The 71768-nt window shown below is 41.8% G+C and overlaps 1 protein-coding gene across 16 annotated transcripts; it reads left to right on the top strand.

The window, feature by feature from the left end:
* The first annotated feature begins 22304 nt into the window (after positions 1-22304).
* On the top strand, positions 22305-67579 carry Agfg1 (ArfGAP with FG repeats 1). 16 transcript variants are annotated; one of them, XM_051153962.1, is made up of 15 exons: positions 22305-22541; positions 35172-35265; positions 44382-44497; positions 46549-46711; positions 47378-47531; positions 50868-50987; positions 51609-51680; positions 53546-53755; positions 54663-54780; positions 57882-57955; positions 58146-58238; positions 63133-63180; positions 65123-65281; positions 66262-66353; positions 66901-67579. In XM_051153962.1, the coding sequence occupies exons 1-15, from the start codon at positions 22375-22377 to the stop codon at positions 66958-66960; spliced, it is 1740 nt and encodes a 579-aa protein (XP_051009919.1). In that variant the 5' UTR covers positions 22305-22374; the 3' UTR covers positions 66961-67579. The 16 variants fall into 16 exon arrangements, with proteins under 16 accessions (XP_051009919.1, XP_051009918.1, XP_051009913.1 ...); XM_051153961.1 differs by having other exon boundaries at positions 22306-22541; positions 57879-57955; XM_051153956.1 differs by having other exon boundaries at positions 22306-22541; positions 54600-54780.
* Positions 67580-71768: the final 4189 nt, after the last annotated feature.

Raw genomic sequence — 71768 nt, 5'->3', positions numbered from 1 at the left:
GGAGGCTTGAAGTCAAGCAGCTGCTTTAGGACGTGCTGGGAGGAAGGACATGCAGGTTTTCCTAGAGTGTGGTCTCTTGCTAGGTCCTACCAACCAGGTCTCACTGCAAAGGCTCAGCATTACCCCACAGACTGGCCCACTACCTACTTTGTACAAGTGGCTTTCCCTCTGTGTGGACCCAACCTCTGGGATTGCTGTAGGGGTGGGGAGGGTTGAACAATGCCCAGTTAACAGGAATTCATCCCATTCGAGGGTGCTTATCGATGTTTTTGAGCATCGTTAGAAAACAATAAGGATTTTTTTTCTGTAGATATTTTGCTTAATGTATTTGAGAGAGCCTACAGTCTTACCACGTAATGCAAGCTGGCCTCAAACTTGTAATCCTCCTGTTTCAGTCTCCTGGGCACTAGCCTTAAAGGTGTGCACTACTACACCCAGGCAGAAATTACTATTAAAGTTAAAAAACCAACTATAACCTCACCTTCCGGAACTCTATGCCATAAACAGACTTCTCCCTCTGGGTCCTGTCCCTCTGTGATTCTTAATTGCTTGTCTTGTTTCTTCTGCCTGGGACATTCCTTCCTCCAGGGGCCATGTGCGGTCCAAATCCTGCCCCATCTGTCCCAGAGCCTCCCTCCCTTTCCTCCTCCAGACAGAGGAAATCGGATTTCCCACATTCTCTCACTGCCTCGTGGCATTCAGGATCATTTCCGTTCTCTTCCTGCTGCACAGAAAGCCCTCTGGGATGGGGACAGTATCTGGTGACTCTTTCTATTCCCCAACACCACATGGCATTGGACTTTGTACACTGAGTTCAGCAGATAACATGCTAAATAAATGACCCATTAGACATCACGTCTCTGCCTGATATTTGCTCTGCCCTGAGTGTGTCCATCTGGAGTGTGAGATAATGCAGTTAAGCTCCCCTCCGGCCCCATCAGCAGTCCCAGGTGAGGAAAGGCAAAGGCCAGTTTCAGATCAAACCATTGAGCTGATGTTGCAATCTTCCCTCAGCAAACACAAGTCAGCATTTGGTGTTTCCGTATCTTTCTACAGAGTTATTGAAATGGGGACAGTTCCTAAAGACACAGCCATGGCTTTCCGCCCTGAGCCCCCCAGCTTCTTTTGTTGTATAACCTACCAACGAGTATTTTCACAATTAGAAATCGGGGGGGTGGGGAGGAGGAATTACATCACCTAGTCCTGCCCTCTTTTGTAGGGATCACTGCCAGAATGATGAAATGACATTATTCTAAACCTTAAAGCAGTTGCTGGAAGTGAATCCTCAAGGGTGAGGACAGACAGCAGGGAGAGTTCCTTACAACACTCGTGCTTTGCTAAGAATGAAGCCACAGAGGTGAGTTTTAGAGAGACATCTTCATATGTGTTATCAAAAGCACTCTTGTGTTTTCCCTACAAGGTTTGCTAACTTAACAACTCCACTGTGATTCCCAATGGACCCAGAATCTGCCCCAGAATTGCTGATAGATGTGGACTTCCAAGATTGTTAAAGAAAAATAAATTATATTTTAAAACCTCTTTGACCTGTTATTTTATATAAATCTATATTTCTATTTAAAAGAATTTTTTTCAGCTGAATATTTTCTCACACAGAATGAGTTACTTTGGGTCTCTCTGCCCTTCCTCTTTCTGAAGATTGAACTTAGACAAGATAGTTTCATTGTTTTTGTTTTGTTTTGTTTTTAATTTCTGCTCACTGCTTCCCCCACCCCCACCCCCAGTTTTTCTGAGACATCGAGACAGGGTCTCTCTGTGTAGCCTTGGCTGTCCTGGACTTGCTTTGTAGACCAGGCTGGCTTTGAACTCACAGCAATCCACCTGCCTCTGCTTTTCGAGTACTGGGATTAAAGGCATGTGCCACCATGCCCAGCTGCTCACTGCTTCTGTAGCTGCACCTAAGAGTCATATAAAGTGTATTTTATTGTCAAGGTGGCATGTCATTTATTGAGTCTCAGATGTTACTAGGAGAGAGGCAGCAGGGTGGTGGTGGGGTGGGATGGGGTCAAACAGCAGATGGGAGAAGAGTTGCCTGTCTATATTTGTGTTCTGGTTGTACCATTGGTGGCAGTTTGGGTTAGAGACTGCAAAGTAACTTCTCTGACTGCTCTGTGAAAATGAGATAACAAGGGCGTAGCTCTCAGATGAACGTGCTCTGTAAAGTTTACAAAGCCGTGTAAATATCAATTTTTTTTATTATATATGGGACCCCAGCATGCAAATAATACATTCATTTCAAACCAGTGCTTGGTGTTTAAGTACAACTTCCCATACAAGGGGCAGGGCAAAGAAAATTAAGCAAGAGATGCTGGCCAATTAGCCGGGCATGGTGGCACACGCCTGTAATCCCAGCACTCGGGAGGCAGACGTGGGCAGATCGCTGTGAGTTCGAGGACAGCCTGGTCTACAAAGTGACTCCAGGACAGCCAAGGCTAACACAGGGAGACCTTGTCTCAGAAAAGAGAGAGAGAGACATTGGCCAAATGAGTTGAACCTTGTTGCTTTGTATATCTGAAGGAGTCGCTTATCTGCTGTGTGCTCTGGTTTCTCCATCGTCTGACCGGCACGTCCTCACTACTCTGTAACAACAAATGAGCCAGCCTTGGTGGCCCATGGCTATAATTCTAGCACAAGAGGAGCTGAGGTGAGAGGATGGTGAGTTTGAGGACAGCCTGGGCTTTGAAACCATACAAAACAGGAGAGAGGGGCCTGGGGGTGGGTCGCAGAACGCATCGAGGCCAGGCATAGTGGTATATCTCTTTAATCTCAGCACTTGGGAGACAGAGGCAGGAAGATCTCTGTGAGTTTGAGGCCAGCCTGGTCTACATGGAAAGTTTCAGGCTAGCCAGTGCTACACAGTAAGATACTGCCTCAAACAGAAAAGGCATTGAGCCCAGCATCTGTCATAACTGGCTGTTCAGTAAGTGGTACTTTTCTGATGAATACGTGCTGGCCAGCCTAGCATCATGGGAAGTCAAACAACTAGGAACTAGCACATCAATTAGAAAAATCCAGACATGGGGCTGGATATGTAGCTCACGTGACAGAATTTCTCTAGCACATATGCAGCCTGAGGTTTGGTCACAGCACCGTATGAAACGAGGCGTGGTAGCGCACACTTCTCACGCTAGGTCTCTGTTATGTAGTGACTTTGAGGCCAACCTGTCTTAAAAAAAAAAAATCAAGACTGGAGAAGCACTATTGAAGACTTAGAATTTGGCTAGAGCCACCTTAATAGATTTCTACACCGAAGCAGCAATACTAATAAGGTCCATGACTTGCTCATTTCTTGTTTTATTTTGAATTGTATTTGGGTTTTTGTTGTTGTTGTTGTTGTTGTTTTGCATGTGTGGGTGGGTGGTCAGAGGGCAGCTTATGGGGGTCGGTTCTCCGTGCTACCATGTGGATCTTTAGATTGAATGCAGCTCATCCGTCTTGGCGGCGAACACTTTTAACCCACTAAGCTGAGCCGGCACCCCATGACCCGTTCATTTAACTCTCAAGTAGGTTTCGTATTGCCACCTGCATTCTAAAACAAGAGGGCCGAGGCACAGCAAGTTGACAGGAGCAACCTAAGGCGTCACTGAGGAGTCCTGGCTGAGTGGGGAATACACACAGGCAGTATGGCTCCCGGAGCCTTAGCTCATAGCCATCACTTAGAACGGGCCGGGGCAGTGCGGCCAAGGTGGAGCTGAAGCGAGCACAAGCACTGTAGGACCAGAGAGTATGCTTTGAGCCTAGTGTTTCCTTCCTCTCGTAAGGTCGCGGCTTAAAGAGGATGAGTCAGAGTTCAAAGAAAGCCTCATGTGATGAAAAACAGTTTCGAGTCAAAGGGCAAGTGGGACCAAGTTCTCACAGTCACAAGCCACAAGAAGGTGCAGAGACTGGCCTGCTATCTGCATCAATTACTACCTGTGGGCTGCGAAGGCAGTTAGTTAGGAGGAGGCCTCTGGGTTTTTTTGTGAAACCGCATCGGCCCTTCAAAGGTGGCCTGAGTTTCTCAGGAGGCTGCCTCGTTTAAGAAACCAAAGCTAGCCCTTTCTTTGTCAGCAAAATGCTGCTGCTGCTGCCGCCGTTTCTCTTTAGAGACAACCCTTGTGGTGGTGTCTCTCACCAGAGCTTAGTAGTTACAGGCATTTCTTCAAAAGGTTAGACTTAAGATGTTTGTTTTTTTGTTTTTGTTTTTCAGATTTGAGCAGTAAAATGATATTGTGTGCGCTTATTTAATCAGGCCAGAGTCAGGATTGGGAAAAACAACATTGCAAAGGGTGTTGAAGAAAACAACAGTTTTCAATTCCTTAGAACAAAAGCAGCCATTAAAATGGCATGTTTTCCTGGGCAGGGGCTATAGCTCAGTGATAGAACTCCGGCCTAGGATGCAAGAGGCTCTGTTTGTTTTGCCCAAAACAGTGGTGAAAAAGAAAAAGAAAAAGAAAAAGAGCACACGGTCCTTTTATCACAAAGACTGAGAGCCTGTCTAGCTTGTAATGTTGTTCTGCGCGTGTGCAAGAGGTCGGCTCTCTGCTTTCAGAGAGTTATAGACACACCTGGAACTGTCCTCAGGCACCAGGTTCTGACACAGTTATGATGGCCTCTTTCTCCAGCATTGTCAGCCTTTCGTGGCAAAGCTGCAGCTCCCACAGTTGGATTTGGCGGTGGTTACTGATTGATAAGACATGTCACTGGCTTAGTGTGACCCCTGGTCTGTCTGAACAGTCTAGACAGCAAGTCTCACAACAGCTTTTTGGCTCCCAGTCACATGACCTCACGTCTGTGTGCAAAAGTTTGCTTCCAGCCATTCAAAGGCAGTTAGTATGTAACTACTCAGCCATTTAGCTCCTTGCTCTGTCTTCTGCCCCCCTCATTCCCATTAATCCATGTATTATTCCCAATTTGGCCCCTTCTACTTTCTTTCTATGTCTATTTATTTGGTGACCCAATGGATTTGATTAGGGTTGTTTACAAGGTGTGGGCAGGATTTTTTTTTTTAATAGGAGCATGTGCACCTTACCAGTGGCAACACCACATAAGAAAAGGTCTCCATCTCCTTCAACAATGGTTATCTGCGCATAATTTCTCAGGAACAGATGGGACCCCATAAAACACTTGAATTTTAAGTGAGTTCAGTGTATATTAATTTCTGTTTCTCTACTTATCTTCCAATAAAGAGAAACCTGGTGTTTCATCAGAGTCCTCTACACAACTGTCTTTTCATTAAACAAAGCAAAACAGGGGGCTGCAGAGATGCTTCAGAAAGCTCTTGCAGAGGACCTGGCTCAGCTCCAGAGATGCTTCAGAAAGCTCTTGCAGAGGACCTGGCTCAGCTCCCAGCATCCACATCAGGTGGCTCACAATTGTCTGGACCTCCAGTTCTAGGGGATCTGGCCCTTCTGGTATTCCTGAATATCTGCCCACACATGGCACATATAATCTCACATAGGCACACACACATACACAGAAATAAAAATAACAAATCTTTTTTTAAATACCCATATGATTGCTTTATAAAATAATTACCATAATTTTATGCTCACACTTTTGTCAGTTTTATTTCTATTTTTTAAAAAAAGAGGCATGACGTCTACATATATGTTACAGTTGTGTAGCTTGATCTTCTTGTGGCACTCCTAGCAGTGGAAGCAGGGGCTGTCCCTGATGGTTTTTGCCTGCTTTTGGGTCCCTTTCCATTATACTGGGTTGCTTTGTCCAGTCCTTAATACACAAGAGAAAGAGCCGAGTTTTACTGCAACTTCATTTGCCATGTTTGATTGATATTCTGAAGAAACACAGAGGAGGAATGGAGTTGGGGGGGGGGGACAGAGGGATGTGGAAAGAGGGACTGGGAGGAGGAGAAGAGGGAGGAGAAACTCTGATCAGGATAAAAAAAAAAAAAAAGCATGAAAAAAATTCCAGAACGAACTTGGAGGAACCCTCCCTAAGACCCTCTTATTGGAGTCACACTGACATTTGGTGGCTGCTCAGGAAGGGAGTCACCCTTTTTGGGGGTGTGGTCACTGGGGGGGGTGTGGTCACTGGTGGTAGGCTGCTCATACATCTGTGAATGGCCACAGACACCTGCATGCGTGCAGTACTATTTGGACTCAGAGGTTAATAACAAACAAAACAAAAAACAACACAACGCGAGAGGCAGATGGGATGGGGTACTGGGGTGAATTGGAGTGAGGTGTAAATATTATTAAAAATCATTCCTTAGGTGATCCCTTCTAAGAAGAATCCAGCAAGAATAAGGAGACTCCGGAGTGTGTGGTCCACACCTGCAGATGATAAAGCCAATTGGATGGCTGTCTTTCTTCTTAAGGTTTACAATACATGGGGCTAGATCAGTGGCTCGGGCAGTTAGAGCCCTGAATGCTCTTCCAGAAGACTATGGTTCAATTTCCTGCACATGGTGGCTCACGATGGTCTGTAACTCCAGTCCCAAGGGCTCCAACTCCCTCATCTGGTCTGCTCAGGCAATGCACTGATGCTGTGCCTGGACATACATGCAGCCAAACTACCCATCCACAAAAAATAAAAATAAAGCTAAAGCAAAAGTTGAACACATAGAATACATCATTTGAATGGCAGTGTTTTGACATATTTTCATTCTTCAGAATGCATATATAGTAAATGTAATTGTTATGAAATTGAAATGTGGAAAGTTCAGCGAGGACGTAAGTAGAACAGAGACTGTTACATTAAAAAAAAAAAAACAAGGCAAACAACATCAATGAGTATGCACTAAGTGCAGAAGAAATGCCATCCAGCACTTTGTTCAGTCTTTTCTGCTATTTTCCCACCATTTTCTTACTCCCTAAACCTTTTAGAGGTGACACTCTGACTGCTAATCCTTGTTCAATGCAGGACCAAGGGTTCAGTCCTTCAACATAGGAACAGCCCCTCTAAGTGTTGAGCCGTACGTATTTAAGGCACTAAGAATACATTAGAGAGAGAGAGAGAGAGAGAGAGAGAGAGAGAGAGAGAGAGAGAGAGAGAGAGAACAGAAGAGACTCCAGCCTTCTTAGACCTCACAGTCTCCTGGGGCACGGTTAAGACATCAAACATGATATACGAGAAGCTTATAGTATCTGGGAATGAGCTGGTACGTGTGAGGGTGGTAAGAAAGGTCAGACTGTCCTATTAAAGAGGGTCAACTGAAGACAGCTCCAGAGCAACACTTGAGATGGAGAGGAATTAAGGAGTTATCCTGGCCAGCATCTGGCTAAAAGCAGAGCCAATAGCTAGAGTGAAAACACCAGGTAGGGGTCTGGTGAGGACTTTTTTTGTTTGTTTATGTGTAAGAGTATTTAGCATGCATACATGTCTGTGTACCATATGCATGCCTGGTGCCCATAGAGGCCAGTAGGCGGTACTGGCTTTCCTGGAACAGGGGCTACAGATGCTTGTGCACAGCCTTCTGGGAGTTGGGAAGCAAACCTTGGTCCTCGCCTTTAATCCCAGCACTTGGGAGGCAGAGATAGATGGATCGCTGTGAGTTCGAGGTCAGCCTGGTCTACACAGGGAGTCCAGGACAGCCAAGGCTGCACAGAGAAACCCTGTCTCAAAGAAAAAAAAAAAAAAAGCCTGCAGCTGTGGCCCAGCAAGCATGCAGCCCTGGATCCCATCCCTAGTACCATACACACCATACACACCACCGAGGCAGCACCGCCTGGAATCCTAGCACTCTGGAGGGAGAATAGGAGGATCTGGAACTCAAGACCATCCTGTGCTACATAGAGAGGCTGAGGTTAGCCTAAGCTACATGAATTGCTGTCTCAAAAACAAAGAGCAGCAATAGCAACAACAAACCACAGACTTATGAACTAGAAGAGAGCTGGCTTAGTGAGGACAAGCTCTTGCCCAGAAAAGCCTGATGTGACTCACAGAGCCCAAGTAAAAGTGGAAGTAGAGTACAAACTCCACAAAGTTGTCTTCCAACCTCTACAGGGCATCCATGCATGCACTCCTTCCCAAGTAAGAATAAGAATTAAAAACAAGCCGGGCATGGTGGTGCATCCCTGTAATTTCAGTACTCCGGGAGGCAGAGGCAGGCAGATTTCCATGAGTTTGGCATCAGCCTGGTCTACAAAGTGGATTCGGAACAGCCAAGGCTTCACAGAGAAACCCTATATTGAAAAAGAGGAAGAAGAGGAGGAGGAGGAGAAAGAGGAGGAAGAGGAAGAAGAAGAATTAAAAACAAAAGGATAGCAAGGCAGGGACTGGAAAGTTGGCTCAGAAGTTAAGAGTACTGACTGCTCTTCCAGAGGTCCCGAGTTCTATCCCCAGCAACCACATGGTGGCTCACAACCATCTATAATGTGATCTGATGTCCTCTTCTGGTGTGCAACTGTACATGCAGATAGAACACTGTATACCTAAGAAATAAATCTTAAAAAAAAAAAAAAAAAAAAAGAACAACAAAGCAAAAAGTAACCCAACATTTTGCTCAGTTGTTTTCTTGGACTTTTTACTCCCTTGCCTGGAAACTGCCCCCACATCACTCCATACAGTCTGAAGCATGCTTTTTCACTTTAGAAAAGCAAGGGGTCTGCATAGCTTGCCTGTGTTCCCTCAGGAGTGGATTAGCCCTGGGTATTATGGCACACGCCTGTAATTCCAGCACTCGGGAGGCAGAAGCAGGCAGATCTCTATGAATTTGAGGCCAGCCTGGTCTACAAAGTGAGTCCAGGACAGCCAAGACCACACAAAGAAACCCAAACAAACAAACAAACAAACAAATACATGCACAGCACTGTCCCTTACTCTGTTGTCTTCTTAAGACAATTTTCTCTTGAGGCAGCGTGTTCTTCTAGTCCCCTTTATTTCTGTTGCTGGGATTGCTACAAGCAGCAAAACAACTTGTGGGGAAAAACAAAAGCAAAAACAAAAAATAGCTTGTGGGACAAAAGGGCTTACTTGGTTTGCAGTGGCAGCTTATGGAGTCCATAAGGAGAAGCCAAGGCAGGAAGTCAGGCAGGAGTCTGGAAGCAGAAACGGAAGCTGAAACCATGAAAGGACCTTGCTTAAGGCTTCCCTCCTCTAGCTTACTCAGCTACCTTTCCAGTACACCCCAGGCCCACTTAGCCAGGGATGGCACTTAGCCAGGGATGGCACTTAGCCAGGGATGGCACTTAGCCAGGGATGGCACCACCCACAGTGGACTAGGCCATTTGATACCTATCAGCAATCAAGAAAAATGTCCTGCCCACAAACTTACTGGCCAAACCTCAATTCAGGTTCCATTTCCTGTTGGGATTAGCCGGGTATGGTGGGGCATGCCTGTAATTCCAGAATTCAAGAAGGCAGAGGCAGGTGGATCTTTGTGAGTTTGAGGCCAGCCTGGTCTACAAAGCTCGTCCAGGACAGCCAAGGCTACATAGAGAAACCCTGTCTCAGGAAAAAAAAAAAAGAGTTGGGATTAAAGGCATGCTCCACCATGCCCACTCTACTTTTTTTGCCTCTAAACCAGTGGTTCTCAACCTTCCTAATGCTGTAACACTTTAGTACAATTTCTCATGTTGTGGTGACTCCCACCCATAAAATTACTTCATCGCTACTTCATAACTGTAATTTTGCTATAATGATAAGAATCATAATGCAAATATCTGATAAGTAGAATATCCAACATATGAACTCCTGTGTGGGTCATGACCCACAGGTTGAGAACCACTGCTCTAATGGTAATAAAGGAGCTTAGATTTTGCGGAAAGTCCAATGTGAAGAATACAGGAGAGGCATGGGGGGAGGGGGGATACTGACAGGTTAGTAGTTACAGAGGTAAATAATGGAAACACTTATTGATAGGTAGGAGGGGTTCAGAAAAATTAAGACAGAAAGTCTGAGGCCTATAAATATGATCAAACTTGAAGCTTCCCAAAACAAACAAACAAACAACTGTTGTCCTAGCCTTTGTCATCCTTAGGAGCATTTCAGCAGGAATGTTCAGGGTTCTTAATTATTCTACATGGCCTCAGAAGTAGGAACGCAGCTATTCAAAGAACTCCTAGGAGAGACTGCTGCCCTAGAAAGAGAGGTTTCTTGGCCTCAGATGTGCCAAGGAAAGCCATCAGAAACTTTAAATGGAACTACAGGGATCCAGTCACATGAGGACAGAGGCAAGGTCGAAAGATCAGTGAGCCAAACAAAGGCACAGCTCCCGGCCACCTGGATCACCTGGAGCAATCAGGTACCGGTGAGGAACGGTACAAGGGTGACCAATGCCCTACAGGCCACCCAGGCAGGACAGGTGAGCCCAGACCACACCTTCAGCATTGCTGAAGAGGCCCCTCTTGCCTTCCTGGCTATTTGTGTTCAAACCACAAAATGAGGGGATAATCCAATTTTTCAAAGGCCAGAAGAGGACAAGATATGATACCACTTCTTCAGAGGTGCCCAGGTCAAAACTTACAGGTTTTCTGGCTTTGGTGAAGTGTAGGCGGGTAGATTATGCCACAGGAATCCACAGCATAGCCTCGCCATCACCATTATCCGTGTCAGCAGTGGGGGTGGTGGAAGTCATTTCATTGTCATAGCAACTTTCATGAGGTTTGGTAAAGTTTCTCCCTCATTTTTCAGGTGAGGAAACTGAGGCACAGAAAAGTCCAACAAATTGCAGAAGGTTGGAACTGAGACTGACTCTAAAGTCCTTCCTTCATTGCTATCCCCATTTCCTCAAGGGCAGGAACACAGGGGAGAGTCCAGGACCACTTGAAGATGGACTTCCTAAAAACACACAGACACAATACTCCATCCACTTCCTCTGGCTAGTTAAACATTAGAACATGGAGATGTCATTTCTGTGGTGAGCGGTGAGGGGGGGATGGCATTTCATCTGATAAATGGACTGAACTGAATTGACCTTCATTGCATATTTACTCAGAACAAATAAAAACTTGGGGTGGACTGAGTAAACCAGAGCCCTTGGTAGGGGCTGTGGACTGACTTCCAGGCCACTTCGACCACTGCAGAGACGCCAACAATCAAAGTGGAGTAGTGCTCTAGTCAAGGAAGATGAACGGGAGGGGATTTTTGAGTATAGAAGCTTCTGGAAATTGCAGCCAAATCAGGGCTGTGGCTGATGTGATAGCCTTGAGGTGACACCCACAAAATGAAGGGGAGTGCAGGCCGTGATGGTCCCCCGTGGTATAGGCGTTACATCGAATGTATTTTCTCAGTTCCTCACAGCCATCACCTCTGAACCATTAGCAGCCTCAGGGCTGGGATACTGAGCAATAAATACATTTACTGTAAAATTATTTACAGTAAAAATGCCTGTAGGTATGCTCCTGTGCACTTGCTCCAGAGGTCACCTCATTTCTATGGCGTCTCACTCCAACCTCTCAGCGTGGCACCAGTGACAGGTTGCAACAGGACCGCTTTTCAGATTGCATATTCATAGCTTTTCCCCGTGGGGGATAATGTGTTCCCGAATGAGTGAGTGCCTGCACTCATGCATGTGTGGGAGAATTTCAGGTAACTTCCCTGATCTGAGTAACTTTTCAGGTGAAGAGCTCTTCTGTGAGGAAAGGAAGGCTCCGGGGCGCGTGGCAGCATCCTTTCAGAGGTAAGCTTCAGGTCAAAGGTACCCAGGGGAGCCTTGTCCCTAGATTGAACTGGGAAGAGGGAATCTGGACTTTGGACTTTGGCCATCAGCCTTTTCCGGGTCTGACACAGAACAGGGGTGGATTCCCAAGAAGAGGTTACAACAGTGACCAGGCTGCCGGTGGTGGAGGTTAATGGAGTAAGCTTTCTCTTGGCCTGACCTGGGGAAACCACTAAAGGAAAGAAGGGCTTATTTTGGAAGTCCAACTTGTCACGGTGGGGAGGGGGAGGTGAGCAGAAGGAGCTGAGGCAGTTGGTCACCTTGTATCCGTAATCGGGAAGCGAAGAAAGAGATGAATGCTTGCACTCAGATCATGTTTTTTCTTCCTTTCAGTCAGTCTGGGATCTCAGCCCAGGGAACCTCACTACCCACCTTTGCGGGAATATTCCCACATCAATTATCATACCGGAGAAAATATCTCACAGATGTGCCCAGAGGCTTGTCTCTTAGATGATTCTGGATCCTGCCAGATTGATCATGAGGTTAAACTGGCTAAATTATGGCCTAAAACAAAAACAGCACTCTGGAGGCAGAGGCAGGCAGATGGATCTCTGTGAGTTCGAGGCCAACCTGGTCTACAAAGGAAGTCTAGGATAGCCATGGCTACACAGAGAAACCCTGTCTCAAAAAAAAAAAAAAAAAAAAAGAAAGAAAGAAAGAAGAAGAAGAAAAAACCTCAACAACAAAAACAAAGCAAAAACAAAAACAAACACCCCCCCCCGCCCCCCGCCGCTTCCTTCTCAGTCCATACCCACCACTTTCCAGCTCCAGCACTGTGGCACAGTCATTGGTAACCTTAATTTTCACCTGTAAAATGGTCCTAACAATAAAACCTACCTGCAAAGGACTAATAGAGGTCACTGTACAGAAGGTGCTTAGTAGCAGGAAATGTCAGAAATTATTATTGAAGTGTCACCTGTGTTGTTCTGGGCAAATCACGCATCTCATCTCCGGAGGGACGGCAACCTCGGTGGCTCAGAGGAGGTACTTTATGCTCAGTTCATCCAAAGTTGTATCAAAGCCACTGCCTGACTGTTGGAACTTGGTGAGAGAAGTGACGAATGTTTTAGAGACTCATTTTTAAAATATCTCCATCTGGGCCAGGTTCTCACCAAGCTTGGCAATATGAGTTTGATCCTTGTGCCCTACATGGTAGAAAGAGAGAAATCACTCCTGATTTCCACATGATACCATGACACACACATGAACATGTGTTTGTGTCCGTGTGTGTACACAACATGTAATAATAAAATATCCCTTCAAGTGAAGAAGCAACAGGAAGGGTCTTTTTGTCTTTTCCTGTGGGAACAGAAAGCCCTTTGGGGGGAGCTTTCTTTCTGATAACTAGAACAGGGTTTCCCACACACACCCCACAGGGGCTTCTTTCTTTCCCCTGAACCAGAAGGGAAGCTCCCCTTTCTCTTTTCAGTCGTGGGCAAGAACAACGTCCCATTGACAGTGTGAATGGAGCGTTTCTTACCCCAGACTCTTCCTGTTGCAGAGGCAGGAGCTTTTTCTCTTTCCCTTTGGCTGCCAAAGACTGTGACTCAAGTTCTATCCTGGCCAACAGAACGGCCTGGGAGTCTTGATTCTGGCACAGACTGACAAGGAAGGAAGGCTGCTTGGTGCAGTCTCCAGGCCGGGTCATTGCTGGACGTCATTTCTCAGATGGGCAAATCTGACGACTGTCCCTCCTTCACCTACTCGGAAGCAATCTGGCATCTGCTCCTTTCACGGTATCTTCCATCACCCCAATTCGTCTGGCCTCTGAGTTATCTGGGCTGTTATACTTTACATGGGAGTCCCCCACACCCACCCCCACCCCAGACACTGTGTCTCATTCCTTGTCTGACAGATAGCTGACGCTCAGTACACAGATGCTGATGGAAGCCTGGAAGCTACTGTTGGTTTCCCTTACAGGCCTAGGAACTGCTTTTCTGATAAGTGAATAATAAAGCCTGAGGAGATTGCTTTGAGTTTCTGGAACGGCCTGAGGTGAGCTCCCTGTTAACCAACTGGAGCATCTTCTATGGCCCAGCAAAGAAAGAAACACAAGGTGCCAGGTCCCAGGACTCTCTGAGCACACTGAATTCAGCTGGCAAGAGACAGTTAAAAATGAGTACAGACAAGAGAATTCAAGTAGAAGCAACAAAGTAGGTCTTCAGCAACAGGGGCAAGTGCTTAGTGTGCAGGTACGGCAAGGAGACAGACACCTGTGACAGGGAGGCAGCAGCCAGGTGACTGCCTGTCAGCCTTGGTGGTGAGGAAAGCACTCACATCTGTCTGGTTTTGACACTCTGGGTGCTGTCTGCACAGTACCCAGAAAGCACCCTATTTCCAGGAAGTGCATGCCGACTGCCTGGTTCTTAGTAATTTCTTCCCCCACCCTCCCCTTTCCAGCCCACTGCTTTTTGAAAATTGAAAAAGTCAAGCCAGGAAGCAATGTTAAAAAAATAAGCAGACCACAGCCGATGCAAGGCACTGTCGAAAGAAAAGGAAGGGAAAATATCACGATGCTTTTTCCACGGTGCTTCATACTCGAGTGGTTATCTGCCATGTGAAACCTGCGGGGGCCTGGATGAGTGGGTGAGGCCAACATCAACTCTTCCTTTGTGTTACTTACACGGGCCATAACGATTAATATGGACTTCTTGGCCAAAACCCGGGTGGGGCTGGGGGGTGGGTGAGGTTGGGAGGGGGTGGGAAGGGGGGACAGGTGGAGTCATGCCATGGGAAGGGAAGAATGCCCATCCAAAGAGAAATCCCACAACCTTGGTTTCCCTGCACTCTACATCCTCCTTGCCATCAGTTAACACCCGCCTCTTCGCAGACTCAGTCTCAGCTGCCTCAGGAGCCTGAGGCAAAGGAACAGTTGAAGACAAGAATGGAAAGGGGGAAGGCCAGGTGTGGTGGCGCATGCCTCTAATATCCCAGTGCATGGGAGGTGGAGGCGGGCAGATTGCTGTGAGTTGGAGGCCAACCTAGTCTACAAAGACAGTTCCAGGACAGTAGCCAGGGCTACACAGAGAAACCCTGCCTTGAAAAACCAAAAATAGCCAGGCGTGGTGGCAAGCGCCTTTAATCCCAGCACTCGGGAGGCGGAGGCAGGCAGATCGCTGTGAGTTCGAGGCCAGCCTGGTCTACAGAGCGAGTCCAGGGCAGCCAAGGCTATACAGAGACCCTGTCTCAAAAAGCCAAAAAATTAAAAAAAGAAAATAATAATAATAATAATAATAATAATAATAATAATAATAATAATAATAATAATAATAGAGCAAAGCTCTCTGACATCCAGCCCAAATGAAGTTGTGCTTGGGGAAAATTTTGGAGGCCTCTTTGAAGCTCTGAGCTATAATTTTTGGGGCCAGGCAAGACAATCAGGCTTTGGAAGTGATTGGAAGGAAAGTCAGTAGCGACAGAGAGAGAATTCATACTTACTTTTTTTCTGTTTGTTTGTTTATTTATTTATTTTGGTTTTTCAAGACAGGGTCTCTCTGTGTAGCCTTGGCTGTCCTGGACTTGCTTTGTAGACCAGGCTGGTCTTGACCTCACAGCCATCCACCTGCCTCTGCCTCCCGAGTGCTGGGATTAAAGGTGTGCACCACCACGTCCGGCCCTTTTTCTTTTCTTTTCTTTCCTTTTCTTCTTTTCTTTTCTTCCTTCCTTCCTTCCTTCCTTCCTTTCTTTCTTTCTTTCTTTCTTTCTTTCTTTCTTTTTTTAAGATTCTGATAAAAGGAAAAGTCAAAATGGGCCTCAAAATGAAGATATCTTTAAAAAGTAGTTCAACTGCTGCAGACTCATGTTTTTGAATACTTTGTGCTCACAGGTGGCATATTTATTAATGTATTTTTTGTGGTACCCAGGCATATCAGTTACTTTTCTGTTGCTGTGATAAAACACCACACCCAAGGCAACTTATCAAAGAAAGGGTTTATTTGAGCTTCCAGTTCTGAGGGATAAGAGGCCATGATGGCAGGGAGGCAGGGCAGCAAGTGGCAGGCCTTAGCAGCAGGAGCAGACCGCTGACAGCTCACCACCCTTATGCGAGCAACAAGCTGAGAAAGCAAACGGGAAGTGTAGAGTGTCTATAAACACATAGAGCCCACCCCCTAGTGATGTATTTCCTCCAGCAAGGCTCCACCTCCCAAATTTTCCACACTCTCATAAAACAGCACCACCAAAGGGGACCACGCATTCAAATATCTGAGCCTATGCTGGACACTATCATTCAAACACGAGGGTTGAACCTAGGAGCCTGAGCGTTTTGGGCAAGTATGGTGTCGCTTATCTACTTCCTTGTAATTAAGACAAACAATCAAAAGAGTGACAAAGCTCTGAGATAGATTCTCACTAAATTGCCAAGATAGGTCTTGAACTTGTCATCCTCCTGCCTCAGCTTTCGGATTGGTTGGGAATGCAAGCCCATAACACCATGCCTGCCCTGTCAGGACCACATTAATCATCTCTGTACCATTCCAAGTTTAGCAGAGGTGGTGTAGAAGCTAGCACCCACGGTATTATTTTGAAGTCCTTTCATGGGGTGGAGGAGGGATACAGTGGCTACAAGTTAGTCTCTAAGGGTAAGCTTCTGAACACATGGCCCTGTTTCCAGCCTCCTGTTCTCTGCTGATTTGTGGCATGTGAGCAAGCCTCTACCACATACTCCCGGTCCCATGAACGCAGCCATACCTTCCCTGCCATGGTAGGTTTGAATGCCCCACAACCAGGAGCCAAAATAAGCCCTACGCCCTTTGAGTTGTTTCTGTCCAGAATATATAGGGTCATAGTAATGCAAAAATAGGTGACATAAAACTTAGACCTTTGACGTCCAAGAAAGCCAAATAAGGCAACTGTGCTATTGATTACCTAAATCCAAGCTACTACAAATATGAACTGAGTACACTGCAGGTAGCAAGGAGGACCATGGGGACAGGTTCCTGTCTGGCAGTGGATCTCTGTGACTCTGTGAAAATGGGTTTTGTCGGAAGGCTGAAGTGTGGTCCTCCATGAAGGAGAAGCCTTCTTCTCCAGGGGCTGAAACCTCCGCCAGGCAAGCCGTGGGGTTAGCTAATGCTTACATGGCTCTGCTCTCCAAGGGCCTGGCCTGCAGCGTGGAGGGTGAGTTGGCCGCTGGCTTCTGGCTCTGTGGGGCCTCTCGAATCCCAGGGTTTGTTCAGCACATTTTCTCTGACTCACCCCTACTGATAAGACAGGGAAGGGCCTTGGAGCGATGCAGTCAGCATTCATGGAGGTTTTAGATTCTTTTTTTTTTTTTTTTTTTTTTTTTTTAACCATTGGGGTTTTGATTTCAGACATTGCAAGATCCTTAATAAAACCACTGCAGTTTTGGCAGCACTTGTCCTCATTCTGGGAGCCAAAACAGCAAAACAACAACAAACAGAATGCTGAACCCTGCTGCCTCAGACTGAGGGGAGCTTTACTATCTGGCAGTCTGTCGCTGCAGTTTTATCTAGTCACTCAACTAATATTTACTGAGCCCTTTCTAAGTGCCAAGAGCATCTTAGGTGCTGGTGAAATAATGTAGTTCTGGTACCTGGTACCCAGTATCTTCGTGAATAAAGCCTGCAAGGTTGCCTGTGTGTGTGTGTGTGTGTGTGTGTGTGTGTGTGTGTGTGTGTCTGTGTACAGCAGGATGAGAGATGTAAATGAAAACCACAGTGTAACATAAATAGCCACGACACTGAGTGCTATAAAGAAGAGGCAATTGGGCTATCAATATATATTATGAGATGGGACTTGGTTAGGTGGATCTCTGAAGAAAGATCTTGAGCTAGGGCCAGGTGATGTGTGAAGAGGCTCATCGGAAGGGGAGAGCACATATAAAACTAGACGCAGGAATGGAGAGCAATAGTGAGACTTACAGTGGTACCCAAAGGATGTGCGGTTGGGCCAGGGAGACATAACTTGGTAGACAAGAAGCCTCGTGGATGGGTAGCTCAGTTCTTGGTAGAGCACTTCTGTTGCCCGCAGAAGGATGCAATCTGAAGGACAGCACAAAATCGAGGCCTGAGGCCCAAGTTTGTAATCCCACCCTGGGCAGGTGGACGTGGGAGGACCAGAAATTCAAGGTCATCCTAGACTACATGATGTGTTTCAGGCCAATCTGGGCTACAGAAAAGAGGAAGCCCCCTGGGCTTTTATCTTAAAAGCAACATGAAGTCACTGAAAGGCTTAACAGGGGATGGGAGGAGGTTTTTTTTTGTTGTTGTTTTGTTTTGTTTTTTTGTTTTTTTTGTGGGGGAATGCCTGAGTTACATTTGCATTTTGAAAAGATTATTCTGGGCAGTGGTGGTGCACACCTTTAATCCCAGCACTCTAGGGAGGCAGAGGTAGTTAGATTGCTGTGAGTTCGAGGCTAGCCTGGTCTACAAAGTGAGTTCAGGATAGCCAAGGCTACACAGAAAAACCCTGTCTTGAAAAACCAAAAAAAGATTATTCTGGCTGCGGAGCTGAGATCTTTTCAGGTAATTTCTGCTCAGCAAACCCACTGAACACAGTGTGGAGAGGCCAGAAGAGATGGAAGCTGCTGCCTTGCAGCCACAGATCAGGGTTTGAGTCCCAACTGTATACCTCACTGATTACACGGCCACAGAGAAGACAACCTTTTCAGGGCGTCAGTTTCCTTGTCTATAAAATGGGATAATAATCTCTCTCCTGTTCTTGAGAGGCTCAAAGGAATGAAAATAAATAAAGCCCTCCTACTTCACAAGCTACTCTCTGTTTAAAAAGTAGAAATTGATTTCTTAATTGATTTCTTGCCATATGGTAAGAAAGCTAACAGTCAGTGGGCCAGGTTTTTTCTTAGACAAAACACCTTGGACTTCACACGAATTTCAGCTGGCTCTACATCCATCGTTTGGAAATCATTGCTCTTCAACAACAAACACCGGACAAATAAAACCACTCATTTAACTAGTTGTGTAAACTGCCACTGCTTCCTAGTCTGGTATTTACTAGATGATGGACCACAGGAGAGAGGAACAGCCAGAAAGCAGACAGATGGCAAGTGAGCCCTGCAAAAATGGAAGCCTAGGGCTGTGGCAGAGGGTGTATGGGGTGGGGGTGGGGGATGCAAGGGGGGCGGGGTATAGGGGGGAAGGTGTGGGATATGTTTGCCGGTAACCCTTAAGAGACTATGGTGGTGTCCTCTGGTCAGCGTGTCGTCAGCACTTTTGTTCTGTTCTGATAGGCCTGCATTCTGCATACCCTCGTCTCTTGGCCAACCCGGGACCCTTAGGTTTTGCTAAAACATACAAGAGCTTACTCAGAGCCTCCCGCTGGCCAATGGTGAGATGATGCCATCAATGACGATGTGCAATGGCTCAAATATATCTCCGCCCTTGATTTATAATGATGCTTAAAAACTGTGATCGCTCTGGGAAGATGAAGTGAGACCCATAAAGGATGGCCTTAGAAATCTGCGAGTAAAGGCAAGGAATCCAGTATTTGTCTTGTGTTTGTGACGTATATGTTAGTATATGTGAGGAAGTTTTTCTTATCAATTGATTGATTGACTGAGGCAAGATGTTACCATGTAGTCTTGGCTGGCCTGGAACTCGCCGTGTAGAGTGGGCTGGTCTTGACCTCACAGAGAGCCACTTGCCTCTGCCTCCTGAGTGCTAGTATTAAAGGGATGTGCCACCATGTCTGGCTTTGTTTCTTGACTATTTGCACGGGGAATATCTCAGCTTAAAATAGAAGAAATGGGAACAACGGAGCCAGAATATCATCATTTTGTATTTGTGACTGTAGGCATTAATTGTCAGTGACTGCCAACATCACAGAAAGACACCCCGGCTACATGCTTCCCAACGGGAAAAATGCTCTTGCCAAAACTGAGCCAGATACAAATAAGCTAGATCTAACCTCCTATCTGTAGAAAACAGAGAGGATGGGGATATGTTCAATGACACAGACAGAGACTTTAGGGGAAAGAGAATGTGCACAGAAAGAGACTGTATGGGGCACACCAGCTGTTTACTGCTCTAGAGGTGGTGGGGCCTGGGAGGATGGAGCTCATAAAAGGGGCAGAAGAAAGTCTCACCTGACAGCCTACTTTATTCAGAGAATCGCATGAGTCAAGTGTCCAATCACAAGGGCGTGTGGCAGACAAGCGGGAGAGGGGGGAAAACATGGCTTCCCATAGAGGCATATGAACAAGCAGCCAGCTGTACACGAGGAATCTGAAGTCAATGCGCTCCTGTCTGCTACCCCTGGGAGAAGCATGAAAACACAGTCCAAGGACAATCCGGTGCTTTTGAAGAAACTGAGGTCACAAAGCTCTTGGTCTCAGTCTCTTGGAGTTTTCTCAGAGGCACTCAGAAATCTCCTTACATGACTCCCTGCTAGGACTGTATTCTGATGCTACCTACCTATAATAGTACGCAGAGTCAAGGAAAATATTAAACTCAAAAAAAAAAAAAAATACTGATAGTACAGCTAACACAACAGTTGTGGGACATCTGATGGTTTTCAAGGTCTTATTCCTAATTTTCTATGTGTATTAGTTGTAGTTGCATGGAGGAGTGGAGGGAAGGAGGGAGAGAGGGAGGGAAGGGGAGGAGAAGGGGAAGGAGTGATGGAGAGGGAGAGGGGAGCTCTTATTTTTCCAGGGCTGGGCTCAAACCAGGGCCTGCTTATACAAGACGAGTGCTCTGACACTGAGCTAAATTCTTGGTCTTGACTTTCTTTTCCGTAATAGAACTAGATTTGTTTTAGGATAAATGATATGATAGCAACAGTTAACTTTAAATTGGGAAAGAGGACAGACCGGCTGGGTAAAGGTTTCAATAAAGCAAGATGAGGCACTAGCTGAGCTGATAATTGCTGCAGGTGGACTTGGGATACTGAGGAGAGTAGGGACCTCGGGACCTCGGCATAGTTTAATATTTTTCATGAAAAGTTCAGAAACACATTAGCCAACCTATCTGCCCCCCCACCCACCCCTTAATAATAATGTCATTTACTCTTACTAATAATGTTACGTTAATCTGCTGGCTCCCTGGGCTGACTCAGCACTTCCAGCTAAGAGACTTGAATTCTTCTCTTGTGAAAACCACTCTGCTTGTGGTGGGGAGCAGGGACAGTATTCTCCAGGAGTCTCCCCATACTCTTTTGATAAATGAGGGCACAGATGGTTTCTCGTACCTTAGGGCAGTGGTTCTCAACCTTCCTAATGCTGCGACCCTTTAATACAGTTCCTCATGTTGTGGTGGACCCCCCAACCACAGATTTATCTCCATTGCTACTTCGTAGTTGTAATTTTGTTATTGTTATGGACAGTAATGTAAATGATTGTGGCTCCTCTAAAGCAATTGTTTGACCTTCAGGTTGAGAATCAGCGCACTAGTGGCTGGCTGGCAGTGACTGCAGCAACAAGAAGTGGGCGTTGCTGCTGGACTGGGTTGGAACTCTGGCTTCTGTAGGTGAATACCATAGTAAATTTACCCCAGTGCATCAAACTCCCACCTGGTGGCATGGAAATACAAAGCAGGCTTAGCTCAAAAGTGCAGCCAAGAAGATAGCCAGATACATGTCACACATCCATTCCACAAACAAGGAGCTCAGAGCCTTCAGTTCAGGAAAGTGTACGAGCGGAGCAGTGAAGAAAATACAAGGAGCAGGCCATCTGCAGCCTGAAGGGAGAGTCTAGAGCAGGCAGGAAACTACTTCAAATAACCGTAGGTGCCTGTGAAGGAACTATGAAATACAACATAGTAATCTGAGAGGGGGAGAGGGCAGTTCCCAGAGAGGTGAGCTGCAACCCCGGAGAGTGATCTGGGGCCATCTGGCTGGGTGAACCTCATGTGACCAAAGTGGAATAGCTTGCTGGGGTGGGGTGATCTGGCTGGCCCTCCCCAAGCAGGAAACTGTCCCATTCCTCTCTACCTCCCTGGAGATCTGGCAATGCGTGAGGATTTTTGGTTGTCGTACCTTGGAAAAGTGAGGGGCCGCGCGGTTATGCCATTTAGTGGACAGAGAGGCCAGGCATGCTTCCCTCCAAACTATGTCAGGAGCGGCGAAGTTGATAAACCTTGTTTGCTACCCAGAGAACAGCAAGGACAGGAATGAGAAAGAAGTAAGCTGAGCTGAAGAGAAATCTAAGTCTAGAGTAAATGAGTGAATGGAATGTAGTGGAAGAAGGCGGCTAGGCTAGACTCTGCTGGTGAGGAATTTGGAGGGAGTTACTCCTAGAGCAGAGGGAAGCTGCCGGGAACATTTCTGCCGGGAGGAAGATAGGCTATGTGAAGCGCGTAGCACGTTCTGGCACCCAGTGGATGGATAAGGTCTGCTATTTATTGTCACCATTGTGTCTTCCCTACCCCGCCCAGCTCCGACCCCTGCAGCAGCGTGGCCGCAGTGACTCCTCCCGGCCAGTTGAGGGCGCCGGCTCGCACTTGGCCGCCGGCCGCCCGAGGCGGGCCTCCTCTTGTCTCTCCCGCCCCGCTCCCCCCGCCCCCCTCGCCTTTTCCCCCTTAGGAGAAGTCGGGAAGGTGGCGGCGGCGGCGGCGGTAGTGGCGGTTGTCCCGCCCGGCCGGTTGGTGTGACCGGTCGGCGCGTGCTGCGCAGCGGCCGCGTCTCATCCAGCCGAGAGGAGCGGAGCCGAGGCCGGACCCCGCGCGGGCGGAGGGCGGAGGCGGCGGAGACCAGGGCGGCCCGTGGGAGGGTGCGCGGGGCCCGGGCTGCGCCGCCGGCTCCCGGCCCTGCCGGCCTCCTCGGTCGGAGCCGCCGCCATGGCGGCCAGCGCGAAGCGGAAGCAGGAGGAGAAGCACCTGAAGATGCTGCGGGACATGACGGGGCTGCCGCACAACCGCAAGTGCTTCGACTGCGACCAGCGAGGCCCCACCTACGTGAACATGACGGTCGGCTCGTTCGTGTGCACCTCCTGCTCAGGCAGCCTGTGAGTGCGGGCGGGGGACCGGGGGTACCGGGCCGGGGCAGCGGGGCTCGTTGAGGATGCGGCCGGCCTGGGCCTCGGGGGCCTGGGGAGGTGGGGGCGGGGGGGGGGGGGAAAGCGCAGGATGCTCTTTCGCTATGGCCCGGCGAGGGTCCAGCCTTAGGGGTGGCCGGCGTGGGGGGGGCGCGGGTGGGGTCGGGGTCAGCGAGCGGCGCGCCCGGTGGAGCATCCCGGCTTCCCGCCGCCCAGCGGGCGTGGCCCGGCCTCGGGTGGGTTGCGGGGGGTGGGGGTGCAGGCCCGGAGCAGTCCCTGGAGGGCCGTACGGGGCCTTTTGTGCGACCCTCAGCTCCGCGGTTCTAAGCCCGGCATCTGCTCGGCCCCGTCGAGCCGGTGGGAGGGGAGAGAGCAGGGGCGCAGAAACTGGGGCTCTTTCGCAGGTCCACAGCACCTAGGTAACTGGAGCTGCGGGCTGGGGCCTGGGGGGCGAGCCCGGTCTTGATGGCTGAGATGTGAATCCCAGGAGAAAAGTTCTCCCCTAGAGGGAGGTTGGCAGGAAAAGCATAAGGGTTATGGCTGCATGGCTCCTAAGTGTCCGGAGTCGGGGAAAGTTTTACGGGAAATGGGTTATCAGGAGTTGTGTGGTTCAAAATAAGGATGGAGCGCGATGAGATTTCTGGCTCAGTACCTTAGTGTCCCAGCTGTATGGAGAAATGGGGAACAGGGAAGACAATATTGAGAGAGAAGAAGATGACTTATATCTGGGCCCCTCTGTTTAAGCTGGAACTCGCTGTATAAACGGGTCTGGCCTCGAACTCACAGAGATCCCCCTGCCTCTACCTTCCTAGTGCTAAAGGTGCGCACCACCACGCCCTGCTTGATAGGCGTTTTTTATTCCTGTGAAGTTTTACTTAGAAAGGTTGCTGGTGATTCAGGAACTGGTTAGATGCTATTACACACTAGTTATTTTAAATTCAATATAAGTTATTAGTGAACTGGTAGTTAATATTCCTTGGATCTTTAAAAAAAATTACCATGTGTCGCAGTGTGGGGGCATGTGGGTCTGATTTGCATACCTGGGTTCCATTTTACAGGCTTTTCACTGGCTCTCCCCAAATTTTTATTACACGGTTAATAACAATGTACCTCATAGGTGGGAAAGAATTTCTAAAAAGTTGAGATGTTGGACATGGCCAGTAGTTCACTATTGGCCTGTCTTTCCCCATTTTAAATCTGGGCAAGGAGTCATCCTTGGTTCTTCATGAGTATTACATTATTTTGGGTGGTACCTATTAGGGTTTGGAAGAAGCTTTAGGGTGTGGTTTTCATTTACATTCTAATGGAGACAGTGGAAATGCTTAAGTAAGAAAAGTGTCAGGGTGGTATGCTGAACTTGGGAGTACTGTAGTAAAAGAATCCCAGGAGTTACTTTCAGGTCTATAGTTAGAATTTGCCACAGCCACATGGACAAGTAAGAGATAGTGTGTGTGGTTCATGGTTTTCATTCATAAATGAAATAAAATTAGGACATTATAGTCACTTATGCTAGACAATGTCGGTTGTGAGAGTAAGCTGATAGTCCAGTTTATTTACTGTGTGCTTAAGAAGTATGCTCTGTTTTTGCTAAACGTGAGGTCCTTTGATGCATTTGAGTCTTTGGGTTGATATACATGCATATTTACATGGATATAATTTATTGCCCTAGATTTGACATGTCTTTAGCGCTGTTTATAAGTACATAAAGTGCTTCCCTTACAACAAGTATGTAATCGGAGGAAAATGTTTTCAATGTGTTAGAAACATTAGATGCATAGGATCTATCAGGGTAATTCTTGTTTGTTTGTTTCCCTCAGGGTTCCTCTGTAGTCCTGGCTGTCCTGGAACTCCCTCTGTAGACCAGGCTGGCCTTGAACTATGAGCGCTCTGCCTGTCTCTACCTCTACCTCCAGAGTGTTGGAATTACAGGCATGCACCACCACCACACCTGGTCCAGATCCATAGTTATTAACCCTGCACAGAACTCAGCTCCATATGGATCAAGGACCTCAACATAAGGCCAGATGCACACTACTTCCTAGCTCTTTGGTGTCGTTTTTTAAAGTTACACTTGTTTATATTGTATGTAGACATTTATTTTCTGTACACATGTGCATACAGTAACACTTGGATGGCTGTCAGAGGAGTGATTGTAGGATCAGCTCTCTCACCATGTGGATATTGGAGATTGAACTAGGTCACCAGGCTTGGTGGCAAGTGCCTTTACTCCACTGTCTCTGGGCTGCCAGTATAATTGCTTATTTTAAGGAACCTCCGTCCCCAACCTCCATGACTTTCCAAGCTTTGGAATATATGAAGGTTCATAAGGAGACTTTGCAGAGGACTGAGGTCTGAGGAAAGATCTTCAAAGTTCCAGGTAGCAGCAGCTTTGTGTAGGAAAGTGGAGTATTGAGGAGCTAGGTGAGCCTGCTTTTCATTTTGCCTCTAAAAAGCTGTGTAATTAATATTGAAAATATCACTCAGTAGTTTTTTTCTCATATATGAAGTAGTGAGAATAAAGGTTTCTGATGCAGAACCTCATGCAATGTCTGATACCCAGTAGGTGCCCAGTAGGTGTTACACAAGGGAGAAGGAACAGTAAGACACTGCATGAGAAGCGCACTTGATGAGTCTGTTAGATCTTTTGGCCTGTAACATGAATCCTGACTCAAATTGACTTAAAAATATGAAGGCAGTTTGCTGATTGGGTTTAAGTGATATTTCATTTCCCTCATCTGAAAAGATGGTTGCCCCCAGCTCCTGGAGCCACAAAGTGCACTTGAGTCTAGTTGGGTTAGCCAGTGTCGCCTGCATGCTCCATTCTCTCGTTAGTAGAACAGGGATGCCCAGAGTTCCTAGTTGAGAAGGCTCAGAGTCCTGTGAAGAAGGCGTGGGTGCTGCAGCTGCAGCCGTGGACGCTCTACTGTAGCATTTGGGGAAACTAGATCCTGAGGGTTTTTACCTTTGGAAAGCCATAATGCTGGAAAACAGTTTAGGAAGAATGAAATACTAAATATGTGTTTCTTATGTAGATAATATGGTGGAATCGAAAGAGTAAGCCATGTACGTGTTGGCTTAGATCCATTCCCTTGGTTTAAGATTTAAATTGTGATGACAGCATACTGTATGCTCATGGTTGTTAAGCGGGAATAGCACATGTGTTGTGTTCACTTACTGAACACACTGTGTTTGAGCAGTGGATGGGCAAGGATGAAGTAAGGCTTGTGGCTGCCAGTGCCTGACTTCTGTAGCAGTCACTGTGTAGGTAAACAGTGTCTGGTACATAGGTCTGCTGTATAAGTAAATGATGTTCTACACTTTAAGATGATAGATAAAATAACCTACTTTTTTTTTTCATTTCTTCGATACTATCTTTGTTTAGATGAAGCTACCTTTTTATTGCTGATATTACTAGATTCAAAGCTAATCTCTCTTATATTTTTTTCCTTTCCCAGATTTCTGTCCTGTAGACTCAGATGGTGCTCACTCTGAATAACTGAATATAATTCTGAAATTTTTAAGAGACTTGTTCAGTGTTAGGGAGTGTTTGTTAGGGTTAATGTTTGTCGTGACTTACTGGTTTGATTCTCTCTTTCTCTATAGAATACTTAAAGGCATGGACAAGTACTCGAATTATAAAATACAGACCATAGTAAAAACTTGCCTTCATGGGGCTGTATTAATAAGCTAGCAAGCTGGAGGTTCTGTGTTTTTCTCCAGGATGGAGGCTAGGGTGTGTGATGATTGCCTTTTGTTGTTGGAGACAGGCTTTCATGTAACCCAGGCTGGCCTCAAACTTACTGTGATGCCAGGGGTGGCTTTGAACTCCTGATGTTGCTACCACTGCTTCCCAAGTGCTGGCTTCACAGGCCTGCACCCCCATGCCTGGCTTATACAGCATGGGGTGGTGGTGGGGGGGACAGGTGCTCTAACCACTGGGCCACATCCTACTTCTTGTTTTTGTTATATTGATACAGGGTCTCATTGTGTAGCACACACTGGCTGTAAACTAGAGGTAGTCCTTCTGCCTCAGTCTCCTGAGCCACTGGGCCGGGCCTAAGGACTAGTTTGGGATGAAATTATTTGTTCATGGAGATTGTAAAGAGTGGAATCAGTAGCAGGAGATTGCTTTATTTTGAAAAAACAGACACATAATTTTTTAAGTGAAGGCTTAGGTAAAATAAAAAACTAACATCTGAGGAACAGTGTGCCTTTCTTTCTTTCTTTCTTTCTTTCTTTCTTTCTTTCTTTCTTTCTTTCTTTCTTTCTTTTCCTCCCTGAGACAGTGGCTCACCGTATAGCTAGGATGGCTTTGAATTTACCATACTTGTTTCTTAGCCTCTGGGATTACAAGTTTGTGCCATCATGCCTGACTCCAGACAACTTTTAGTCAGCCTAGGACATTGTGTGTTAGACACTGCATGGAGCTTTTCCAAAGGGAAGTCAAAACATGGATTCATTCATTCATCAGGTGGGTTAAGGGACCAGCAAATCTGGACTGATCTTTTTATGAGCTATATCTGATACTCATATTTGTGAGAACCTCTTAAGAACTAGGTATCTTGGGTTGGAGAGATGGCTCAGAGGTTAAGAGCACTGGCTGCTCTTCCAAAGGTCCTGAGTTCAATTCCTAGCAACCACATGGTGGCTCACAACCATCTGTAATGAGATCTGGTGCCCTCTTCTGGTGTCCAGAAACACAGGCAAACAGAACACTGCGTACATAATTTAAGAAAAAAAAAAAAAAAAAAGAACCAGCTATCTTTACCCATGTCAATTTCTTCCCATTGTACACATTTCCGTCTGCAGAGCAGAATGTGAATTTCTCTAATGTGTGTACAAAAGATGAGTCATTTATAGCTTTTGAGGACTTTGTAGCACCTTCCTTATGTCTTTCTTTTTTTGCCTTCCTACACTAGAGCTATGGCCCCAGAAACACCTGACTTTACATAATGAAAAGAAAATGTCACTTTATAGTGGTGACAGGAAACCTATTGTGAATGTGGTGTACTTTAAAAGTTTGAAGGTGTTTAGTGGTGGTGATGATGGTTCATGCCTTTGTTCCTAGCACTTGGGAGGCGGAGGCTGGCAAATCTCTTGAGTTCAAGGCCAGCCTGGTCTACAGAAGGAGTTCCAGGATAGCCAGGGCTACACAGAGAAACCCTATCTCAAAGAAGAAGAAGAAGAAGAAAAAAAAAAACAAGTTTAAAAGTAATTTGTTTAATACTTCTCAGTAAAGTATTGATCTTTTTTTTTTTTTTTTTTTTTCCTTTTCAAGACAGGGTTTACTCTCTGTAGCCTTGGCTGTCCTGGATTCCCTTTGTAGGCCAGGCCGGCCTCAAACTCACAGTGATCCATCCGCCTGCCTCTGCCTCCCAAATGCTGGTATTAAAGATGTGCACCACCATGTCTGGCAGTGTTAATCCTTTTGATTTGAATGCTGCATCCTCCCGGCTTCCCCTAAACAGGGCTTCTGTATTTAGCCTTGGCTGTTCTGGACTCATTTTGTAGACCAAGCTACCCTCGAACTCCCAGAGATCCACCTACCTCTGCCTCCCAGATGCTGGGATTAAAGGGGTGTGCCACCTCGCCTGGCTGAATGCTGTATCTTGAAGAAGAAAAGGCTGGGGCAGGATGGGAACACTGTACAAATGGTTGCTGCCTGGGTAATTTAAGCCTGTTGCAGTAAAAAAGAGTAATAGATTTCTTTTGTGTTAGTCTAAGGGTTAAGGGAAAATAGGGTACTACAAGTGAAAGAAAAGGAAAGGAAGTTTTCTTAGAATTGTTGTGTCTACTTTTCTCCATTTTTTTGTTAAATATTATAGGCTCTTTGGTGGAATTAGAATCTAAATTACTAGGGCTAGTAATGTAGGAACATGTGAAAACCTTTTCCATTTTTCTTTCCAAGCTTTTAATCTGTTGGTTCTCCCTTGGAACACTTGTTCAAAGTGTTTTTTCTTAAAGTTGCTAGTGTACAGTCAAGAATCTTGGAATTCTTGAAGCTCATAAAAGTCCTTAAGTCTTATAGGAATATTTTCCAAACCAGGCAGCGCACACCTTTAATCCCAGTACTTGAGAGGCAGAGGCAAGTGGATCACTGTGAATTTGAGGCCAGCCTGGTCTACAAAGCAAGTCTAGGCCACCCAGTACTACGCAGAGAAACTCTGTCTCAAAAAACCAAAAAGGAAAAAGAAAAAGGAATATTCCCCAGCATTTGAAGAAAATATAAATATAACATAAATATATGTTAGTTAAGTTTAAATTTGAAAAGTAATTTGATTCATTTTATTTTAATTTTACAGATTTTACTTATTTAGAAAATACCACATAGAATTTTAAAACATTAAAGGCTGTGAACAGTGGTCCTCTGCAAGAGTGACAAGAGCTCTTAAGCACTGAACCATCACTCAGTTTCTGATGACCATAAGAAGATTTAAGCCCTTTTAGCTCCTTCCATATTTATTGTTATTAGCTACATAATACTCCTATTCTCTTGTCCCCCAGTCTGGCCCTTCCCAACTTTTTTACCATAGGAGGAAATAGATAGGATTTGGTCCTGTTCTCACCATCCTTAAGTTTCTAGTTATCTAGTTTTCTTTTTGCTTTGCTTTAGTGTATAGATAATTACCTGGCTTTTAGATATCATCTGTGACTGAGGTGTAAGATTTCTTTCAATGTGGTAAGACATGCCAGTTTATTACTGAGTTGGTGTGTAGTGTATATGTGTGCTGTGCACTAGAGGCCATAGGACAGATGCAGGACTCTCCACCTTGTGTCTTTGAGACAGTCTTTCATGAGCCCAGAGCTAGGCTAGTGGCCCCCCAGCCCCAGGCGTACAGGCCCTTGGTAGCACACCCAGCTTTTGAAGTGGCTTCTGGAGAATCGAACTGGGGCCTTGTGCAGCAAGTGCTCTTACTCACTGAGCCATTTTCTCCCAGTCCATATCTGTTTGTAATCTGCTTTGTCAGTGCTGCTTTCTAGGCCTCTGTACAGCTACAGTTAGGGATGTCTTTCCCAAGCTTCATTCTGTGAGTTCCCTATCACTGTGGACCCTCCACTCTAGATAGAGCTTGGTTAACGATGAGTGGGGAGTCACTTTCTCAAGCAAGATGGCTGGAGATGTTTTGTGCTCCTCTGCCTCAGGGTTGCACGGGATATACTCTTGTTACTGATTCTGCCATGTCTTCTCTTCTCAGAGTATTTTTTGTTTTTTAATCTCTGCTATTCTGAACTGTGTTCCTAAATAGTGAATATTTTGGTGTAGGTCTTTTGATCATTTGTGATAGGCCCTTTTCTCTCCTTTCTTATTTTTCCCCTTTAAATGTAAAAATAATGAGCTGACAAGGTGGCTCAGTAGGTCAAGGCATGAGGGCCCACATGATAAATAGAAGAATGTGAAACTAGTGGTAAGTGTTCATTCACCATTATGTACAGTAAAGTACACTATTAAATCTTTGAATACTATAAAGTTATTCTTTTGAACTATTAGCCCAGATACTGAAGACAGGAAGCCTGCATGTGAAGCATGCTTTGGAAGAGATGAAATAAGCCACTCAGTTGTTTATATTGTAAAGTGTTTAGCCATTTGTGTCAGCAGGCTCTAACAGGCTCACATCTCCAGCCATATGACTGCATTTCCATAAGCAGTTTTCTATTTTTGGTGTTTGGGACAGAGTTTCTCTGTGTAGCCTTGGGTGTCCTGGATCATAGCTTTTTATTATACAGATTTCAGCTTAGTATAAAGGAATGTCTCATATATCCACTTACGTGTCACTCAGCTGAACAGCAGCCTAAATGAGGATTTGTCTAGCTTTCTTGTTTGGTGGCAAGTTGGTAGTGATAACATTTTGCAAATAAATTATTCCATTTGTATGATGATAGAAGAATGAATTATAATGTAGCAGATTTTAAACTATCTAACCCAAGCTTTGTTGTTGTTGTTTTGGTTTTTTGAGACAGAGTTTCTTGACTCATGGAATCTCAAAGAAAATTTTATTAGAGTTTAGGAAAAACTACAGCAGACAAGCTGTGAAGGAAGAGAGAAGAAAATCCTGCCATTTAACTGGCATGGTGGTCAGACATGTGGCAGATGGGCAGTTTACATGGTGGGGAGTTGTCTTAAGAGCAGTGAGAAAGCCCAGAGTACTGGGGGAAAGCCTAATATTAGGGATGGAATCTCAAAGAAAATTTTATTAGAGTTTAGGAAAAACTACAGCAGACAAGCTGTGAAGGAAGAGAGAAGAAAATCCTGCCATTTAACTGGCATGGTGGTCAGACATGTGGCAGATGGGCAGTTTACATGGTGGGGAGTTGTCTTAAGAGCAGTGAGAAAGCCCAGAGTACTGGGGGAAAGCCTAATATTAGGGAAGGCATGCTTAGAGAAGAGAAAGAAGTTAGGGGAAGTCATGCCGTTTCTGAATAATTCAGAAAAGAAGTGGACTTAGGAGGAAGCTCATAGCCACAGCCTGCTCAGCTGCTGCAGCAGGAGGGGATTTTTGGAGACAACCGTAGTCCCTAATTATTCCACCTATTTCTTTGGCTTGAGTAAGCCTGCCTTCCTAGGGATGGCCCCTTGGCCCAGGGGATTGACCCAGCACAAAGCAATGTTAAGCTTCCTCATTGACAAGAAGTTTTATTCTCTGGGCCAGAGGAATTTACTTTATGGTAAATTCTTTCTTTATGACAGTTTCTTAGGGTTCTCAGGATGATGGATTTTGATGGATGTGAATTATGAAACATAGGTTTTATTTTGGGGAAGTATTAACTTTTTAAAAGCCCCACCCCCCCCACCCCGAGACAGGGTTTCTCTGTGTAGTCTTGGCTGTCCTGGAACGCGCTCTGTAGACCAGGTTGGCCTCGAACTCACAGGGATCCTCCTGCCTCTGCCTCCTGAGTGCTGGGATTAAAGGTGTGCATCATCACCGCCCAGCTGGCTAGGAATTGCTTTTTCTTTTTAATTTAAATTTTTAAAAATTAATTTCAGAGATGTTTGCTGTCATCTTTTTTGAAAAGAAAAAGCCTGCCTTCCACTGTTCCTAGAGTTAGTGGAGGGAGTAACAGGAGCATGTCATCTGTCATTCCATATTAGATATGTCTGATACTCAGTTTTTTTATGAAGGCTAACATAAATCCCCTGCTCTCCTTGTGTCTATCTTTCATAGGACTTGTCTAGATCAAACTTTCCCTCAGACTTTGCACAGGCCTGGTGGCTGCTGAGGAGTTTTGACCCCGGCTGCATTCATTCTCTCAGATAGTCTTGCTGTGGGTCCTGTGGTGGGGTCAGGATCTCCCCCTTGGCTTCTCTTGCTTGCAGGAGTTCTGCTGTGGCTCACTCTGCAGTCAGGTACTGCTGGCACATTGATGCTTGTTTCTTTGTTTTTGATACAAAGACTCACTATTGTCCCAGGCTAGTCTTGAACACTTGGCCTCAGCTGATTTTCCTGCCTTAGCCTCCTTGGAGGCTGGAACTAGAGGCTCTGGCTTGGCATACTCAGTTTTTTCTTCATCCAAAGTTTGCTATTAAAGAACTGTAGCATGTTTATGTGCTCCTCTGTGGTTTTCATTCCTTTGTTTCTTTTGGGCTAATCTTTTTACTTTTTTTTTTTTTTTTCTTGTCATTTCAGTGGGATATGGAAGAGGTAGTGAACACATTGGTGTTAGTTTTGTTCATCATTGTTACTAGTATGTATCAGTTCAGTACTTGAATATTGCTTAATAGATGGTTGCCTTGAGTATTTTAAGGATCTTGAGATTGTGGCTTTCTAAGGGAAAAGAGTAATTTTCATGCCTTACACACACATACACATACACAGACACACACACACACACACACACACACACACACACACACAGAGAGAGAGAGAGAGACAGACAGACAGAGAGAGAGAAAGACAGAGAGATACAGAGATACAAAGAGACAGAGAGATGGGGCTGAAGAGATGGCTTAGAGGTTATGAGTGCTTTTGCTGACTGCTCTTCCAGAGGACTTGAGTTCAATTCCCACAACCATATTGTGGCTCATAACTATCTATAATGAGATCTGGTGCCCTCTTCTGGTCTGCAGGCAGAACACTGTATACATAATAATAAAAAAAAATCTTAGCCAGATATGATGGTGCATACCTGTAATCCCAGCAGGAGACAGGGACAGGCGGAGCTCTGTGAGTTGGAGGCCATCCTGGTCTACAAAGTGAATCTATAACAGCCAAGGCCACACAGAAACCCTGTCTCCAAAAACCAAAACAACAAAAAGACAGAGAGACACTGCACTTTGGGTAGATTAACACCTTGAACAATCTAGTGTATTAAGAAATCTTGCAGCCAACAGAATTGTAGAATCTTAACCTATTAAAATCTATCTGTTTTAGATTTTAAATGTGTCATTTTTATAATAAGAAACATTTTTTAAGTACATAACTAGTGTTAGGATAGATCTAATGTCAAATTAACTTTATTACTTACTGACAGTAGTATTAGCAACCAAATAAATTTTCATAGCCTATTAAAATATTTTGAACAGCTTCTCCCTCAGTAGGAGAAAAACAATTAATAAAATCAACCAAATGAGCTTTCTTACTCATCCAGCACAGATTGGTATTTGAGTTGAACAAATGACTATTTGCAAGATTGAGGCATAGTTAGGAGCATACTGGCAGACATATGTAGTGAGTCACACCATCTGGTTATAGTCATACCTAGGTGGTGGTCATTAAAACAAAACTCCTGGGGATCTGTATATGACTTAATTACACTGCAGAAACATATTGGGCTGACTTGGCAGGTTACTTCGGAACTTAAAGCCAATTAACTGCCATACATGGTTTCAAAACATCAATGCTGCACTTACTAAGTGAGTCAAAAAATATTGGCCCAAATTTGCAGTATTTTTAAGAGTTCAGGGTGGGCAGTGCTTTAGTACTGGCTCTGAAAAAAAAAATTGGTGATTTTATTTGCCCAACACTTTCATCAAGTAGTGTGACTAATGATTATAATGGGCTGTATTCATGTGACAAATAGACTAGCATGAGAAGTGGCATCAGTTTCCAGAAATATATGCTAAGAATGTGTCAGGTTCAATCCATTAAGGATTCTTTTTAAAGATTTATTTATTATTATGTATACAGTCTTCTGCCTGCATGTACACCTGAAGGCCAGAAGAGGGCATCAGATCACACTATAGGTGGTTGTGAAGCACTATGTGGTTGCTGGGAATTGAACTCAGGACCATCTCTCCAGGCCAAGGATTCTTTTTAAGATACTGCATTTAATAGGTGGAGAAGACGATCTGCACGCTGGGCATGGTGGTGCATACCTGTAATCCCAGCACTCGGGAGGCAGAGGCTGGTGGATCTTTTGAGTTCCAGGCCAAGCTGGTCTACAGAGTGAGTTCTAGGATAGCCAAGGGTACACAGAGAAACCCTGTCTCAAAAAAACCAAGCCAAACCAAAATGTAAATGTAGATTTCTGGATCTAGCTATCTCCTGAACCTGTTCTCTCTCTTCTCTAAGGCTGTTTCTTACTGATTTGTTTGTTTGTTTTTTGAGACTTCTTGGTTTTTCTGTGTAACAGCCTTGGTTCTCCTGGAACTCTGTAGACCAGGCTGGCCTCAACTCATGGAGATCTGTCTGCCTCTTGTCTCCCAAGTGCTGGCATTAAAGGTGTATGCCAGCACACCTAGCTAGGCTTCCTCTTGAACATGTACTGATTATTGAGGTGATTAAAAGAAAAGTCTTTCTTTAAATCCTTACTTGAATTGTTAGATGTTACTGCTGCAGTTGATGGAGTGAACCTGGGAGAGTGGAACCTAGAAATGAAGCTAACTTGTCTCATTCAGTAGCCTACTTGATTGAGGGCATTGAACTATTTATGTTCTGAGAGCATTCTGGGGCTTAAAGCAAGGTCATGTGAGCAAAGTCAGAAGGGCAAGGCCTCATGAGTTAGACATCTAGTGTTTGGGAACATCGTTCTGGATAGTAATGAGTAAAATAGTGGGCAATCTGACGCAAGCCCACTCCTTTTACTACAGGCGGGGGTGGGGGGAGGGGGCACAAACACATTCCAAGAACAAATCTTGCTTTGTTGACTTGGAGTTTTTTTCACAGAGTCTCAGAAATTTTACACAGCTTCATTCATGACTGTGCTCCAATAATAGGGAGATAGGACTTTATTCAAACTGATTCATTATCTCAGATTTTCTTTTGAAAATCTTTCATACTGTGTTTTTAATTCATGTCACATATCTTAGTACATCATTATTGGTTCTTAGGGAAACACGAAGCTATTTAAATAGTTGCAAGGTTCTTTACCATAGTGCTCTTTCTTCTGTCCATCACAAATGCATCATGGGAACATTTTTCTAGAAGCTCATGTGTTAGAGGTACTACTTGTTCCTACTAGGTAGTTGCTCAGAGTCATCTGGAAGAGTGCTAGTACTGTGGATTCTAACTAAATTTACTGTGCCTGTATGATAAGCAATAGTTTAATATTAAATACTTCTGTTTATGGAATGAAAATACTTGTAAGTTTAAATACACTATTTGAAAGACCAAAATAATTAAAATATATACAGTAGTAAAATTTGTAAAATATTTTATCTTTTAGGAGAGGGTTAAATCCACCTCACAGGGTGAAATCTATCTCCATGACAACATTTACACAACAGGAAATTGAATTCCTGCAAAAACATGGAAATGAAGTAAGTATTTTGTAATTTTCAACTTTGTTGCAATCGTTTTAATGTGATTTAATAAGTTGCTTAAAATGGTGTTTTCTTGTCTCAAATGTTAGATTTGTATTCTGTATTTTTTTTATTTTGTATTCTGTATTTTGTATTTCAGAAAGTTCTTATTTGATAAAGTGTTTGGAATTTATGCTTAAGTGATTTACTGTAAACCTGAAATAAAGCATAGGTACTTAAAATTTAGCCTGTATTGACTGTAGAAGGCAGCTTTGGTGGATGTCTAGTGTCTATCTTGATGGGGGAAGAAGAGCCAGCTCTGTCATGTGGTACTAAGCTTGTTAGGGTGCTGTGGATGAGCTTTCATTTGAGGCCATTTGTGTCCTTTTTACCAACATTTTCATTACATGTATATAATGCTTAATGCTTAGCAGATTAACAAAGGAGAGGATCCCTAGCGCTGAAGCCACCTCTGACAGGCTCCCTGTAATCCATGCTGTTTGCTTATTTATTTTCAGATTTAAGTTTTGTTGCTAATAAAGGTAATGACCTATTGTTTGAAAAATAGGTAAAATTAATAAAGAGTGTGAGATTGCTTTTTAATTTTGTTCTGGGGGCCCGAATTTAAAACAGGATCTTACTATGGTAGCCCTGGCTGTCCTGGAACTACGCTGTAGACCAGGCTGGCCTTGAACTCACAGAGATCCATCTGCCTCTGGGCCACTATGCCTGGAAGGAATGCTTTTCTAATCTTGGTAAGATTGAGTGCGTCAGCTAAGCTCAGTTGGCTTGATAAAAAAAACATTTTTATTTCACAGGAAATGCCTGCTTTCTAGGGGTGCAGTAGAGCGTCTGGTGTTAACATTCTGGTTGCATATCTGTGTAACTTTAGACACAAAAGAGGCTGAATGTTAAAGTGTTAGTCACCTTATTTCTTATTAGTAGAAAATGTATACAAGCTTATTACACTCTTTCCCCATTGCTTCAGAGTTATTACTTAAAATTATTTACCAGCGCTGGGCATGGTGTCTCATGCCTCTAATCCCACTACTCGGGAGGCAGAGGCAGAAGGATCTCTGTGAGTTCGAGGCCAGCCTGGTCTACAAGGGAGTCCAGGACAGTGAAAAAAGAAAGAAAGAAAAAAAATATTTACCGAACCCACCGAACATTGTTGCATATATTGTAGTCCCAGAACTCAGAGATAGAGGCAAGAGGATCAAAAATTCTAGGTCATTGTTGGTTATATAACAAGTTCTGGGCCAGCCTGCCTGCGTGAAAACCATCTAAAACCAAAATGGAATAGAATTATTTGCTTGGTATGATGCACATGTAGTTTTGTTTCTAAACAATTGAAGAGTGACTTCATGATTGTGAAATTCTCTAAAATACATAGTTAGAGAATAGAACACACTTTAAGTTTGGCAGTGATAAAATATTTTGAGTTAGATGATTTAGGTACAATATACAGAGTTACAAAGCTGGGTGAGATAGCTCACCAGAAGAGTACATACGCAGTTCCCAGCACCCAAGTTAGGTAGCTCATGACTACCTGTAACTGCAACAGCAAGGGATCTGATGTCTTCTAACCTCTGAGGGCGCTGTACTCTGTGTCTGTCTGCCTGACCCCTCCCCACCCCAAGAACAATCTTTAAAAAAGGTACCACACTTAAACACATATATTTAGGATTAAAATGGCAGCACCATACATATTATACATGAATGAATTTATGTGTGGAGATGAGTGTTTCTTAATTAGGAAATCAGAAAGTATATCGGCTTTCGCAATGTTCTTAGATATTTTCTTCTTCCTCTGCTTCAGCAGCCTAGAGTTTTAGTGTGCTGGGTAATGTGTTTGATTGTTCTCACTATTGTAAAACATTGCTAATTTAATCTGGAGAGTACCGTGGATGATGGGTAACTTGTATTGAACAGAACTAGCCTGCCATGTACTGTATATAGTCACTCAAACATTTATATAATAGAAAGCATCTATGTACAACCATATGCACATATAAATTAATCTATGTTACATGTATTACAATCGTGTACATGTTAACTGCAGAAGAAAGCCATGCTTCCCACCCAGAACTAGTGGGAAAGATTACCAAGGTTCAAGACAAAGGCACAGAAGCATGAAACCATGGATTGAAACCCTCAGTGTATAAGTTTATTACATGTGTTCAATTAAGGGAATGATATCACTCAGAACTTTGTCAATACTTTTTCATTAATTTGAAAAACTATAAAACTAATGGTTATAGTCATCATTGAAGTACCTCTGTATTGGCCTATGTTGGTAGCTAGCTATGATAAGCAATTGATACTGTTATTTATAAATATGCACGAAGGCCAGATGTTTTACAGAGTATATCTTTACTTTCTATAGCTATGCTTTATAAATTATTTGACTATTAAGTGTGTTTAGACTTTCACAGAATAGAAACATGTGGTGGAATACGCTTCTTATTAAATCATGGGGCATGGAGTGCCAGATAATAAGGATATATGTGACAACAAATCACTGTTATTTATTTGCTGTGTTTTTGACAAAAAATTTATTTTACAAAATTTTTCCACATACTTCACTCTATAGCTTAGTCAGCTTTTTGTCACTGTAATAAATTCCCTGAGATAAACTCATAAAAGAGTAAAGTTGAAAAAAGTAAAATTACCTGAGATAAACTTACAGTGAAGTTACTTTGACTTCAAAGCTATTTGAGTTTTTATTTTTGAGATAGCATCTCTGTATATCTCAGGCTGGCCTAGAAATTGCTGCCTTAGCCTTTGACTGCTTGGACAGGGCATATGCCACCACACCCAGCATTAAAAGAGTTGTTTGGGTTCATAGTGTTGGAGACTTCAGCCAGTTATCACTTGGACTATGCGGAGGCAGCAATCATGGCAAGAGGCTTAGAGCCAAGTTACATGTCTCAATACCAGGGCAGGAAGGAAGAGCATCGGGGCTGGGGCACATAGCTGTCTTCAAGGGCCTCCCACAGGCCTCTTCGTAGATGTTCGGGCACCTTCCCATCGTAGCACCATTGGGTCCAGGCTATTAGCACATGGCCCTCTGGGTTACATGCTGTATCTATCTGCTGTAATCTGAAAGCATCTTGTGACGTTTCCTTTGTCCTGAAGTCACTTCAGTTTCTGTCTGATGATGGCTGCACAAGTATGAGGGCCTGCCTTCAAATACGCAGAGCCTACATTAAGAAGCCTGGCATAGCAGCCGCTGCTTGTGGCTCCAGCGTTTGGGAGGCAGTTAGAACTCTGTGAGCTTGCTGTTCAGCCACTGTGCACAGTGAGACACACACACTATGTAAGTCCTAGTGATGACTGGACCCTCTCTTTTCTTTCTTTGAATTTGAGACAGTCTCGCTATGCAGCCCAGATTTTATCAAATTCCCGTTTAGCCCAGGCTGGCCTCAACTCCTCCTGTTTGAGCCTTCTGAGTGCTGAAATTGTGAGCATGTGTCTCCATCGCTGGCTCTTTTGGTTTTTCGAGACAGGGTTTCTCTGTGTAGCCTTGGTTGTCCTAGACTTTGTAGACCAGGCTGGCCTCAAATTCACAGCAATCCACCTGCCTCTGTCTCCTGAGTGCTGGGATTAAAGGTGTGCACTATCACGTCCGGCTATGGCTGGCTCTTTTATCTGTCTTTTTATGACCAGAACCCTATTTGAAATAACTAGTAACTAAAGACTCCACAGTGGGACTAGGAATAAAAATTTGCAGTTTTCATTTCATTACACTAATTTATGAGCCTTGTGACTGTAGGAAAACCATTTTTCTCTCTGGAGCCTCATTTTCTGTTGTAATCTATAATGAGTTTTATATTATTTATTGCCTGAGGCTTAAAGAACAGTGTCTTAAAAATTGATATATTATGTTGATGTAAGATGACACTTTTATGTGGGAAGATATTTCTCTGATTGATTTCTAAGTTTAGAAAATAATCATCACAAAGGAACATGTTGTGCTTTGAGCAGAATTTAGTATACAGAGAATTTTGTAGAAGTCTTTCCCTGAAGGCAAACAGGCATTACTGTAAGAGACTGTCATTTAAAACTGCCCTATTGCCCCTAGACAGCACCTTGTAGTAATGGCTGTTTGCCTCTAGCGGCGAAAGACTTTCTTCATTTCATGGCATTATTTCCTATGTACGTTTTTCCTGAGCCAGGGTTTTTCTGTGTAGCCGTGACTGTCCTGGACTCATTTTATAGACGAGGCTGGCCTCAAAATCACAGAGATCCACCAGCCTCTGCCTCCCAAGTGCTGGGATTAAAGGCCTGTGCTACCGTGCCCGGCTTCCTGTGTACTTTTCAATGCCTTCATCTAAAATAGGCTTCAGTTATTCTCTTTAAATATTATCCTTGGATCTTGGGAGACATTATTGTGAGTTCATGTTTGCACCTATGTTAGTAATCAGCAGGAACCAGCAGATGCTTCCTATGAAGCATGGAATGTAAATATTTTAATGTATTTGTTGAAACTTATCAGTACACGTATTGTAGCCTAAACTGGTCAGACCCTAGTAAGCACGTAGCTGTGGTTATTTCATAACACTTGGTCTATGAAGAAGACCTTAGGCCAGGTCTAGTTCACAGGATGTGATTTGCTGACCTGGAGGGGGTCAGGGAGAGGAGAGGAAAGGAAAGGAGAGAGCATGTGTGTATGTGTGTATGAGAATTTGGATCATTGAATTTATTATTTCTGCCTAATAAGTAGGGAACTAAATGTTCTAGGTCAGCATACGTGTTTTAGATGGGACGAAGGAGAAAGTATTGTATTGACAGATGCTTCAGGGAGGTAGAAAGATGCTGTTGCACCAGTGTCTCCTACCTGCTCTGCTTGAAGGTGGAGCAGAGGAGTAGCATGTTAGAGAGGACATTTATGCCTCTTTAAATTTACACTTTAAAAGCTGGCACAGAGGTTGTAAGTAAGCTACGCATCCTGTAGTAGTGTGCATCTGCGGTTTGCTGGATTGACTGGGCAAGGGAGGACTTGCCAGAAGGAGCAGAAGTACCTGGTTACCATTGAAGAGTTGTCTAGGGGTCAGGGTTTGTTGGGATTGATTGGTCAGGACAAGCACTTTGATGCTTCTTTCAAGGAAGACATTATAAGGCAAGGCATTCTGTGGTTTAAACTAAAAGTGAAAACAAACACCTTGGATAGAGGAAGAAAGCTAGATTTGCTCCCTAACTCTCAGTTTTCTCTCAAACAGTTATATGTGGCTAGATTATAAACCTGTGTGTCTGGTCTGACAAACAGCTTCTGCCCATTTTCTCAGCTGTGTTTGCTTTAATTCTTGCTAGAGCTTTAGAAAAAGCAAGATGTTAAGATGGAATATATCGTTTTTTTAAATATACATAAATGCAGAACTGTTAATTTCTTTTGCATGAGACATATGGATAACAGTGGTGCTTTTAATCTGTGAGCAGTTTTCGGATTATCTATCATTCAGTTACTCTATCGCTGAGAAACAGGTTCTAGCTGTAGCCTACAAACACTAGCACACAGCCATGGGAACTAAGCTTACTCCATGTGAAAATGTTTATATTGTATTTCTTGAGCCATGACATTTGAAATATTTTTCTCATTGTAGAAGACTCTCATTATAGAAGTCCTTGTTTTTGTTGTTTTTTGTTTGGGGACTATTTAGGCCAATCTGGCCTAGAACTTGCTAGGTTTCCTTACAGCCAATCTGTGCTTTGCAGTAGTCTCGCTCTGACTGATAAAGTATATGCCAAAAATACTTCACACTCTGTTATTGGTGATCATGGTCATAATTCTAAAATTATTTAGCACTAAAGTGAGAAAAAATAACTCAAGGCTGTATGAATTCTTTTGCTGGCTAATGTCAGTTCATCTGTCCTTTGATTTTATTTTTAATTGTTCCCTAAGATAGGAGTCATTTTGTTTGTGGAACACTTATGGCTTAACTTACTGCATTATAAGAGTTGAGGAGTACTGCAGAAGGCACATATGGCAGTGTGTAATGAGCTTTTTCTGTAAAAGTATAAAACACTTTGTGAGGTCAGTGGGGGGTGATTATTCTAGACCACTTTGCTTCTGTTTGCAGCAGTATTAAAGGTAGACCTATTTTTCAGCATTCCTGATAAGACTTTCCCTTGTCAGGCAGTGGTTATCTAATCACCCACCATTGCAGATTTCCAAAATAAAAATAGCACAACTAATACTAATATGTTAATGCTACATTAGTACAGTATTATATATTCTATACCTCAGTGTCAGGTGTGTTAACTCATTAAACCTGCTTAATATTCCTATCAAGTAAGTTCCATTCATATTCATAAGAAGATATATATTAGACAGCTAGCAAAAGTTGGCTGAGCATGCAAACACATCATGCTATCTATAATTAGGATGATTATCCACCTCCTTTCCTCAAAGAGATCATCAAAACTAATCCCATTATGTATTGAGCCCTTATAGATGATGGCTTCTAGGGGTCATTATTATTCCTCAGTACTGCTTTTAGCTCCACACCCCACATTCCTCATGTTAATATATGTTACAGCTTCTTGTGTCTCCTTGTCGTGCAGTATTTGTTCATTTTAGATTTTAGCTTCTTATACTATTTTTTGTTGCTAAATTCCCCGCCAGTGTCCACATGGGTCATTCACATAGATAACCCTGAGTGTTCCACTCCTTGTCTCCAGTGATCTTGCATCCTATTTTATATTATCAACAGCTATCAACTCTTAGGTTTAGAATTCAGATATTTTGCTGGGACGCCCACTGATCCTTTACTTCCAGTTCTTTGGCTGCGAAGCTTAGCTACAGTAGTCAACAATCAGGACCTTCATTCTGCTAAGTTGCTCTTGTCTTCATCTTTTTCTTGGCCTAGCCTGGAGTCCATGGTCTCTTATAACCACTTCTTTTCACCTTTTGTCCTATTGTACTTGGCTAAAAGCAACATTGTGCTTATATCACTCTTAAAACAGCATGATAGGATGGAGGAAAAGCCCCTTTAGACTACTTTGACCTTAGGCTGTCACAAGTATGTAGTCCTACCTGCAGTTTTAGTTGGGTTTCTCTATTCCATCTCTAACCTAAAGGACCCCCTCCACCCCTTGGTTAAATTTCACTAAAGCAGAACCGACAGAAAAGAGACTGCTATTAGCAAAGGCAGTTTTAATATGGCAGTGAGAGCAGAACTCAACTCTTCAGGGACCAGAGTGTGAGTAGATCTCCAGAAGGCAGAGGCAAGGTTTCTTGCTATGTTGGGAAATCAGAAGGAGAGAAATGATCCCCAAAAGTTGTCCTCTCCTTCTGTGGTGGGTTCCAAGTATTGAATGTGATTTGTCCACAGGCATTTTTAACCTGTGGACTGTGTAGCCTGCTTTATGTTTGGTTTCATTTTCCCCAGTCAGCATAATTGCCTTGAGATTTGTCTTAGTTAGAATTTCCTTTGGCTGTGAAGAGACACCATGACCACAGCAACTCTTATAAAAGAAAACATTTAATTGGAGCTGGCTTATGGCTTCAGAAGTTCAGTCCATTGTTGTCATGGTAAGAAGCATGGCAGCATCCGAGCAGACATGGTGCTGGAAAAGTAGCTGAACCATAGGCAGCTGGAAGGGAATAAGATACTAGGCCTGGCTTGAACTTCTAAAACATCAAAGCCCACCCCCAGTGACGTACTTCCTCCAGCAAGGCCACACCTACTCCAACCAGGCCACACCTCTTAATAATAGTGCCATTCCCTATGAACCTATGGGGTCATTTTCATACAAACTGTCACAAAGTTTATGTATCACCACAGTGTTTCTTTTATTTGCTATATAGTATTCTGCTTGGGCTATTGTAATTGTTTAACTATCACCTCTTATATGTAGTTGGTTGTATTCTTTCCAATTTCGGCTTACCAGTAAAGCTACTGTGAGCAGCAGTGTACAATCCTTTGTCTAGGCATGCACTTTCATATTTTTTGGGCAGATAGCTCTAAAAATTACCTATTCATAGGGTAGGTATACTTAATATTTAAGAGACTGTCCAGCAGTTTTTTTTAGGTGCTGCACCATTTACGTTCTGGAGAGTTTCAGTTGCTCCATACTTAGCATCACAAGGTATAGTCAATAAGTCTTTCATAGTAAGACTATATGATTATGGGTCTGTGTGCTATGAGTGTCTGCTATCAGGTCTCATTGATATATGTTGTTAATCTACTTATCTTCAGTGCACACATCTTTAGTGAAGTGATTATTTAGGTCCTCCCATCCACGTGTTTTATTTATTTTTAAATTTCATTTATTTACTTTTATGCACATTGGTATTTTGCCTGCACACAAGTTCGTGTGAGAGTGTCAGATCTCTTGGAACTGCAGTTACAGACAGTTGTTAGCTGCCATATCTGTGTTGGGAATTGAACTTGGGTTCTTAACCACTGAGCAATCTCTCCAGCCCTAGTTTAATTCTTAACAGTTATATTCTTATAGTTTCTTATATACATTCCAGGTTCAAGGGCTTTCAAACCCTTAAGCATATTATTACTTGATTCTTGGCTTTTTTCTTTATTATTTTTCTCCTTGATAGTTCCTTTTTGAGTCTTACTTGAGTTCTGACTCATTTAATTTCTCTTAATTCTTCAAAAAATTAAATGTCTCAGACTCTCATCAGGTTAAGAAAAGCATAGACTCCATTTATAAGGCTAGAATTGTTGTTTGTATTTATTTGTGTTATACTTTATTTAATAGACTGTTCATGATTCTGATGTTTTTGTATTCTTTTGGCTGGTTTTTAGCTTGCTAACGAGCCTCTAAATTGCTGTTGATGAGGCTTCTATTTTATCTGTAAAGGAATTGAGGTTCCCACAGAGTATTTGACTGCCATGATTTACAGCTCATCATACCAAGACCAAAAGAGCCCAGTGCTCCCAAGTCTTAGTCCACTGCTTGTTTCCTTGTGGGGTTCTCTTTATGAGCCTGTGGCTAAGATTTCACTGTCCTGCAGCGTAAGCCAGGAAGCTCCATCCCAGAGTTGATGATTGCAATGAATATCCCACTGGAAACAACATTGTTAATAGCTTTCTAAAAGAATCAGAATTTTCCCTTGAACTTTCATTCAATTAAGACAGTGATTTTAACATTTTTTCTCTCAATTCTTTCCAAAGGTCTGCAAACAGATTTGGCTAGGATTATTTGATGATAGATCTTCAGCAATTCCAGACTTCAGGGATCCACAAAAAGTGAAAGAGTTTCTACAAGAGAAATATGAGAAGAAAAGATGGTGAGTGAATAGTTTATATTTATTTAAAGCCTCCCAAACCACTGTTGCGCTTTGATTGACACGATGAAGGCAGGCAGGCTGGCAGAGCAGAGGGGTTAAACTGATGGCTGGTAGGTACAGCTTCATCGTCTTTTGACCTCCATTAGATTTGATTTCCAGAAACTGTTGCTTGTGCTTTCTCTTCATGTATCTATGCCTAGCCCCAAGCTGCCTTTCATTAGGATTTCATGACTCTGCTAAGGAAAGTCAGTGGCCTCTCCTCCTAATTCTTCCTGTTAGTTTCCTTAGATGTGTTAGTCTGTAGAGCGTCTTTCTTTAGATTTCTTCAGTAAGTATTTGGTAAGTAGTATTTTCTAGGTTCTGTGTTAAAGCTCTTGTGTAGGAATCTGTCCAATTGAGGCTGTCCTGCTAGAAATCTGTGCTGTAAATATCCCTTACTTCCTGCCCAAGAAATTAATTTGCTGGTTGGGCAAGAAGGGAACATTTTTACTCTCTCTACACTTCACTAAAGCCAGTATGTCCCTTTAGCAAGGACACAGATTGTAATTGTAGAGCTAAGATTCAGTTAGTCCTCTGCTCTAGTCTTATGAAATAACTAGTAGAGTACTGCTGAGTTACCTGTGATCTGCTTGGTTCTGTAGCAGTCAGTATGGAACAGTACATATTTCTTCTTGGGGGATTAAGGATGTGGGAGAGTTGAGGGATTGGCTAACAGGGAGGTAAGCTGCCTCTTGTTTCTCTGAGAAGCAGTATTTTGACCCAGGGAATGATGTAGCCACACTACAAATGTGAATTTGTTTAAACCCCATAGCAACTTTATAGGTGAAAAAATGGAAGCATGTAGTTGAAATGATTGCCCAAAGTCTCACAGCTGTTGAGCAGTAGAGCTGGGGTTTAACTCCATCCATCTTTGGAATAACTGTTTTTAGCTACCTTTAGAATTTTTCTTTTTCCTACTTATTTGTTACGGTGAATGAGGAAGAGAGCAGGAATACACCTAAAGTTATAGAGAACAAAAGTTGCCAAATAATCCCTTCCCTAGAGATGAGCATTGCTGATATTTGGGCATTATATTCCTGCATTCTTTTCCTTCCTTCATTCCTTCCCCTAAGTCCTATTTATGTGACAGGGATCAGGTGTGAAGGACTTGTTGTACCTGTATATGCCATATAAGTGTAGTGACAATGCAGAATTATATGCATTTTAGCATAATGTATTTAAATATTTTTCTATTGACAGATATTTGTTAGCTTTGTTGCCCAGTTTTTTAAAATTAGGATTCCAAGAGTAACATAATATGTATCTGTAAATAGTTACCTAGTTACTTGTTAAGGGGTTCTAGGAGAAGTGCTTCTGAAGTATAGCGCATACATGCCTATCTTTTCATTAGATAACAAACTTAGATCAGAGGAGAATAATGCATTAATTTGCATTTTATTTGCTTTAAGTTTTCATATTCTTTTATGACTTGCTTTTTTTCCATTTTAGGGTGGCATTATTTTTAATGATTTATGCATTTTAGACCATTAGTTCTAATTGTTTCCTCACTGTTTCAAATTTCTCCAGATACTTATGATCTTAAGAGTTCCTCACTTTAAAAAGCACAGTGTTAACCATTCATATGATGACTAACTGTAGATCTTCTGTCTTCAAAGTAGCAGTTGTTATGGTGTATTGTCTTAGGAAAGTCATGAATAAATAATTGAAATAAATGTTGTGACTGATACTTATTTTTCTTTGAGTAATTTTAGGTAATTAATAACCTTAAGTTGTCAATTTTAAGTGCTGCCTTTCAAGTAAGATTAGTGTTGGTTAAAACCTAAATTTAATAATTTAAATATGGATTCCTCAGCTGAGCAGTGGTGTTACATGCTGGGGCACATCGGAGCCAGAGGCAGGTGGATTTCTGTGAGTTAGAGGTCAGCTTGGTCTACAGATCAAGTTCCAGGATAGGCAGGGCTACAGAGAAACCTTGTCTTGAAAAACAAAAAGAGAAAAATTTGGATTCCTCAAATTTTTCTTAGCAGTCTGTTCTGATTTTCACATTGCAGGTATGTTCCACCAGAGCAAGCCAAAGTGGTGGCGTCGGTTCACGCGTCTATTTCAGGGTCTTCTGCCAGCAGCACGAGCAGCACCCCCGAGGTCAAGCCCCTGAAATCTCTGCTGGGAGATGCTGCACCAGCACTGCACTTAAATAAGGGCACACCTAGTCAGGTGAGGGCTTGGGAACTTACAGACATACAGAAGGTTGCCTGCTAAGACCATAACATCATCTGTGTGTGATTGTAAAATACATTAAAAGATTGACATGTAGTAGGAATGTGTGCTTTTGTTTGCCTTGCTGTCACTTTGTAAGATGCTTACTCTGTTATCTTAGAGCACGCTAGTTCAGTGACTAGCTGAGTCAGCAGACTAGTCTCTGGGGGTTCTTTAACCGAAAATAGTAGGGTTTGCAGCATGCCTGATTATGTAGCATGTTTCTTATCATTGAAATGCACATGGCTTTGCAGTGTACCTCGCCTCTTACTGAATAGGCTAAAACCATTTGTATGTTGAAACCTAGATATTTACTTTGTTGTAGTTAAGATGCTTGACTGTGTTACTATGTGACTTTGTGTGTGAATGGCTTTGAAGCAGAGGACTGTGCATTAAGCCCTGCCCTTCTAAACAGAGCTTCTGAGTAAATTCTTCTCTTTCCACAAGGCATAAAGTAGAAAAATGAAGAGAGGAGTAAAGTCAGGGTACTGTGTATACATGCATTTCTAGTGCAGTGAGAGATAGCTTTATGTAAAACTTGGCAGATCTGCCGGAAAAAAGTCTTCATAGTTAATGCATAAGTCTGTGTTTCAGCAGCACCGTGAGTAAGTAATGTGCTTGTAGTCCCCAGTTGTAGGTCGCTCTCAAGGGCAGCAGCAGGAGAAGAAGCAGTTTGACCTTTTGAGTGATCTTGGCTCAGACATCTTTGCTGCTCCGGCTCCTCAGTCAACAGCTACAGCCAATTTTGCTAACTTTGCACATTTTAACAGTCATGCAGGTATGTCTTTTTTGATAGCCATTGCCCAGGATATGTGTAAATTAGCAAGAAACATTATTGTTTATTATACTTACACTGAGGAATTTTGGTCAGCTATGAACATTGTACCATATAGACATTAAACCATGTTTTGTTGTTGTTGTTGTTGTTGTTTTGGGTTTTTCGAGACAAGGTTTCTCTGGGTAGCCTTGGCTGTCCTGAACTTGCTTTGTAGACCAGGCTGGCCTTGAACTCACAGCAATCTGCCTGCCTCTGCCTCCCGAGTGCTGGGATTAAAGGTATGCGCGACCACTGCCCGTCTAACCATGGTACTTAATGGGAACATTTTAGACAGTATCTCATGTAGCCCAAGCTGGCCTGCCCTGAACTTAATCTGTACTAAGAATGGCCATGAACTCCTTATTGTCCTACTCTGCCTCCTGAAATTACAGGCATATGCTCACTACGGTCCTTTTTTGTGTTTGTTTGCTTCTTCTTGTTGTTATTTTTGAGACAGGGTTTCTCTGTGTAGCCTTAGCTGTCCTGGAATGCATCCTGTAGACCCATCTACCTCAAACTTAGAACTTTAATCCCAAGTGCCACCATGGTCTGGCCATCCATTAAAAAGTACTTCTTACTTTTTAATCACAAAGGAAATGATCGGAAATAGAATGTGACTTTTTCCCATGAAAAAACATTAAGAGAAGAAAGTAGCTACTTTGCTGTAGCTACTTTGCTGAATGAGATACTTTGTCCTAGACTCTAGAGTTTTCTCTCTTAAGTATCACAGTATGTTGTAGAATCATTCTAAATAATGGAAATAGGTCAGTATTAGTCAGTATTCAAATTTTCATTCCATTTTAAATTTGCGTTCGTATATACAGTGTGTATTTTGTATGTGTATAAACACATACACTTACTCTTACCACACAGGGTGTATATGATTTGTTGGATTGATTGATTGATTGATTATATATATAATGTTCTGCCTGTATGTATCGCCTACATGCTAGAAGAGGACACCAGATCTCCTTATAGATGGTTGTGAGCCACCAAGTGGTTGCTGGGAATTGAAGTCAGGACCTTTGAAAGAGCAAACAGTGCTCTTAACCTCTGAACCATCTCTCCAGCCCCAGAATCATGTTTTTAAAAACATATTCTTTGCAACTGAAACGTTGGTTAGCTTTCTACAAGCTGTTCCTTCATTCTGTTTTCTTTGTGATTTGCTAGAGAAAATAGGTTATTTGTCTCACAGATTATGTAGTATTCTGAACTTGTTACTTACCCTCCAGTGGCACCTTTAAAAATTGGGTCTAGATACTCCCATCAGTTGAAGTTTGTATGTTTCTTGGCAGGGATGGGGACTGCTCGGCAAGTTACATGTCTCTCTGTGTATGTTGGGGGAGTGTGGCTAGGGGACTTACTACTTAGGGATTTAGACACACATACCTTTTAAAACGTTAATGTTTATTTCATGTGTATTTGTATCTTGTTTGCATGTATGACTGTGTGCCACTTGTGTGTCTGCCAGTGGATGTCAGAAGAGGGTGGTGGCTCTGGGTTCCCTGAAACTGTAGGTACAGATGGTTGTGAATCACCATATGTATAAGATTGAACCTGGGTCCGGTGCAAGAGTATCAAGTGCTCTTAGCCACCAGGCCATGTCTCTATCCCCATTTTCCTTCTTAAAGGAAGGTAGAGCAGATGGATCTGAGTTACGGCCAGCCTTATCTACATGGCAAGTTCTAGGCCAGCTATGGCTGCCTATTACGAGTCTGCCAGGGGGCCTCGAAATCTGCAAGTTTCAGGTGTTAAGATGTATGACAGGTTTCCTTTTCCTGTGTTAGCTGATCTGCCAAAATCTCCCACACAAGGAGAGCCCTTCCTCTTCCCCTCGGGTAACCTGTATAACAAAGTGCTTCTTTGACCAAACAAGGCACCAAGGTCTTACTTCCTACCTCTTTTTTAAAGATTTATTTTTAGTGTATGGGTATTTTGCCTACATGTTTGTTCATATACTATGTGGACAGTACCTGTGGAGGCCCAGAGAGGGATGAACCCTCCAGAACAAGAATTACAGACAGCTGTAAACCACTTTGTGGGTGCTGGAAACTGAACCTGGGTCTTTGCAAGAGCAAGTGCTCTTAACTACTGAGCCATCTTTTTGGCCCTATGAGTTTATTATGCTTTTATCTCCATTTTTCAAAATGCTTTTTGGATTATCTTATAATTTAAAGTTTAAAGAAGTCCGGAGTTTTTATTTTGAGTCTCAAAATAATTGCAGTTACCTTTTATTGTCTCTTGAATTTTGATGAGTTTTGAATGGTTTCTAAAAGAATGTAAATATCTTTTTTGGGGGGGGGTGATTGTATCCATATACATTTTCTCCATTTTTATGTGCCCATAGTGTGGCATATTTATGAATGTTACAAATCAGAAAGCTGGGCATGATAACACACACTTATAGTCCCAGCACTTGTAAAGCTAAGGCATGAGATCATGAAGGAGAGGCCAGTCTAGGCTACACAGTGAGACCCTGTTTCTCAAAACTAAAAGCAAAACAGAAAAAGAAAATAAGAGAATATTTTATTAATGTGATTAAACCATCTTTAAACCATTATTTTAAATTACTCTTGAGATTCACCAAGCTGACTGTCATTTTAAAGTGGGTTACTGGCCTGGGAAGGTGGCTGTATAAAATGCTTGCTGTGTAAACATGTTGCCCTCAGTTTGGGTCCTCAGCACATGTGTAAAACTTGGGTACAGAGGTGTGCGTCTATCCTGGGGCAGAGACTGGTGATCCAGCAGTGGAAGCAGGGAGCCTGCGCTCAGTGGGGAACCTGCCTCAGAAGAACAAGCCGGAGAGCATCCAACCTCTGCTTCTATTATGTACACACAAGTCAATACAGTTAAAAATCAAGGCCAGCCTGCTCTACAGAGCATGTTCGAGGACAGCCAGGGCTACACAGAGAAACCCTGTCTTGCGGGGGCGGGGGGGGGAATCTCATAGACTGTAGCCACAGTTTTGTTTACTAAAAGAAATGTATTTAGTGCTCTGAATTAGCTTTCTGTTGTTGCTAGAGTTTTTAAAATAATGCTGTAAGTAAAGCCATTCAAAAGGGTTTTGTGAATAGACTATCACTTTACAAAGTGCTTTTGGAGATTTCTGGATACTGTTTAGTATATACTACTAATTGGGTTAAATACTGATAGCATTTAAGATCTGATTTTTAAATGAATTCTTTTTAACACAAGTTGTAGTGCATTGACATTTTCATAGGATTCTTAAATTCATTTGTCATGTCTTTTCAGTTGCAGTTTTCATATTCATTAACATGTTGTCCTTGCCATTTACAGCTCAGAATTCTGCAAATGCAGATTTTGCAAACTTTGATGCATTTGGACAGTCTAGTGGTTCGAGTAATTTTGGAGGTTTCCCCACAGCAAGTCACTCTCCTTTTCAGCCCCAAACTACAGGTAGAGCCTCTCCAGCATTGTGCTTAAATGTTTACTTTTAGAAACAAAACTCTCCAAATGTAGTTTTGAAAAACTAAATTCTCTAATGACCTTATTTTACAAAGCTCTGGGGAAACCTGACATCTGTTTCTCTCTACTCTGTGGCCATTGTCTACTGTGCATCCTCTGCCCTCTTTCTCCTGCGCATGGTTCTGCCTTAAAGTCTCCGTCCACTGAGGGTGCAAAGACCAGAACTTCTTAAAGTGATTAAGGCTGATACTATATCTTGGGATAAAGGAAGCTAACTGATGGCTTCGAAAAGAAATAAAGACAAGTCATTTTATGGGGCAGCTAGCTTAAGAAACATTTTAATGTTGTTTAGCCATGTATAAATTATTAATGATCACTTCAAGCAAATATGGAACTAGTTCTGTGCAGGAATGGTTTTCAAACCTTGAAATTCTTTCCATAAAGTGTACTATTTTCAGAAATTCTTTGAACCCTTATTTAGCTTTTTGGCTGACTATTTTTCTTTCAACTTTTAACTCAGTGTATGTGTTGTCTTAAAGGCTTTTCTTTCAATTTTCTTTTCTCCTCCCCACCCTTTAATTTTCATCATTTACATAATTTCTGGCTGTCCAGCATTTAGAGTACTTTCATCTAGCTGCAGTTTTGGTGAATTTACTTCAGCTTTTCCTCTCCAGGCCTTCCACAGTAAGTTCCGTTATCCAGTAGGCATTCGTTAATTTATATGCATTTGTGTTATTTCATGTTTTTTCAGTTATAGCTCATCATCATTTTTAGTGATTAGCCTTCATAAATTCAATTTATTCTCTCTTCTCTTATTAAACTCAGAGTTAAGGATATAATAATTTTTAATGAAAACTAGTTGGTTTAATAATTTGAAGTAATTTTTTTCATAAAAAATCTCATAAATTTATTTTGTTTGCTAGGTATTCATACCAGATCCCTCGCTTTTAACATACATATCTATTTATGTTAGTTTTAGCAGATTTTTCTTCAAAACTTGATTTTTAAAATGCAGACTTGCTGTATTGAGCTGGCAGTCCGTTTGCCTCAGTCTCCTGAGTAAGTTAGATTAAAGGCATATGTTACCAATTCCAGTTTTCTTAGTTTTCATTGAAACAGCCAGAATTTAATTCTTGAAAAAGATTTATCAGTTCGTATTTGGTTTAGAATGTCAAAGAATTGACCTATGAAAGGTCTTTTGCATAGGTAATGATCCATTCTGCCTTAAAAATTCTTGAACTTCACTGTCACCTTAATGTGTATGATACGGTTTTGACAGTTTAGGAAGAAAAGACTAATACCTGTGGAGAGAGAATTCAAGGTACAGAGTGGAATGTACTGCCTGTAATCTTCAGCGAGGACATTGAAAAGTCTTTAGGGTGGGGAAAAGACTTTACAAATGTAGTAGGCAGTGTGCCATGACTGTTAGGAGCCAGAGTTACTGTCATGTACTTCTCATTTTTACACTTTGAAATACATGATAGTAGGACTGAGTTTCACTGATTGAGCAAGCATCAGGCCTGTTGAATATACAATGAATTGCTTTGTAGAATTAAGTAATGGCTTTTTAGGTGAAAAAAGTCAAGTATTTTAAGAATTTTATCATCAGTATAATCTGAAACATTGCCCAGAGTCTGTTGAAGGACCCTGAAAGATGATACTATGTAGCTGGAAGAAATGTCAAGACACTACCGGGGCCTCTCTGCACCCACAAGTTCTGTTGTTTACCCCAGAGTAGATACCATCTTACATATATTGTCAGAGCTTAGGAAAATCAAGTTTCAGAATTCTGCCTAAAAATGGGCAGCTTAGATGCAGGCAGAGTCAACGGCCACACTCTGCCAAGACAGGGTAAGCAAGTCCTCAATAGTTCCTGCCCTGCGAATAAGTCTGGCATAGATATTGGGCCAGAAAGCGGAAGATGAGGCTCCAACGTTATAAAGAGTGTTGGGTGACTGTTCAGGCAGTAAACGGTCTAAGTCAGTTTGTTCATTTTGGAAGCTGCTAACCCGCGCTGCTGGTTCACTCAGAACTTTGTTTTATTTCTTCTCAAGTCTCTGAGGGGCACTGAAGGCCAGATAGTATAGTTTTACAATCAAGCTTAGTTGGTTAGGGGATAAGATCTTTTTAGATCAAGATAAAGAAGTTAAGCTATTAGAGTTGAGATAGGATAAGTATTGAATTTCATTCAGAAATTTAGACTCAACAGGACAGAAAAGACGTTTACTTCAAGCGGGACAAATACAAACAGCCAAACCACTATGAATGTAACATTTATCGAACTCACTACTGTCACATGGTTCTCCCTGCTGTATGTAGCTTCTTTTATACATGTGTAATAAAAGTATTTTAAAAAAAGAAAATCAAGTTTCATATCTTATAAAAGTCATGTGTAGATGGCTGTCCTTTAGCAGTCACTGATTTGTAGAAATATATACAATTATGAGTGTACATATAGGACAGCTATCTCAGGCAGAAGTGATCAAATAATCTACCAGTGAATATTGAGGGAAGCCTAGAAATTTCATGTTTCGTTTATTCTGTTACAGGTGGAAGTGCTGGATCAGTAAATGCTAATTTTGCTCATTTTGATAACTTCCCCAAATCCTCCAGTGCTGATTTTGGAAGCTTCAGTACATCCCAGAGTCACCAGACAGCATCAACTGTTAGTAAAGTTTCAACAAACAAAGCTGGTTTACAGACAGCAGACAAATATGCGGCACTTGCTAATTTAGACAATATCTTCAGTGCTGGGCAAGGTATCAGTGTGCAAACAAAACAGATACTAATTTGTCTAAGTTACATATGGTTTTTCTTGTATAGAAATTATGTGCACATAAAATGTTTCGAGTAAAGGGTTCTTGATATTTTTGCACGTAAAATATCAACTATAGAACTGAAGACCTAGAAATTAATTTATATACAATTTTGAAAAAAGTAGTTGAAAATAATTGTATTTTTGTCTTTAAACACATGCTATACTAGTCTGTGACTACAAAGGCCAAAAATTTTCATGTATAGAGCTGACTAAAGTGCTATTTTATCATTTTAGTCATATATTCACTTTGAACTTTATTAACATTTCTGTATTTTGACCCATTATTTTTCAAATCTATTTTGTAATGAGTTTTGGCTTTTAGTATTTTCCCTGTGATGATATATAGCTCAGTGGAGAACGGTGGGAGTGTGTTCTACCCTGGAATCTGCATCCTGACCTCTAGCATTGTTTTTCCCATCTCCAAAGTGAGAGATCCTAGAACTGAGTTACTGGACTGAGATTTTGTGAACTGTTTGTGTAAGGCATTTAGAGCCATGCCTCACCCTTATTGAACATTTCCTGTTAGAATTATGTCTAACTCTTTTTCAATGGAAAACCCTTGAAACAGCAGTACTATTAATAAAGTGTGTACATTAGGTCTCTCATATAAATTTATGTGTTTATTTGAATGAAACCATCAGTGTTAGAGTACTTTGAATCCTGTCCATTTAAAGTTTAGGTCAAATCAGTCTTGGGTTTAACTGTGTTTCATGGCAAATATGGTTGATAAACTGACACTATAATATTAAAGTTTTTGTGTAACTTTTTTGTTTGTTTGCCTCTAGGAGGTGATCAAGGGAGTGGTTTTGGGACCACGGGTAAAGCTCCTGTTGGTTCTGTGGTTTCAGTTCCCAGTCACCCAAGTGCATCTTCAGACAAGTATGCAGCTCTGGCAGAGTTAGACAGCGTGTTCAGTTCTGCGGCCACCTCCAGCAATGCATACACATCCACAAGTAATGCTAGCAGGTATCCTTGTCTCCTGTCTGTTACCTTCTGGTTTTTTTTCATGTCTGAATAGCGGAGTTAAAAGCAACTTCTCGTCGATTTGCAATTTAAAAATAATTGATTAGGGCTGGACGTAGTGGTGCATGTCTTTAATCCCAGCTCTTGGGAGGCAGAGATAGGCAGATCATTGTGAGTTCAAGGCCAACCTGGTCTACAAAATGAGTCTCAAAAAACAAACAAAAAGAAAAGAAAGAAGAAAAAGAATAGTTCTTAAGTCTGAGGAACTTGAGTGTAATTTGTTATTTAAAATATAATTCTTAAGTATTTGCCATAGTTCTTTTATCAAATTTTGGAAATCTTACTCCTTTTCATTCTTATGGATGTTAACTGTACTTCAAAGAACATACATTACATTTTTAGGTGGACAATTACATATGGATTGTACTCAGCAGATAATTTGTTTAGCAGTCAAATTGCATGTGTCAGGGCAGGTTTTAGTTATAAAAACTAAACAGGAAAAGGACCGTGTTTGTAGTCTTCTTAGCTTTTAGTTTGTTTGCACCACACTCTACTGCCATTGTCTGTTCTCTAGCTCCTCACTGTCTGTGTCCTTAAAACATTAGTCTTGTGTTAAATAAAGTTGGTTGTGACCTCATGTCTCTCCAGAGTGCTTACAGGCATGTGATACCAAACCTGAAAGAGCATTAGACCTTAACAACCATTTTACACTTAACTTCTGTAGATTATATTTGTTGTATTAATATTTAGTTTATTCCTCTGATGCCTCTTCTAGAGTGAAATTCTAACTACTTGAGATTGGAAAAATTGAATATAAATAATAAAATTTGACATTATTTTGGTGTGCTGCACTAATATTTTAAGGCTTTATATTTTAAGGCCTGGAAACCTAGATGAATTCCATGTGATAAGTGGATTACTGACATTACTTTATGATACATTAGTTGTTTACAGGTGTGATCTGTGAAATGTTTGAGTTACCCAAGACCCTTTCACAGGTCAGATCTCTTTTTCATAATAATTCTGAGATGCTAATTTAATTTTTTCAGTGATTGACATTTGTATTGGTGGTATACAAAACAAAATAAGACAGGAAAACCTTGCTGGAATCCTAAGCAGAACTAAGATAGTGTCATCAGATTGTATCAGAGTAGACCTTGTGTTTCTGTGCAACACACTTTGATTTACAGAAAGAAAAAGTGTGGTCTCCTTTTGTGGCCTGGATTAGTGTCTTAGAGTTTCCATTGCTGAGAAGAGACACCAAGACTGTAGCAACTCTCGTAAAAGAAAGCATTTATTTGGGACTGGCCTACAGTTTCAGAGGGTTAGTTCATGGTCGCCAAGGCTAAGAGCATGGCAGCACACAGCGGACATGGTGCTGGAAGAATGAGTTGAATGTTGTCCTGTTTTGGGTTTTTTGTTTGTTTGTTTTTTAGGTTTTTTTTGAGACAAGGTTTCTCTGTGTAACAGCCCTGGCTATCTCGACTTTCTTTGTAGACCAGGCTGGCCTTGAACTAACAGAGATCCACCTGCCTCTGCCTCCCAAGTGCTGGGATTAAAGGCATGGGCCACCACGTCTGGCTCAAGTTATACTTCTTGATCTGAAGGCAGCAGGAGACTGTGTGACATACTGGGAGTAGCTTGATCAGATGAGACCTCAAAGCCTGCCCCCATGGTGACACACTTCCTCCAGTAAGGCCACACCTCCTAATAGTGCTCCTCCCTATGGACCAAGTACTCAAACACATGAGTTTATTGGGGCTGTACCTATTCAAACTGCCACAACTAGTGTTGGACTCACTCTGAACTCATCCTCTCATTGCGTATGCCACTATTTCCCTCTTTATCTTAGCAATAGTGTTGATTAGTTTTTGTAACTAATATTCTTGGTTAAAATAACATTTTCAACTTTATTGAGTGTTTTCTATGAAATGTGTCTTCTGCGTGTTATCTATCAAGTAGTTTAGATGCTTAGTGAAACATGGTCTTCTTAAAAGAAATGTATGGTTGTTGCGTTTTGGGACAAACCAGCTACTCTTTTTATGGTGGTTTAGATTTGGGTATTTGCAGACATTTTTTACAAGAAATATAACCACTGTCAAGACTCCTCCTCATGCCAGGGGTAGAACTCAGGTGGAAGTGCTTGCCCAGCATGCCTGAAGCTTCTGGATTGGATCCCAGTACCATAAGTGGGCAGAGGGCATGCCTTTATTACCAGCACCTGGAGGTAGAGCACGCCCTGCATAACAGAGCTTAGGCTCACCTGTGCTGTGTGAAACCTTGTCTAAAAAAGGAAGCAAACCTTGCTGTAATTGATGCTTTCAAGCAAATGTTAGAATTTTGAGAACTTTGTGCATTTTACCATAAACTTGATAGCTTTCCAATACTCTGATGAGATGGTTCATGATATAAATGAAAGAGATTTTTAAATTTTGTGTATGAAATATGTCAGGATTTGGGAGATTGACCCAGCTCATTGAATAAGTATTTTCATTTTGTTAAATAACCAACACGATAGAAATTTTCTCAGGTAGTCATTGAAAATCATTGAAACTTGGACTTCTTGAAGTGGAAAAAGCTCATTAGTAGGTTTGACGTTCTCCATTTCAGCTAAACTTTAGGAAATTGCCAGTTTTGGTATCATATCAATGAAAATGAAGCACTCTTATTTGTTCAGTATGTATATAAGGCCATATGTTCATCATACACTGCAAACAGATGGTAATACATACATTGTTTTCTGTTTAGTCAGCCATTATGTGGATTAGTAGTAATATAAAATAAAACTTACGTTCTATTTACTTTGAAAATACAATTATTATTAAAGTGCTTATGCTGTCATGTAATGGAATCCAATCTTAGTACATATTTTTTTAATTCTGAATTTCTGTATACTACTTATTGATAAAGATAACATATCTAAACAACTTATTACTGGAATTTCAGTAATTTTTATAATGTAAGCTCATCTTGATTACTGTTGAACTACAGTAATGTATAGAATGGTTGATTTTTTTTTTTTTTTTCTTTTTTTAATGTGCTTGCACATTGTAGGTAGATGGTCTTGTCTCTGTTAAATACTGACTTGGTATTCTCTCCAGCAGCGTCTTTGGAACAGTGCCTGTGGGTGCTTCTGCTCAGACACAACCGGCTTCAAGTGGGCCTGCTCCATTTGGGGGTATGTGCTGTTTATAGAGGACCTGAATATGTTGTAGGACATTCTTTTTAGGGGTGCTGGAAGACAGTAAGAGCAATGTTTTATTATCAAAAGGGTCACATTTCTGTCTTCAAAAATACAGTGAAGAAAATTTTAAATCTTGAATATAAAATTTTAGGATTTTATAGCATATTTTATACTTCTTTAAAAGCTACGCCTTCTACGAATCCATTTGTTGCTGCTACTGGTCCTTCTGCGGCATCGTCTACAAATCCATTTCAGACCAATGCCAGAGGAGCAACAGGTAAGAAGAAAAGACAGGTTGAGGAGTTACAACCTCTGGGGGAAAAGAACTTATTATAAAGCACCTAAACATGAGGCCTCCTTCTTAGCAAACAATAGTGTAAGAGAAAGGTAGATGACTGTTCAGAAACAGACACTAGCTGGGTGTGCTTATGTGTGCCTCTCGTCCCAGTGCTTAGAAGGCTGAGGCAGGAGGATGATGACTATGAGGCCAGCTTGAGCCACATAGAAAGACCTTGTTTTAAAGACAAAACAAAACAAAGAAAAAACTGAAAAGACAAATGCTACTGAAAATGGTTACAAGGACTTGAGAAATTATCTTTCAACCCTCCTTGCTGAAAGTTTGGTTTTTCAGGTGTGGAAACTCAAATATGGGCAGAACTTGATTGATAGTAGTAGCTTGGCTTATTTGGTGCCAAAATGACTGTCATTCAATATTAACAAAACAATTTATGAAAAGTCCTATGAGATTATATCAGATGTATGAAAATATAATAATACTTTTTAATTATATATGTAATTATATAGAGATAATTCTAATTAAATATCTCCAGTGCCTCTTTTTCAGGGTTCCTATTTTTTGTTTCTTTTTGTGAGAACTGATTATCAAACCCTGGGTCCTCCTGCATCCTAGGCTTGCACTCTGCCGTCTAAACCATTTCCCCATTCATTTTTGAGTTCAATACTTGAATATTGTATCATTCACTACTTCCTTTTTTATTAATCTTTTTATCGTCCCACCATTTTTTTCTCTACTTGTTTCACATACAAGGAAGTCACATCATTCTCATTGTCTTTCTTCCAGTTTTGTCTGCCATTGCCCAGCTAGCATGGCATATCAGAAGCTACATGTGGTCTAACAACCCTCCAGTCAGTCTAGACTCTGTAAGTTTTGTTTCTTTGTAGTTCAGCGTAATGTTGGAACCAGAGCTTCAACTCCAATTATAGCAAGTGTTGATATGGAATTTAGAGTATATCGTTATAGGCTGGGCTGTGGTGCCACATCTCAGTACTTGTGAGGCAGAGGCAGGAAGGTGAGGCCAGCCTGGTCTACAGATGAGTTCCAGGACAGCCAAAGCTATTCAGAAAAATTGTGTTTTGAAACACCTCCCCTAAACTTCCATCCTCTCAAATTATATCGTTATAGTATACCTAAGTCATTAGGAGTCAGTGCTTATGATAATTGTCTTTTTGTTGGCAAGACTAAGAATTAAGACAGTAGGGCTTCTATGGGGGTATTTGTCTGTGAACCAACCTTGAGAGGCACACGTGGGTCAGAAGTCTAAATTACTATGGGAGCTTCTACTGACACCAAAGTCTGAATAAGAAGTCTGTCTATCTGATAGGATTGGGAGGAGGGGTTTCTCTGTCTAGTCCTGGCTGTCCTGGACTCACTTTGTAGACCAAGCTGGCCTCAGACTTACAGAGATCTGCCTGCCTCTATCTCCAGAGTTCTGGAATTAAAGGCGTGCACTATCATGCCTGGCTCAGATTGATTAATTAATTAATTTAATTAATTAATTAATTAATTAATTAATTAATTTTTAAGGTTTGTTTTGGGGCTGGGGAGGTGGCCAGGTGGGTAAAAGTGCTTCTTGCTGATCTCTCACTGGAGACCACATGATGGAAAGAGAACTAACTGTCCTAATGTGTGCCTGCTGTGTTAAAATTGGTGCTCCAGTGTATAGAGATAACCAAAGAAGAGAAGCTTGAATTAGACCTTGCCTCAGAGTGTACTAACTTATTAGCTCATCTCTGTGGTGTAAGCAGTGCTCCCTAGGTGGCCAGGCTGTTGGAGGTCAGAGCCTGTAAGTCATCCTGTGTGTTTGTGTTCTACTGTGTACATCAGAGTTAGGGGGTCCCCCACTACCCTTTTTATTTTTTGCTGCTTTTGAGTATGAAAGTATTTTAAGCAGTAAGATTATGTGTAGAATATACTATATGTACAATATACAGCTGATATAAGCAATATTTAATAAAGTTTATCAAAAAGGAAATACCATGTGCACATTTTTATTTCAAATTAATTTTTTGTTTGCTTTACTGTTGGTGGTTTTTTGTTTGAGATAAGATTTCACCGTGGAGACTTGACTGTCCTGTAACTTGATATATACATCAGGCTGTCCTTAAACTCACAGAAATCTGCCTGCCTCTGCTGAGTGCTGGGATTAAAGGTGTGTGCCTCCGTGCCTGGCCTGCTTCGGCCTTCTAAATGCTGGGATTAAAGGCATGTGCCACTACACCTGGCTATTTTTAAGTAAATTTTGCATTGTAAGATGTTTTGAATATATCACATTGGATTTTTTTCTTCTAGATTATTATTGAATTGACTAAGTTGAAGCAAATGTTGGAACTGCAGCACTACGCTAGTTTGACAGATACGTGGTCCTTAGGAGTTTCTAGTCCTCTACAGCAATTGGACTCCTCGGGGCCTCTTCCCTTCTTCAGATAGCTTTGAGAAAACCGGATGACTATTCTGTGCTCTTGAAAATTAAAAGATAAAAATCAACCTAGCTCTGTTTGAGACTTAATTACAGTGGTGGTTAATACTGGTTAATTGTCACTGTTGACTGAGAAATTTTAAAATAGTTTTACTATAGAGAAACTGAGGTGGGGTGGGGGACCTGTGAATGGCTGTAGCCCTTGTGTGGAGGTCAGAAAACTGCTCCTGTGATCTGCTCTGTTGTGGGATCTAGGGACTGAGCCCAGGCTTCAGGCTTCTGCAGCTAGCATATTTATCGGCTGAGCCATATTGCAGCTTTGAGAAGTTTTTACATCAGTATTCACTGGGGCGTAGGGGAACTAGTGGGACAGCAGTTTAACAGGGTTCCTGCTGCAAGACTAATTAAAGCCTTTGGATTTCTAAGAAGAGAGTTAAAGGCATTGACCAAAACATTTTAAACCTTTAAAAACTAAGTGTGTGTGCACGCACTTTAGTCATGTTTTACATATTTGGAATTACATATGAAATTTAGAATATATCATTATAGGCTGGGCTGTGGTGCCAGATGGCTTTAATCTCAGTACTTGCGAGGCAGAGGCACACATGGGTATGCTCATAAAGTGAGAGGCAACAGTGGGCGTCATCCTCAGGCATGCCACCTACCTCCTTTGAGGCAAAGTCTCTCCTAGACCAGTCAGGCAATGCTAGCCGACCTGTGAGCCATAGGGATTCTTGTATCTCTGCTTACCCAGTCTGAGATCACAGGCCTTGCCACCGTCTCTATGTTTCCACTTGGACTTTAGCACTAGATTTTAGCCAAAAGGCAGAGAAGTGATTACATGGGTTCTGAGTATTGAACTCAGAACTTTGCGACTTGAACTATTCCTCCAGCCCCGCTTTTAATATTTTGCTGAATTTAGAGCACAGCATAAAATCTGTTTAAATTGGCAAGAGAAATACTTTTTGCTTTCCATCTGGTACATTAACTCAATGTTACATTTAATTTTTATAGCAGCTTTAGTAGGTATAGCAGCTTTATGAAGTACATAGGTCCTGTTATTTCTCTATTCTTCCATCTTCCCCTTTGCACTGAGGAAACTGAAGCTTAGTTTAGTTTTTAAAAAAATCATAGAGGTAGTACTTCGCAGAACCAAGATTCATTTTTCTCTTCTATCACCCTGTGCCTCAGATTTGTGGTAATCTAAAAAGTATTCTAGTCTAAAACGCATAGAAATATATTTTAGAAATAACCCTAATCCAAACTGTTAAATGACACTGGAACAGAGTTTTAGAATTAGTAGGCCAAGTCTCTTTTCTGTTAGTTACATATCTGCATGTAGCTCTGTCCCCAGCACTCCAGCTGAGGTGTACCCAGGATGCATTTCTCTAGTCTGTTGGTCATGATGCTTTTAAGTAAACTAAAGGTACTGCATTCACTTGCTAATTTTGTATGTTTGATGATTTTCCTCTGCATAATACTTCACTCATTTAAGTTATTTTTAGATAGGTCTATTTAATGTCTTGAGTTGTAAAGAAAACATTCTGGTATTATTCAGGTGCTCTGTTCAAGACTTGGAATTTCAGTTGGTAAAGAAACATTTTTGGATGTGTCTCATTATGCTTACAGTCTGTCTGCTTCTCTCTGCTCCCCCCGCGCCCCACCACCCTTCCTTCCTCCCTCTCTTCCTCTCTCTCCTTCCCTCTCTCCATCTCTCCCCCTCTCCCCTTCCCTCCCTCCCTCCCTCCCTCTCTCTCTCTCCCCCCCTCCCTCCCTCCCTCCCTCCCTCCCTCCCTCCCTCCCTCCCTCCCTGCCTCTCTTCCTTTCTCCTTCTCTCCCTCCCTCCCCACATCAGGTTTCATGTAGTCCAGGCTGGCCCTGAGTTTACTTTGCAGCTGAGACTGTCCTTGAACAACTCATCTTCCTGCCTCCACATCTAAACCATTTATCAGGATTTCAAGTGTATACCCCCAAGCCTGGCTTTTACTGTACTATTCTTAGGGCTAAATATCTTCACATGATAAAACAAAGCTAAGATTACTTTTGTATTGAGACATAGAGTCTCACTCTCAAGGTGTGGTTGGTGTGGAATTCCCTATGTATATAAGGCTGGCCTTAAGTTCACTAAGATAATCCCCCTCCCCATGTTGGAATTAAAAGTATGAACTGCCATGCCCAGCCAAGAAGGACTTTTATCAGTGTTTTGTTTGTTTGTTTTTTTCACTTGGTATTTATTATTCTAAACTGTTTAAAATGACATATTATAATGTCATGAATTTAATTGAAACAAGAGGTCTCAATTTTTTGGGTGTGTTTCTATTGTGTATTCCTATGACACCCAGGGGGCAACAATGTGTTCTAATTCTCAAGAACTTTAATGAAACCAGTTAACTTTTACTTTAATAATATGTACATAACTTAATTGACCTTGGTCTCTTTATGGCTTCCCATAAGGCCTTTCTGGAGCAATGCATTCTCAAGTGTTCCCTCACGCTCATTTTGGTAGGTGGCCACAACTAGATATGTGTGGCAGTTTGTCTAGCTGCTTGTGGAAGCTTCTGCTGGTGTTCTGGATCCTTGCATGTGGAATTAAGTCATTTCCATGTTTTAATATGGAGTGGGCATGGATGTGTGGCATCAAGGTCATGTTGTATTTAAAGTAACATGGAAATCCTATGTAATGATTTATGTATTAATACTGAAAAGTATTATTGCTTACCTCCATGGTCACAGTAGAGTGTCAGTAGCTATTTTGGTTACTTTTCTATGTTTAAGTTCATAATTCTTTGAGTGATGCCTTTTTGATATACCAACTCATTTCCCTGCTTTATCTCATGGACTTTGGTTTTGCTTAACTGTCGAAGCTTTGCACTGAGTGCTTTAACAGTGACTTGTCAGTTGCATTAGTGCATTTTGTCTGCAGTGAAACCCTCCTGTCTCCCCTGCAACATGCTCAGACTTTTCTTTCATTCACTTGCTTCTTAATAGCCTGCTCTTTCTTTCTATCTTTCTTTCTTTTTTCTTTTCTTCTTTTCTTTTCTTTTATCCAGTCTTCATTAATAGTAAAGAAACTAAAACAAAACAAAAACAAAAGACCAACAACAACTTTCTATAGTCTATAATTAGGTCTCAAGCAAATTTGCATTGTCATAAATATTAGGATTCCTGTGGGTAACATATGTAACCCTTTTAGTTTGTTCTTAGGTTAAAAAATTTATGGAGTACTTTTAATATTTAATTTCTTTGCCTTGAATCAGTCATCAGTTTGGTAAATTTTTTTGAAATCAAGAAATTTAACAAATTGATAGGCTTTTAACAGTGTTTCCCTGCATCCTTAGGTACTGTGCAGTTAAGGCAACATTACTATCACTACTTCACTAGTCCCTTCCTGTAACAAGCCTGTCATCAAAGGAGCTGCTTTAAGTATCTCCTACCAGCAACTCACAGCATTCACAATTACACATCTCTAAAGTGAGACTGTGTTCATAAATATGGGCATTCATGTAAATAGGGGTGAGGTAGGCACATCACATAGGCACAGGTGGTTCCCACAAAGATTACCGGTTGGGGCTCTACCCATCAAGCACAGTAAGCCAAGGAGAATCTAGTGACACTGGACACGGGATCTATGGACCTGATGGTCTTCGTCTCTTCTAAAATGCCCTTTGGACTTCTCTTCTAATCCTTGTGACTTTATGTCAACCTCTGTAGTTCAGTAGTTCCAGGTGTCCTCCCTTCTCTTGCAGAGTTGTAAAATGGGGTTATAGACATATGTGTTTATATATGTGAGTGCATATATAAATATATTTATGTGTCTGTATATGTTGTGTATATATGCATATATATATACATACATATAATTAGTTAATAGGAACTTAGTGTGCTCTTATATTTGCATTAATGCTTTAAATAGAAATTCTTTGTCTTTGGCTATAGTTACAAAACTATAGTTTTGAATATACTGCCTTTCATCTTAGTTTGCCTATAAATTCTATAATTTTTAGTGAGCTCTTTTGATGAGGTCTTAAAATTTTTCTTCAGAAAAATGAACCTTAAATGATACCAGATACTTAATCATTACAGTTTGGTGGTTATTGTTTTTTAATTGGATATAGGAAAACATCCTTAAACCCAGGACATACACTGCTATGTACAGCACCGTCTGGCTGGCTTCTTACAGAAGGCTGTTGTTTGACTTTATGTAGTTGCTTAGGGAAGTTTTCTTAGTGATTTCAAATATGGCCTCTAGTAGTTTCTCTCTGGACATTTCATTTCAGAGCAAACTTCCCAGGTTATATCACACTGGCAGTAAACAGTGCTGAATGTACTGACTGCTAGGATTTGGGAGTTTCGAGTACTCTTAGTGTTTTCAAGGTAAGTACATGTATTCCACAGTGTTGACTATTCTGAGTGTCTCTGACCAACCCTTCTTTTCTTCTATCAGCGGCAACCTTTGGCACTGCATCCATGAGTATGCCAGCAGGATTTGGCACTCCTGCCCAATACAGTCTCCCCACCAGCTTTAGTGGCAGTTTCCAGCAGCCTGCCTTCCCAGCCCAAGCAGCTTTCCCACAGCAGACAGCTTTTTCTCAACAGCCCAATGGTAAGCTCAGACATTTGGCTAGCTGTATGACTTTAGTACCCTTTACATAGTGTGATGCTAAGTGCTTGAGACAAAGATTATCTTAAGATTTCTGTTCTCTTATGTGCTAAGAGTTGACTGCACCAGAAGAGAGCCTTTGGCATTTGGGCCTTAAGAAGATTGTGGTTTTATAAATTGCCTTGACCATATGTTAGAAGACATCAGTAGGTAAAATTCTTCTCAGAATTGCCCACATCTGTCTTATAAGTCCATCCGTGTGTTCTCAAATGTATAGTCCTATAGGTCTAGAGTGTTAGTTTTGGTCTTTTTTTTTTCATGACAAGTGGTTGCTTGTCTAGCACTTTGGTGTAGGCATGTATGCTTTGATCAGTACTTTAAACAGGTGACCGTGCTGCACTTGCAGCTTGTTTATAACAGGCTAGACGATTCACATTGCCTTTCTCTTTACCTAATTTCTTACTTGCTGAAGTTTGAAATCCATACATTTCAGGAATGTTCGTGAAGCTCATACATTCAGTAGTTAGGAAGTCCAGCCCATGGATTAGTCCTAAATGATGACATGTTTCATGAGAAATACTGTGGTATTGTGTAGAATCCATTGTATTGTCCACCTTGACCCCTCTCAAATAGTCACATAGTCATCAGTTAAATCCTTGAAGGTCAGTGACCTATGCTGAGTGGAGGTAGATTATTTCAGAGCTCTGAGGCCCTTAATTCATGCCGTAGGAAGTTTGTATCTGGTGTCTGAGAAGATGGGAGTGCTAATGTTCTAAGCTTTTTTTTTTTTTTTTGCCACCTGGTACGAATCCTTATGAAACATCTAAGAATGAGATCGGCTCTTGTTGGCAGTATAGTATATAACTAACTAACTCTCTCTCTCCCCCCCCCCTTTCCCTCTCTCTCTCCCCCTCTTTCCCTCTCTCTTTCTCCCCCTTTCCCTCTCCCCCCCCCCTCCACCCCAATCTCTCTGTCTCTCCAAGGTGCAGGTTTTGCCACATTTGGACAGACAAAACCAGTGGTAACCCCTTTTGGTCAAGTTGCAGCTGCTGGAGTGTCTAGTAATCCTTTTATGGTGAGTGAATTTTAGAACTTTACAAATAAGAGTTGTCTTATTTTTAAACTAGGGAAAACTGTATGTGACTATAACTATTCCTGCATACAGCTTAGTGTTCTGTTAATATGTTATAGATTATACATAGCACTTGTAAGACCTTTCAGAAGTTAGCTATAAATAAGAGTGCTGATAACAGATTAGCTATTTTATAATGTGAAATGGATGCACTCTTGTCAAAATTATATTTAAGAAGAAGCCATTGGAGTTAGGGAAGAGGAGGCTTAAGAATGAGGCTTTTTATTTCAACTGACAAGTAGCTCTAAGTGCTAGGTTACCTTTTAGGCAGTGTCAGAGACTGTATAAACGCATGTAACTGAAAGCACTGTACAGTCTGTACCAAGTACTAAGTAGTTTTGTAATCAGCTGAAAACAACAATGATGAATGACATTGATAAAAAATTCTTAGTAAAAGTTTGAAGTTATAAGTTAGTACAGTTGAATGCTTTCATCTTACACAGACATCATTCCTGCTTGCTTATTCTATTCTTGTGTTTTTTTCCAATAGACTGGTGCACCAACAGGACAATTTCCAACAGGAAGCTCATCAACCAATCCTTTCTTATAGCCTTATAGACACTGTACTGGAACGAACTTCTATGTGATCATATTACATCTCTTCGCCTCTTGCACTGTTGTCTTGTTTCACTGATCTTAGCTTTAAACATGAGAGAAGTCTTTACAAAGCCTGCAATGTGTATTAAACACCAGGTAATGCGTGCAGAACAGAGGGCTCAGCAACAACTTTCACTTGTGAATTGGCAGGAAAGGTAGCGGCATCATGTACGTTACAAATTGGGTAATGTTAAGTTATTGCAGATCCCACATTCATTATGCTGCAGTACTGTACATATTGTTCTTAGAAATTAGCTATTTGTGCATATCAGTATTTGTAACTTTAACACATTGTTATGTGAGAAATGTTACTGGGGAAACCGATCAGCCACTTTTAAGGTGCTGTCATATATCTTGGAATGAATGATTAAAATCATTTGAAGCATTGCTTCTGGAAAGTTCAAACTCAAAATCAGGAGGTTTTATTCATTCTTGAATTTTTCCTTCTAAAGAGCTCTTCTATTTATACATGGCTAAATTCTTTAAAGATGTGGAGGACACCTGTCTGCGGAATAAAGCTGATCATGTTTTGCTACAGTTTGCAGGTGAACAAAATAAATATTAGAAAATATGCTATTGTTTTTTTGTGTTCTTGCTGCAATGCCTTTACCAAAGTGGCCTTAAATAATGAGTAGTGAGTTGAGAACATCTTGAATTCTTAAAGACTTCTAGTGACTAACTTTTTTAAAAAGGCCATGTAGAAAATTTATTAAAACTACTAGGACTGCTATATTCAGGAATGTGACAGTGGAAAAGCATTTAAATGTAGCTTGTCAGAGTCACCATGCTACTTCCCATTTCTCTGCAACTTCTTAATTCTGTGAGATTTGTAAATATGGAGAACTTGCATGTATGTGTATTTACAAATATTTTTTAAAGATCTTGAATTCTGAAGACTGCAAAAGGCCTATTTTAACTATTTTTTTCCTCCATTTTAATTGTCTTTGAATGTATTGGAAGCAGACATGCATTGACTGTGACATGATTGCACCTGAGTTCCCCCCAACCCCCACCCCTCCATTTTCTGGACAGACTGATATTATCTATAGAACATTTGTTTGTATTTGTTTTGGTGATAAAGAAACAGGAACCCATGTTACCTTACAGTGATGAAATACTTTGTGTAAAAAGGTAGCAATACTAAGTTTAGTTTTATCTTTTTGTTAATATTCAAATGAACTTGTTTAATATTTATATGTAGTAATGCCTCATTCATCCCAAGATAATCTGGCACTCTCATCAAAACCAAACACAACTAAGAGAACTAAAATGATTAAAAAAAAAATGCTTTGAACAATATCCCTAAGTCATGAATTCTGTATGTAGAACATGATGTGTTTCTTTGAATGTGAGAGTCTAATAATTTGATAATTTGATTTATTGGCCCATAGCATATCAGTGTTGATGGAAGGAGGAAGTCCAGAACCATGATGGAGAGTGTGCACTGCTAGAGGCTGTAGGGACAGCCCCGTCTAGAGGGTGGCCATGTTAGTACTTGTGGTAGTGACTGTACCGTCAGAAAAGCTAAAATTGCATACATAGAGTGCAATGCCTGTATGAAAGAAACTTTAAAAAAAATTTTTTTTAAGATTTGGTTTTAGGCAATGTAAGGTAAGCATCACTTTCCTCACACTTATTTATATTGGATGCATTTTTGCAGTGGTGGCTATTACATCATGCTTTAAAGTCTGGGTGTTTACTTGAAGCTCTGCAGTTGGGTGCCCTCCTCAGCGGAAGGTGTGGTTTATATGTTCTTGACAAGTGATGTGCCTGAGACGCGGCCCTTTCTGAACAACCTGCTACTTAGAATCCAGTACTGTTGCTCAGGCTCAGCTACACTTTAAATATGGTCTTGAACTCTTTGTACATTTGGGGGTCCTCATCTGTTTTCATAGAGGGAAAGCTTAAATGTGTTTAAACTTCTGTTTGAGATTGTATTAGATCCAGGTCAATTCATATGTACAAGTTATACTGTTTAGTTGTAGGCTATCACCCAAATAACCCACCAGACTTTCCATCTATTAAGTAAATTAAGCAGTTGTTATCAAAACAGCTTTAAAGACTATTTTTTCTAGATCTTGAGATCTGTAATTAAGTGGGGAGCTTGGTTTTGGCTTTCAGTGAGTGCCTGTAATCGAAATACAAAGTGCTTAGCTTCAGAACAGTTGCAGTGTTCAAGTGGATTTTCTGGTGACCTTTGTTTTTTTACAAATCCCCCCAAATTTGGGTTTACTTCTAGTTTTAGGCATTGCGATGAGTATTTGAAGGACAGTACTCATAGTGATGGCTGAGGGTCTTCACACTGTTGGCTTATTGCTTGTAACATATTTCCTATTCTGTCTTTGATTAGAAATGAATTTCTCTTATAGGGTGGCAAAAACTGTGTTGATAAGTCTAAAAGCATCTTATTCTTGTTTTTATGGCACAAGGAATGTTTTACTTTAGATTTTGAAAATGGAGGTTACATTGTCATTTATTTCCTAAAGTCATTTGTTCTGTAAATTAAACACCCCTTCTCTGAGAGGGACTGGGTACTGTCCGTATCAGTCACAAAGTTGAGAGTAACTGGCTGCTCACCATCATGGTGCCAACATTTATGAAACATGTTGTTTTATGTTTGTAGTTTTCATAACTATTGAAGGGCCTTCAAAGAGCTGTTGTTTATGAAACTTGGTTCTTACATAAGTTAGTATATTACAAAAAACATATCTTTTAAATATGGCTGTAGCAGTCCTGTTACTTGTTAACATATATATTTTATGTAAAATAACTTTTCCAAAATAAAAACAAACACCAGTAATGTTTTGTCCACCTTTTCAATATCAGGCTTAATAGAGACTGAGGTCTTCAGACTGTATGTCACACAGCAGGAAGGCCCTGGAGACTTCCCTGTGCTCTTGGGAAGTCAGATGGGGAGAAAGGCACACACCACTTAGAACTAGTAGAAAAGCAGTTTTGACCTGGTGCAGCTCTTCAAGATATTCATATGACATTTTGAGAATACAGCACTTTAAATTTTTGTGTTTCTGTTCTATTTACTTTTGGGGAAACCTTGCTCCTTGTGAATTTAACAGGGTTGTTTTGTGAAATTCCAGTTGAAATCATTGTTTACTATTTTAAAGTACTAATGGTGATATAGTGGGTGTGATTTTTTTTTTTTTTTAACACCCTTTCAGTATATCAGGCATTCACTAAGCGGTTTTCTTCTGTCAGCTCATGTAATGGAGTCACAAGGCATAGAACAGGTAAGCCAGTAACAGCTTTCTTCTTGGAAGAAAGTACTGTTGAGTTGGATTAAATTGTGCTTTTCCTATTTAGGTATGACTAGATTCTGTTAGTCTCTTTATTTTGAAATTTCACGTTACTTCATATATTTCTCAAAAATATTTAAGTCATTTAACATGAATTATTTATACTTTGGTGAAATAAGTACTGTTTCCTCTGTAGAGTCTGCTTTGTTTTCTTTTAACTGACAAAGGTGTGTACCACCACACCCACTCATCTACCTGAGAGTCTTATTACTATAGAGCAATGGGGTAAGTGATGGAACAGCTTTGCACCACAAACTGACAGTGGCTCTTTGTATGGGACACTGCATATGTACTTAAATCGTCTATTCTCCCTATGGTTTTAAAGTTTGCTTTTTAAAGGAAATTTTTTAAAATTTGTATGAATTGGTTTGTTGTATTGAATTTACCCTCATTCATTTGAATTTTTTATATTTTAAAGCAGGATCATTAATTTGCTTTTTGTTTGGTTGTATTTGAACAAATGAAGATGTAGCGAGTGTAACCAGGACTATGCTGGTTTGTATTTCACAGTCATCTCTGAAGAAAAGAACCTGCATTGTAACAGCAGGCTCATTTGACAGTAGTCTGTGAAATATCATGAAATGCAGTTTGAAAGAAGCATGAGAGGCTCTCCTGAGCCCCCGTTAGACAGCTCCAGCACAACAAGGATGTGCAGTCTCAGAACTTATGACTAGGTTTATCAGCCCTTGATGATCATACCCAGGCTTTGAGAAGCTTTGTTTTATATCTTACATAATTCATTCTATATTCTATAAGCATCTGGATGCTAGTTTACTTGTGAAAGTATACTATAATTTGGAAATGTTTAAGTGCTGTGAAAGATTGGAGAAGATAATAGTTGTTCCTGGTGTGTAGCCCTGTACAGGCACTGTGCTGTGCCAGTTTAGTACTTCTTAAGACTTGGGTTTGCATCCCACAGGAGAGCATGGACTTGCAAAGTGCTCCTGGACTGTGATGTTCCACTGCTCTGTCAAGTCTTTCAATGGGCAGATCCTAGATTGGTAGGAAAGGTAGGCCAGGCTTTTCTCTGACACCTTTTCTTCCATCTTAGGACTCTGTGTTGATCTTTACAATGTCGACTTCTGCCAAGAAGGACCATCTAATATTCTAGCCATTCCACATGTTTTCTGCTATCATTAGGATCCATTGTTTTAAAATCTGTACTTGTCCAGCACCTAGATCTATGGGGGTTAATAAAAAGAATGTTTTGATTCAGAATTTTGTAAGAAGGAACAAAGTCCTAGACGGAACACTTCAGTTGCTGATGAATAAGTCCATTGGATTAATTTTTAAAATTGATTTGTTCTTCAGAATCTGCATCACATGTTATCTAAGTCACAGTCTAAACAAATACTCAAGGAGCCTTGTGATTCTGACACTTGAGTCAGTGGCTTGAGGCCACAAAAGTTGTAAACTAATGTTACATAGTGTTCCTAGAATGTGCTGAGTA

The sequence above is a fragment of the Acomys russatus genome, chromosome 12 (genome assembly GCF_903995435.1).
Source record: "Acomys russatus chromosome 12, mAcoRus1.1, whole genome shotgun sequence".
NCBI classification, from domain to species: Eukaryota; Metazoa; Chordata; class Mammalia; order Rodentia; family Muridae; genus Acomys; species Acomys russatus.
This window is presented reverse-complemented; position numbering and strand designations above follow the sequence as displayed.

What these genes read in the sequence shown, in the direction of transcription:
- Agfg1 (XM_051153955.1), top strand. Translation starts at nt 22,375, where the DNA reads ATGGCGGCCAGCGCGAAGCGGAAGCAGGAGGAGAAGCACCTGAAGATG. An exon ending in ACCTCCTGCTCAGGCAGCCT is followed by an intron (nt 22,542 to 35,171) that starts GTGAGTGCGGGC and finishes TTTATCTTTTAG; the next exon opens with GAGAGGGTTAAATCCACCTC. An exon ending in AAATATGAGAAGAAAAGATG is followed by an intron (nt 44,498 to 46,548) that starts GTGAGTGAATAG and finishes TTCACATTGCAG; the next exon opens with GTATGTTCCACCAGAGCAAG.